Below are 72,089 nucleotides of genomic sequence, written 5' to 3' on the forward strand. Positions count from 1 at the left end.
TACTGGGTAAAAATACACCACTAGACAGGGTTCAGTGTACAATTAAACCTAAGTCTGGTAATTCAAAAGATTATTATTTCCCAGCAATAATAGATAATGATAAAAATAGATAAATAAATCTGAATTATTAGCAAAATCATTTGCAAAGGTGGATAGTACAGACAACCTTTATGACAAAGAAAAAAGAGGATGGGAAACAACATTAAAGAGTAATATCAAAATACTTCATGATTAAGAAAATAATGAGGATGTAATTCATGTAAATTTTTCTTTTTTGAATTAAACAAGGCATTAAAGAAATCTGGGAAAAAACATCCATGGTACAGATCAAATCAGTTATTGTTAGTTAGGAAATATTGATAGAGTATATAACAAGATGTGGGAAGAAGGAAAATTACCAAATAAATGGAAAGAATAATTAACAAATGTGCAACAGGTTATTGTGATTATTGCACAGAAATGGAGCACATATTCATATATATGCTATATTCTTATATATATTAAAGATTTCTGACTAATAAATACTTATTAGTCAGAATTCTTCTGAAGAACAAGAATAATTTCTCAATGTTTATAGTTTTTGTTATTTTTAAATTTGTGAAAGAAACAGAAATTTCAGAAAGAATATAATGGCGGTACTGTAGTTTCTGATCCATACGCCACTCTAGAAGGTGGCGGTAATACACCTAAAAGGTTCATTTAAAAAAACAGAAGAAGAAGCGCGTCAAATTTTGTACACAGGGCCACTTGAACGATAGTTTCCATTATTGGAAACTTAAAGTACAAGGTCTGAAAGAAGCGTCGCGAAAATGAGGTTCACGGTTACGGTCATAACGGAAAAGGGATGGAGATTTGAGCTTGAAGTGGAGGACACTGATACTGTTGAGAGTTTAAAGCTTCGAATAAAGGAGAAAGACGGAATTGACTATGTGCACGAGACAATGCTAACTTCCTGGTTTGAGCCCGGATGTGGGGTTGTGCATTTCCGGTAGCTTTACTTTGCGGTCAATCGCTACTGCGAAGATATACTCCAAAATCATGTCCAAAACTCGAAAACGGAAAGATTGCGTTAAGTTACAAAGAGCAGAAGGTGGGAACACTCACCGCTGTTGTGTCATAAAAAAATCTAATGATCAATTTTGACGTTTAAGGGTTTAGATCGATCAGTTGTTTACATCACTCAACACAAGCAGAACTGCATTACTGCATGCAGAAGACACATCGTCCACATTCAGAAGCACATCTCTGTATAATGACTGGTCTTATGATTTAAACAGGCAAATGTTCAGCATTCAAACTACAGGTGAAGAATAGTCAAACCAGATGTTTCCCGTTATGTCGATATCAGCTAGTCAAGTACACACCTACACAGCATGTTAACAAACCGTGAAAAAAGCCACACAAAAAATGAATGATTGCTGGTAACGGTTTCTATACATTAGTATTTACGAAGGGTATGTTGTGACTTACCTTCAAAATTACAGCGGTCCCTCGCTATAACGCGGTTCATATTTCACCTCGCTGTTTCGCGGATTTTTTAGTGCAAGTTTGCATGCTTTTTTTTACGTCACATTGTGTCCTGCGTCCTGATCGCTGCAGACGATCTCCTCCGTGACGTCTCTCCTGTACAGTACAGAATCGCTGCATCGATCGCTAGCAGTGTGACTGCAGTACTGTATGTCCACGAAACGTTTTGCACCGTCAAAAAATAAAATTGGCTACTTGATTTCACCTATCGCTGGTTATTTTTAGAACATAACACCCGCGATAAACGAGGGACAGCTGAGAAATATAACATTTGAATCCCTTTTCTCTTTTGCTCTGAGGCACGGGGGAAAAATATCGACAAGTCGATGAACATCATTTACAGATATATTGCTTAACTTGTTTTGGACCGTAAACCAGGCGCGAATAGGACACCGGAAACAAAGCTCCCCACAGGAGTTTCCGCACCGGAAGTAGCATATGCTAACGTGCACATAGTCAGTTCTTCTCGGTAAGCCTGAAATCGCTGTTAATGCACTGCATGATTGTGACTAAAACGGTCATTCAACAGTTACAGATTACTGCCTTACACATAGTGTTAGAAAAACTTAGTGATGTGTCCTGTGTGTCGAAGCTTCGAATCGTGTGTCGGGTAATCTCCGGGGAGTTTTTGTGAATGGACAGCAAAACACAGCTGATTCCCCATCACACTGTGTTGTGGAATTGGATTATAGTTTCTTGAGCATTTCTTCTTTGATGGAACCAGCAAGGAAGAGATTTTTTCATTTCATCTCTCCTAATAAAGTAGCTATGCACAAAGTAATAAATATCACAAATGATAAGTACCATAATATAAATCAACAACACTACAGATGCTATAATCTGATTTCTGTCTTTTAGTTTTTTAAAAAGTGAAGCGCCACACACTAGTTTGTGTCATTATCCAGATGTACATAAGCATGATTACACAGTTATACAATCATACCAAAACTCTGTCTTGATAGTTTCCACTTTCTATTTTGAATCAGACATACTGAAACAATATTCGTGATAAATAACCATGAAAACAATTTATTTATTCAGTTTAGAGCAGGGGTGTTGAACTCCAGGCCTCAAGGGCCGGTGTCCTGCAGATTTTAGATCTCACCCTGGATCAACACAACTGAATCACATGACTAGTTCATTACGAGGCCTCTGGAGAACTTCCAGACATGTTGAGGAGGTAATTTAGACATTTAAATCAACTGTGTTGGATCAAGGGCACATCTAAAACCTGCAGGACACCGGCCCTCGAGGCCTGGAGTTCGACACCTGTGGTTTAGAGGTTGACACATCACATCATTATAATCAAAGAGCCTGTTTCCTTGGAATCGTCCACTTGATGGCGCAGTAGAGGAAATGAATCATCACAATGCTTCGAACCATGAGTCGATCAGTTGGATGGAAAGCTTCAGTTCATCACGAGGCTTCATCTCACCATCACTAGAAAAACTGCCATCTGCTCACTCCTTCAGGTGTTACATGATTTGTTTTTATGCGAAAGCGCCCTGCTGTCACACAGTCTGCTCTAATCAGTTTGCACGGTTCAGTAGGTTTGCGTGGTGCATTTAGTTGCACTTGTAATTTTGAGATGTATATATATTTCGGATTGCCTGTATTAAAATAAATAACCTGTTATGTATTTCTTGTTCTTTACAGCACGCAGGTCTATACAGGCGTATTTATATATTTCAGGAATTACATATGCAAGTTGTTATTAACAAACTTCATATTCTTGATCATTCTTGAGCTGAGATATTATACTTAAGTCACATCCATTATATATAACTTTGAATATAATTATCAACAGACCCCACAATATTCTCATTTAACATGTGGCAGTGCTATAGGGATCATTTGCAACTTCTTTAGGTGAAATCAGTAGAGACTAAAGTCATTGCATTTTCTCTTTCCTTATAAATCATCAGTATTCATCAGATATCCTGAGCTGAATCAGCTCAGGATATCTGATAGAAAAAAAAGATCTTCCAGGAATGGTGATGGAGTTTTCCAGAGATCTGATTGGTCACCGGACAGTGATTTCATACCTGCTGATCTAACCATTCACAGCAAAACCCTTGCATGGTAACCATGGTTACCATGGCAATCTGAGAAGCGACTGAGCTTTATAGCATTGAAAGTTACGTGGATAAGATGAAATCCTGCTTCGTAGTACAGGCCTCTGGGCGAACACCAAATATAACTTTTCCTTAATCTTTATGCAAAGTGTAAAAAAAAAAAAAAAAAAAAAAAAATCCATACACAGGTCACATAATTGAAAGTAGATGGTTTTTGTTTGTTTTTTTGATGTTTTTTTTTTGTTTGTTTGTTTGTTTGTTTTTTACAAATTGTAAATGAAAAAGTATTTCATTACTATTCAGTACTATTTGATTTTCCGAAAAAATGAGAATGTACAGCTGAATGAACTGACCTTATTTTGTGTTCCAGGTTTACTCTCAGCAGTGAGATATTCTTTATCAGGTTCAGTATTTATTCATTTTCCATAGCATGAAGCCCCAAGTGAATGCCCTTTGTTAAAATATCCCTTTATAATTCTGATATGCTCTTCCATTCTTTCAAAGTCAGTTTAAAATTCACTCAGGGACACTGTTAAGAGTAGTATGGAAGTAGGTTATATAAAGCGTTCTGATGATGCATTCGCTTTATCAGTTATGGCACACTTCTCTCTGTCTGGTTCTGTATTTGCTTGGTGTTGGATCGATATCAGATTTTCAATGGCACACACTCCAGCCTACGTGAGTGTATCCAGCTGCAGAGCAGTGGGGGTAAAGTGGTTCCAGGACATGTCTGCTGTTTGTTGAAACTGAAGTAACACACTGGACTCAGAGGAGCAAAGCAAACTGAAGTATCAATAATTTCACGGCCAAAGCTCGTCTACTTCTCACAGTCCGTCCTCTATAAGACTGGAACCAAACCTCATCACATCCACTTGACATGGCTTTCTCCCTCCGCGCTGCAAACCTGGACGACTGCAAAGACATCGTGCGGATGATCATGGTGAGCTGACATGTGGACGCTCATGCAGTCCAGCTGTGTGTGATTCAGAATATTAGACTGTAAACCTTAAATCCATGCAATTTTTCAAAAACTCAGTGTTGCTGTTATCATTAGATTAATGAGATATTATTGGATGAACTGTGCTTGCGGTGCTCTACAGTTTCAGTGCAAACGGGCTAATAAACTGCCTGTAAATGTTTTTAGTGTCGGCTGAGGAACAGTGATGTTAGCATGTCCTAATAAATGATGACAGCTGATGCTATTTACGATTTTCTCCAGGAACTGGCAGAGTATGAAAACCTGGCAGAGCATGTGAAAGTGACCCAGAAATGTAGTGTATGTAGTGATGTCTCAAGTTTTTGCCTTAACTGTAAATGTATTATTTTATACTCTTCATAAACATATTAAATCCAAGGTGTTATCCCAAAAGAGGTTCAGAGCCAAGTTACTTTAGTTTTCTTTTAATTTTCACTTTTTGTTTTTAATTCAGTTTAGTTTCCAAGGTGGATTTTCATTTTTCACTTTAGTTTTTATTGTTTGAAAACATTTAGAGAATAGATGCATGGATGGATGTTTATATCTGTAATTTCTTTTCAGACTTGGAGCAAGATGGCTTTTTCAATAACCCGTTGTTTCATGGGATCATCACTGAAGTGCCAGAACAGCACAAAACCAAAGAAGGTGAGGGAGATCATGTTACACTCAGTTGTCACACACACTGTTTTCAGTACACTGATATGACTTTAGGTCTAAGTAAAGCATTATGTTGTTAATAATCACTGTGCTTAATATTCAGAGTCAGTAACTTACTGGAAAGAAACAACAAAACTAATTTACAGTTTTCATGAATACTAAAACTGTTAATTGTTAACTGTAAGCTAGCTTAGACTGCTTTTTTTTTTTTTTTGTTCTTTATAGTCGATCTTCCACACGAAGATCGGCTATGTACTTTACTTCTATTCCTACAGCTCCTGGTCAGACAGAGCTATTTATATGGATGACTTATACATGATGCCTGAGTTCAGAGGTACAGTACAGCCTCTGAGAAGATGTCTCATCATCACTGTATTTGCAAAAGATCTCAAGTAATGCACATGATCTGTCTTTCAGGGAAAGGTGTTGGTAAAGCACTAATAAGCAAGGTGGCACAGATGAGTGAAACATGTGAACACTGTGGAAGATGAACCTTGAAGATTTTGCTATTTTCAGTATTTCCGAGCAAAAAGTACTAAACACTGTCTCACAGGTAGCATACAGAAGAAGCTTCCATGCTACATTTCAGCTCAGCAGTCATTTCTTCTTGGCTTTGCTCTCCTGTAGCTGATTCTGGCTGCTGGTTGCCACCAGCTCAACTTCACTGTCCTGGACTGGATCAAATCTATCTCTGCACTTTTTACCTCTGCCGGGGCTGCTTCAATATCACTGCTACAATGGGCTACCACTGCGATGGGGAGGCGCTGAAGCACCTGGCTTAACTTTAACCCAACCGTCATGACCTTGTGACCCTTGCAGCCATGAGGTCAGCCCACACACTGCAGGGATGGAGCACCACAGTGTCCCATTTCCAAAACCTGACAACTTGAAGCCCCTACCACTGCATAGGCTTTCTGAAGATCTGTGCACATAGGCTTATTGTGAAACATCCCTTTCAAAATGAAGAAAATTATGGTATGATAGAAATGTCTGAATACACATAAATGACATAAAATTTGTTTTTTAATTTAGTTGCAGTTACATTTTGGCTGTCAGGCAGAGGATGTTCCACTCCTGAGAGGATTTTTACATTAAAGTGTATAACGTCATAGAATAAAGCAAATTATATACATTTCTCCTGAGCATGTTTTTGTGTCAAGTTGCCAACAAGTCACATAATTTAGACAATGTCTTACATATTTAGCAGTTGTTAGAGGTGGGAAGTAGAGATGGGCAGTAACGCGTTACTGTAATCTGATTACTTTTTTCAAGTAACGAGTAAAGTAAGGGATTACTATTGCAAAAACTGTAATTAGATTACCGTTACTTTCCCGTAGGAACGCTGCGTTACTGCGTTACTAAAACCGTGATTTTTTTTTTTTTTTTTTTTGCGAGAATGTCTCATGACAGTGACGTAAGCGAGTGCGACATTCGTGACAACAGCTGTGTGCAGATCAACAGTGGATCATATATCGAGTGCGGGAGAGAGTATGAGCGTGCAGCGTTTAAAGCGTGGAAGTACTGACCTTACTTTGAGTTTGATTCCATAAAAAGTGACAAAAACATTAGCGTCCGTTGTGCGTGGGAAGAAAACTTCTTTTTACACCGAAAAAAACCCTAAACAAGCTCCGAGTGCGCAACGACGTAATGGGAAATTCACAGAGAAACTCGCGGATTCTTCCACTGACCGCTGCGCCACACCGGCACCAGAGCACACCTCCGTCTACCCAACTCCTGCTTTACAGGTGAAAATAGAGCAACAGGACTGCCGGTCTTTGATTTTTATTTACTTTCTGCTGTGTTTTACTTGCATCTATTTGAAAGACTGAGTGTAAACACAAAAAATATGTTATTTTATGTGCTGGAATGTGCAGAAAATAGGTTTAAATGTTAAACAAATTTCTTCCAGTCAGAGAATGGAGCATATAATTTAATTTTTTGCTTTATGCATAAAGTTAAAAGATTAAAACGGATAAAACAAGTTTAAAAAAAGAGACTTTTCCATTTGATTACATTTTGTATGATGGATTATGCAGAAAAAGTAGAATTGGGTTGACAGATCTATCGCTTTATCACCTATTCAGGTTGTAAATCGTGTTTTTAAAAAGTAACTAAGTAATTAATTACTTTCGAAAATAAGTAATCAGTAAAGTAACGGGATTACTTTTTTGGGGAAGTAATCAGTAATTAGTTACTGATTACTTTTTTCAGGTAACTTGACCAACACTGGTGGGAAGTAATAAAGTACAAATACTTCATTTTTGTACTTAACTGAAAATTCTACTTATCTGTCCTTGCTGGAAAAAGCATTTTTGCATTAAGTTACAAGTAAGTCACATAATTCAGACAATATGTTCCATATTTAGTGGCTGTCAGAGGTGGTACGTAATAAAGTAGAAATACTTCATTGTTCCTAAGTAGAGTTTTCAGGTGTCTGTACATATATTTTTCTGACATTATTTTACTTTCACTCCATATATTGTAATGCAAATATCTGTACTTTCTACTCTTTACATATTGAAAACAGGCTCACTACTTTATGTTTAACACATTTAGAGGAGTTATTTAACATCACTGAGAACCCTCCAGACATCAAATCAATGTGAACCTGAATGGTATGAACAGAGGTGGGTCAAGTATCCAAAAATTGTACTCAAGTAAGAGTAGCATTACTTTACAATATTATTATTCAAGTGAAAAGTAGTCGTCCAAAAAATTACTCAAGTAAAAGTAAAAAAGTAGTTTGTGAAAAGACTACTCAAGTACTGAGTAACTGGTTGTAATATCTGATTTATTTTTTACGTTTTTAAAATAAATGCTATCATACAAACAAAAATAAATAAATATACAAATTTTAGTATTTTCAAATAGAATATATGTAAAAACATTAACAAATTAAGGCACAACAGTTTGAATGTCCAGATTTCAGTTTTTCACAACATAACACTTTTTTTAACCAATAGCTACAGTAAACAATATAAATATATAAACAGTGCAAACAATTTCCAGTGTCAAGATGTGCTGTATATTTTATATTCACTTTTACTCCAAATGGCACAGCAGCCTTAGAAAAAACATTAGAATGAGGCATTTTCAACATATGTACATACAAGGCAGCTCACTTTACCATAAATTGTATGGGTGTGCATCAATCTCTGCATATTTAGTAAAAATGCGCCATTTCTTCACTCAGTAAAATGATGGTTAAGCTTCAGCAGCAGTTTGCTCTCAAGGTTCTTGCTGTGAAGCTGTAACTGTTCAGCAGTGAACAGGAGTCTCGCACAGACTTTCACAAGCTGTATTGATTTTGATTGACAGCTTCTTGATCTGAGGAAACCTATGCAATAGATCAGGGGTTGGCAACCCTGGGCACTTGTGCCACAACTGGCACGCAAAGGGTTAACTGATGGCACGACATGCAGTGAATTAATCTGAAAAGGTGCATTAAAAAAATAAATGGCTGGGCAATCAGTATCAGCACCACGGAAATACATGGATACATCTGAAGACTCAAGACAGAATTCACTATGCGTTTTCAGAACTTTTAGATGTATGGACCAATGTTCTCTTTTTTGATCAAACAAGAAAGTTTTAATGAGCCGCTGGATTTGTCTCTCTTTAACTGGCTGGACACAGAGGACATCGAAATGCAGCTGACTGAACTGAAAAGCTCGACTACCTGACGAGTTTAAATGTCTTAAGAACATTGCACAGGCATTTTGGACAGTATTTGGCTCTACATATTTGTGTGAGCAGATTTTCTCTCGCACGAAGAGTGTTCTCAGCGCGGCCCGTAGCTGTCTGAATGCTAGGCACTCGGGGACCTGTGTCTCTGAGTGGGAGACCAGAGATTACTTTAACATGTGTATCCCTGTATTAACAAACATGCCATATTGGCCGTTTATTTTTTCTTATCATTCTTGTGAGGAGACCAAAAATAGCATTTGCATTTTCTGTTGTATAGTTCCTTTGCTGTTATGGTGTTCTTGTTATGGATAAAAAGTGTTTTGGGCTTCTTCTTTTTTCAAAATAGCTGATCTGCACTCGGTTGGTTGATATGGCACATTGACTTCTGAGGAAATTTTAGATGGCACTCATCATCAGAAAGGTTGCCTACCCCTGCAATAGATCCATACCTCTATGAAAGGTACCTCTCCAGCTCAGCAGATGTTTGCCGTGATAATTTTAATCACACTGGACATGTTTTTTACTAACTCTGTTGAAAAACTAAATCTTGTCATTCAAATCCCACGCAAACACTTTGCAATGAATTCCAGATTAAGTTCAAGATAAGAATGTATGCAAAGCAAGAGAACGCAAAAAGATGAAACACGCCCCTTCCAACCGCAGGGAAGGGAGACGGATGAAGCTAGCCTCCTAACGCAGGCTGTTTAAACTAAACAAGCTGCTGTTTCACATAATAAACCCTGTCAACCGTAGTATTGGCTTCCGATTTAACAGTTAAAGCAGTAAAGACGAGATGAGTTTACATGTGCGTGGAACTCTAGCTTCATTACAGTGACTGTAGAAAACATGGATAATGCGACAGCACTTCCTCCCATTGTGCAAAAATGAAGCCAATCTCATTTGCCCATCTCATAGGGCAAATCTTGATCAGTCGTATATATCTTTCACCACAATCTCTTGTGTACAAATTATAGCCGTGGGAGTAAAACTAAACGCTAATGTCTTTCTCTGTTGCACATCAGAGTTATATGGAGCTAGGAAATACACCACGTTCTAATGAAAAAGACCAGATGGGGGAGTAAAAACAGGTATTAGATCCATTCACTGTGGAAAAGGGGACAAAAATCTGTGCCAAGCTTGTGCATCAGTACTCTCTACGGCTCATGAATTTTGACATTTGTTGGGGTCTGGGCTAGGGGGGTGGTACCTGATGGGGATTCTTCCACCACTTTTCCCATTCGCTGGTGTAGTTGGCCGTAATGGACAGATAACCAATGGGGGCATCAAACCACACGTAGAACACCTACAAAGACAGAAAGCGAGTACCAAATGATAAGAGTCCAAATTTTATGTTTTGTTACAGAAACTAATAATGATGACAAAAGGAAAAATAGAAAAAAAAAAAATGAAAGAATGAATTCTAAGGATGCACAGAGACCTGATCAGAAATGGCATGCTTGGAGTATTAGTGTGCAAGAAACAAAAGTTCCAGAAGTGTGTGCTAAAAGTTATTAATATGTTTTGATAAGCCAAACATAAAAAATCTGATATTACATATTGATATTGTGTATTATATTTCAGTCACTGCAGCTTTTGTGACGAGGTTATGAAGCACAAAGTCATTTTAGTTGTTAAAAACATGACTTTAGATATGAAGTCAAAGAGAAAAAATTGATTGGATTAAGCATATTTTTAAAGTCTGCAGAAATACCAAACTAAAGATCAAGAAAACGAGATCTGTGATGTAACCATTTCCTTTTAAATAAAAGCAGACCTTCTCTTTAAAGTCAGCGTGAGGTACTGGTGTTCCCCACTGCAGGTCTCTGGTGATGCAGCGAGGTTTGAGTCCATCTCTTAGCCAGGAGCGAGTGATCTGTTTGGCATTTGCTGTCCAATCTCCTGTGCTGGTTGACTTCTCCAGCCACTGCTCCAACTGACTTTCCAGCTGCACAGGAGAAAGAGGAGAATGAAAATGCTGACAAAATACACCCAGTGTCTTAACTCTAAAGCACAGCTTTTGAAAGACTAAAGCTGTTTATATAATAACATTACCGCAGGGATAACTGCTTTCCACAAGCTGTCTTTCAATGATACCTTAAACTTACTAAACTGGATTACTTTGCCTCCATCCCTGTGACCAAAGAAGCACTGTATGAACTGAGAATGGATGGCTCAGGGCATTCAGTGAAGTGTGAAAAACATACCTTTGGCAGGTCCAGGAAAAGATGCTTAGAGGAGCGGATGACTGGAGTCTGCCTACAGACCTTACATTGAGGTTCCTGGAAGAAAGCATATCCCGCTTGTGGAGGCTGCCATCTTGCATTTTTGGAGCCAGAGTCTGCGCAGTAGTGACTTGAGGTGGAGCGACTGTGTCACGCTCCCGCCCACACTCTCTGAATGTGACCGCAAACACGCCCCCCTACACTTTTTACATAGCCCGGCTGCTCCAGTTTATTTGCTGATGGATTTACGTGACTGACAACTCGTTCAATTAAGGTAAATACAACCATGTCACTGTTATGAAAAAGACACACAGCTTATCATCTTATAGTTCTACAACATCTAAAATCACTCTGCTGTTAATTCGTTTGCTAGATTAGCCGCTAGCATACGCACTGTGTTGGAGGCTAGTTGTTAGCTAGTTAGCGATGCAACACACCTGTTACTCTAATAGTCTGTATTTTTGAATAATTCAGCAATTCTGCACACTCCACAGAGGCCCAGAGTTACTGTTAATATCAAATATGTAATGCTGTTCTTTGAGATTTTAACGTAAGACTGTGAGTGTAATCCATCTAAAACTGTTCAAATCTTCAGAGCCCTCTACAGGCTGGTAACATCCATCCATCCATCCATTTTCTTCCGCTTATCCGGGGCAGCAGCCCAAGCGGAGAAGCCCAGATCTCCCTCTCCCCAGCCACCTCCTCCAGCTTGTTCGGGGGAACACCAAGGCGTTCCCAGGCTGTAATCTCTCCAGTGTGTCCTGGGTCTGCCCCGGGGTCTCCTCCCAGTGGGACATGCCCGGAAAACTTCACCCAGGAGTCATCCTTGTCAGATGCCCGAACCACCTCAACTGGCTCCTTTCGATGTGGAGGAGCAGCGGCTCTACTCTGAGCCCCTCCCGAATGGCCGATTGTATTCGCGATCGCGTTCTCTCGGTCACTACCCGCAGCTCGTGACCAAAGGTGAGGGTAGCGGCATAGATCGACCGGTAAATTGAGAGCTTCACTTTTACACTCAGCTCTCTGTTTAGCACAACAGACCGGTACAGCGTCCGCATCGCTGTGGCCGCTGCATCAATCCGTCTGTCAATCTCCCGCTCCCTTCTCCCATCACTCATGAACAAGCCCCCGAGATACTTAAACTCCTCCACTTGGGGCAGGAACTCGTCCCTGACCCGGAGTGGGCACTCCACCCTTTTCCGACTGAGGACCATGGCCTCAGATTTGGAGGTGCTGATTCTCATTCCCACTGCTTCACACTCAACTGCGAACTGTTCCAAGGCAAGCTGGAGGTCATCACCCATGAAGCCAACAGAACCACATCATCTGCAAAAGGCAGAGATGAGATCCTGAGACCACCCAAGTGAAAGCCTTCCGCCACTTGGCTACAGAAATTCTGTCCATAAAAATTCTGAACAGAACTGGTGACAAAGGGCAGCCCTGGCGGAGCCCATCACCCACCGCCAACTTATTACCAGCTATGCGGACCAAGCTCTTGCAACGGTTGTATAAGGACTGAATGCCCGTAGCAATGGGCCAGACAGACCATACTCCCGGAACACCCCCCACAGGACCCCCCGAGGGACACGGTCCATTGCCTTCTCCAAGTCCACAAAACACATGTAGACTGGTTGGGCAAACTCCCATGCACCTTCAAGTATCCTCGAGAGGATAAAGAGCTGATCCAGTGTTCCACGACCAGGATGAAAACCACATTGTTCCTCCTGTATCCGAGGTTCGACTAACGGACGGACTCTCCTCTCCAGCACCCTGGCATAGACTTTCCCAGGGAAGCTGAGGAGTGTGATTCTCCTGTAGTTGGAACACACCCTCCGGTCCCCTTTCTTAAAGATGGGGACCACCAACCCGGTCTGCCAGTCCAGGGGTACTGCCCCTGATCTCCACGCAACATTGTAGAGACGTGTCAACCAAGACAGCCCTACAACATCCAGAGCCTTCAGGAACTCGGGGCGGACCTCGTCCACCCCAGGGGCTCTGCCACCAAGGAGTTGTTTAACTGCCTCAGTGACCTCACCCCTAGAGATTGGCGTGTCATCCCCTTCGTCCCCAGACTCTGCTTCCGCCACGGAAGACGTGCCAGTGGGATTGAGGAGGTCCTCGATGTATTTCTTCCACCGCCCAACAATTTTCTCAGTCGAAGTCAGCAGCACTCCACCTGCACTATACACAGTGCAGGTAGAACACCGCTTTCCCCTCCTGAGTAGCCTGACGGTTTGCCAGAATCTCTTCGAGGCAGTCCGAAAGTCTTTTTTTCATGGCCTCTCCGAACTCCTCCTGAAGTACACCTGAGTTTTTGCTTCAGCCACCGCCCGCGCCGCATTCCGCTTGGCCTCTTGGTACCTATTGGCTGCCTCCGGAGTCCCATAGGCTAACCAAGCCCGGTAGGAATCCTTTTTCAGCTTGATTACCACCACGACAGGCACCAACTACCTTGAGACCGCAGCTCAGTGCAGCGGCTTCGGCAATGGAGGTGCTGAACATGGTCCATTCGGACTCAGTGAGTTGAAGATCTCGCAGACCGGGGCCTCTGCTACACGTTCCCAGCGCACCCTCACTGTACGTTTAGGGGTGCCAGGTCTGTCCAGGGTTCTCCCTCGCCACCTGATGCAACTCACCACCAGGTGGTGATCAGTTGACAGCTCAGTCCCTCTCTTTAGCCTGGTAACATGGAAACTTTAAAAACAGCAACAGAAGCTTTCAGTAGTGTAGTGTAAGTTGTTCTTTTCATTTAATAATAGAGTACATATTATATCAACAGCTACAGTGGCTTGCAAAATTATTCGGCCCCCTTGAACTTTCCCACATTTTGTCACATTACAGCCACAAACATGAATCAATTTATTGGAATTCCATGTGAAAGACCAATACAAAGTGGTGTACACTTCAGAAGTGGAACGAAAATCATACATGATTCCAAACATTTTTTTACAAATGTTTGGAATCATGTTTGTGGCTGTAATGTGACAAAATGTGGGAAAGTTCAAGGGGGCCGAATAATTTTGCAAGCCACTGTAGATGGCATGAAAATCACAGGCAGTGGCATGTTAGATTGTAATGTGTGCACAGAAGGGAAATTCACTAACAACAGAGACAGACAATGCGACCCTAAAAGCGAGTGAGCCATTACAGTTGGTGCACACTGAACTAGCTGGCCCCATTGAACAAAGTGGCCAAAGTGGTCATAAATACGCTATATTATTCACAAATGATTTTTCAAAGGCAGTGTCAGTTTACTTCTTACAACAGAAAAGTGACACCACAGAGGCCACAGCAAAGTTTCTAGCTGACTGTGCACCATACGGCAGTGTTAAGTGCATTAGATCAGACAATGGCACAGAGTTCACAAGCTTCCTTCCAGTCTCTTTTAAGGGAAAAGGGCATAAAGCATGAGACATCTGCGCCATATTCTCCTCATCAGAATGGCACAGCTGAGAGGCAATGGAGAACTCTCTTTGAAATGGGGAGGTGTCTATTACTAGAAAAAGGGCTGCCAAAAGAATTATGGCCTTATGCCATTCAAAATGCAGCACTTGCCCGCAACAGATGCTACAGTAACAGGACTAAAAGTACACCATATCAGATGTTAACAGGGAAAAGACCAGATCTCTCAAAACTGTGGATATTTGGGTCAGACTGTTATGCATACATACATGATCACAAGAAACTTGATCCCAGATGTGAAAAAGGAATATTTGTGAGTTATAGAAAAAATAGCCCAGCATACCTGGTTTATAACCCTCACACAGGAAAAGTGTCAAAACACAGACTCGTGAGATTTATCAAGAAGAACACTGTTGAACAACAAACACAGACTGATGAATATGACAAAGAAATTCAGACTTATGAGCATGTAGTGCTTTCAAAAGAAAGTACAGAACAACAAAATGAAAATGCAGCAGAGAACAGACCTCCTAGAGAAGAGGAAACCAACACAAATGAACCAAACCCTGACATAGAAAGAAATGAGGGTGATGAGCAAAACCAAACTGAACGCTATCCTAACAGAGAAAGGAAACCTCCTAAATATTTAGAGGATTACACATCTAACTGCTGAGTTAGAGTTAGCTAATGTAACTTCTGTAAGTGTTGATTATTGTTACAGAGCAACCTGTGGAATCCCCCAAACCTATAAAGAGGCGCTGATGTCACCAGAGGCACCAAGGTGGAAACAGGCAATGGCAGAAGAAATCAACTCTCTGAAAGAGAATGACACATTCGAACTGAGTACTTTACCTACTGGTAGAAATACCATTGGAGGAAAATGGGTCTACGCCCTCAAAGAAAATGAACAAGGACAAATATTCAAAGCCAGGTTTGTAGCAAAAGGTTACAACCAGACACAAGGAATGGACTACCAAGAGACGTTTGCACCAACAGCAAACATGACATCTGTGTGAATCCTAATGCAAATAGCAGTCCAGAATGATCTCATTATCCAACAAATGGATGTTAAAACTGCATATTTGCATGCTCCCATTGAGGAAGAAATATACATGGACCAACCAGAAGGTTTTGAGCAAACAGTCAGGAGAAAATTTGGTGTACAAATTAAAGAAATCCCTTTACGGGTTGAAACAATCAGGTAGAAACTGGTACAAACTCTTGAATGACTACCTTGAACAAAATGACTTTGAAAGAAACCTTTCTGATCACTGTGTATACAGGAAGGACACTGAACATGAAACACTACTGGTTATCATCTGGGTAGATGACTTGATCATTGCGGCTAGCAATACTAACTTGTTAAACACATTCAAAGAAACAATGAGGTCAAAATTTAACATGAAAGACCTGGGAAAAATATCCAGTTTTCTTGGGATACAGTTTGTACAAAAACAGAGTGAAATCAGGATGAATCAGAAGAGGTACATTCAAAGAATGTTGGAACGCTTTGGGATGTCTGAATGCAAACCCAGATCCACACCGTGTGAACTAAAAACTGATACTACTACATGTGGAGGAAGTGATGCAACTTGAGACAGTTAACTCAAGAGAGTACAGAGAAATAGTGGGCAGTCTGATATATGCCATGACGTGTACGAGACCAGATATAAACTGGGTTGTTAGTAGACTACCTCAAACACTAACTTAACCCACAAGAGAGGACTTAGTAATGGCAAAACAAGTCCTCAGATACCTAAAAGGCACAAATGACTTTGAACTGATCTTTAAGAAAAGCAGTGAGGATCTAGATCTAATTGCTTACAGTGACTCTGACTGGGCATCCTCTGTAAAAGACAGACACAGTACAACAGGCTACTGTTTTGCACTTACTAAAGAGGGACCAGTAATATCTTGGAAAACAAAGAAACAGCCTACAGTGGCACTCTCAAAATGCGAAGCTGAATACATTGGTCTTGCAACCACTACTCAGGAAAGCATGTACTTCACCCAGCTGTTAAATGGCATGGACAGAAAAAGGTACACATGTACCAAACTGTTTGGGGACAACCAAGGGGCCATTGCTTTGAGTAAAAATCCAGTGAACAGACAGAGGTCGAAGCATATTGATGTGAAATATCCCTTCATTCGTAAAGCGGTAAATGAAGGGAAAATCTGCATTGAACACTGTCCATCAGAAGAAATGGCTGCAGACATACTAACAAAACCAGTTACAAGAGTAAGACTCAGTAAGTTTCAAAAATGGTTCTTTGGAAATGCATAAGATGCTATGGGTTAACAGCATGAGAACAAGGGGGGTGTTAGATTTGTGTTCTCATAAGTAAATATATTAATTTATCTTATGTTGTAAAAGATGTTTTCTGATTGTCATTTTATTTTGGAAATGATTTTATTTTGGTGATTATAGGTGACTTCACTTCCTGTTCCGTATGTTGTGAACCGCAAACTGCTAAAATTTATGTATGTTTTTCCCTCCCGTGTTGCTGTCAATAAAGAAAAGGGAAAAGTAAGCAACAAACCAAGTGTGTGCATTATTGAGAGAACATGGCAGAAGAAGAGGAAAACTCTTCGAGCTCAACAAATCCTTTTGTCTTTTTGTCTTTATCTTTAGCAATAAAAACAGCTGCAGCTTTCACTGACAGCACATGTAGTACTTTAACCTTTGTACTGTTGTCATCAGTTAATTTTGCAGTTAACATGTGAACATGTTGGATGATCTGTCTGCTGTCACTGGGTAGTGCTGAGGTCTGAATCTGAGGGCAGCTCCTGTAATCACAAAGAGAACAGAACCATCACAAACTCAAATATAAAGTTTATCTCTTAAATCAAACAAAACTGATCCCTCTCTGTCCTCACACACTCAGCATCTGAAGTTCTTTTCTTACATTTTTTCAGTTCTACAGTTTAATCCATAGTTACTGATTAATAAGGAGTTACTGAAGTACAAGCTTGCTTTTTTATGGTGTTACTGTCTTTACAGATGTGGCAAGAGATTGAAAAAAATTTAAAAAATGCATTAAAAATCATCTGAGATAGTTGACATAAATTTCTCAACAGATTCCTCCTCTTTGAACTCTACACTATATGTGTCTGCATATTCATCTCAATGCACTGCATAATACTGGAGAAATTGAAGGACTGTTTAAAATGTAACAAGCTCAATCAATTATAACATCAGATAAAAAATTGATTAAAAATAATCTGTGACTGTTGACATGAAATTGTCAGTTGAATACTCTTCTCGGTTATCTTCTCTACATGTGTTCCACCTTTCATCAAAAAATGCTGCAAGATTCCAGAGAAAGGACATTTCTACTCAAATTCAACAAGGTTATTTTTAACAAACAAAACTTCACAAAAAAATAATATTTGATAGTTGACATGATATTCTCCTCAAATTCCTCTTCTCTGCAACTCACACTAAACGTCTGCAAATTTTCAGCTCCAACCTCACTTTTTTGCCTTTATTGGATAGTGAAGTCAAGACAGACAAGAAAGTGGGGTTGAGCACCTCAATACAGGAAGTATGGATTGGCTGTCTGTTTAAAGAGTCCAAATCTCTGATCCTATCGTTCTTACCCAGCAAACAGTGCCGAGCTTTTAAGCCGATGTGTGAGGGCACTCGCCCAGCTATAACTGCCTCAAAAGCCCTCTAGGGCTGCTTCCACTGATACAAACCGAAATGTTGGTAGCCTTGCAGGCCCAACATCTCCCCTGTAGCTTGGTGCACTTGTCACTAACTGGACTAAATTTAGTTGCTTGAAAACCACCCTAAGGGTCGGTTAGTTTTAAAGGGATGGAGTAACGTGTAAGAGCTATTTATACTATTGACAACTAACGTTAAATCCTTTAACCTCTTTCAGATGTAATGATAAGTCAATGTCTCTCTGTCCCAACTACAGCAAAGGGCTGTAGGTTAGACTTGAACCCAGGCCAATGCTTTCCAACATAACTCGAGCAAATACAGCATGGGAAAAAAATCATTAGATATTTTTTATTTAAATTATTGTCTAAAAACTGCATGGTGTATTTGAAAAAATTACACATTTTTATGTTTTGATAACATTAAGATCCTTCTGTTTTGCAATTTCTTCATGGATTACAGTTATTGTGATTTCTTGTGTTTCTGATAATGTATTGTGCTTTAGTTTGGCTTTTTGTATAGAGGGTTTTACCCTACGTCACGTTCTGGACGGTAACCTGGATGCGCGGCCATATTGGAGGCACTCGGAGGTAAAGACCGCAATGGATCAATGTCCGAAACAACCGAAAAGCTCCTCAAAATGCATTATAGATGCAAAGGCATACAGGGAAGGACTTGGTCCGCAGGAAAGGGTGCAATATTGGGAAAAGTTAAGGTTTATTGGTGGTGCAGATCCATACGAGTTGGCTCCTTCGTCTTGGATCAATGACGACCCGGAGAGTCTTCCGTCTATTGCGTATCCTGATATCGTCAACTACCTGGCTTTCTCGCCAAGCCCATACACAGCGAAAGACCTTAAATCTTATAAAAGTTTGGAGGCCTGTAACCAGATCTTGTGTGGATGGGTGAGGGAGATGCAGTATCAAGTCATCAGCGATAGATGTGTTGTGAATACCAAAGTAATACAATAACATCTTTAATCAACCAAACCATAACTGTATGATATCATTCCTTACCAAAAAGTAGCATACTTCTAGTATATTTTATTAAGTATGCTTAACTATAGAAAAATATATTTCCCCAAGTATACTTCTATTCTCCAAGTACACTGATAGAAATATACTGGCAGTTTACTAGTATACTTCTTTGTACTAAATTGGTCCCCTTTAAGTTTATAAAAGCACACTTTGAAGCTATGCACTTTAGGGACTTTTAATGTTAGTGAGATATTGTAATGCAATAAAAAACAAACATTACATACAAAATTGTGTTTACAGTTAGTTAATTGTACTATATTATATACTGTATGCTATAATTTATTGTACTGTATAGTTGATAAGCGTGTGTTCTGATAACTGTGCGGTTTTCCTTTAATAAATCCGTTCTGATCAAAGTGTTATGTTGTGTGTTCTCTTCCACATTACAATAACAATGACTGAACAAAGACTGTATATGTCTTTGTTCAGTTTGTATGTACTTAATAGTCAATTATGAATAATTTTAGGCTATAATATAGTCCAGACTGGTTGATATTTTTATTGACAGTGCATATAAAAATTACTTCTGTCAAAATCAACAATTGATGAGCAAAGGTTCACCAGAGCACAACAGACAAGTCCAATCTTATCAAAGGTACAATAAACATCATTGTCTTTGCACACCAAGAAAGCAATTGGCAGTATCCCCCCCCCAAAATAGTATATTTCTGGCGCACGCTACCCATCACACGCTCAACATGAATCCTGTCGTGGGCAATTTTCCTTGTGGTTTCCAAGTCAACAGGAGCTGTGGGACTTTCCACGAGTGAAGGCTAGAATTTTTACTACAACCTTTTCTACAACCTAAAGTGGCCTGAATATTAAAGCCACGATCAGCAAGAACAACAAGATGACCAGGAACTATGTTGTGTAAAGCCACAGTTTTCAGTTATGTATTTGTCACTTACTCTACCTCCATATGCATTGGAAATGTAAGACACAGTGCCCTGTGGTGTAATAACAATCAAGAATTCAACTGTGTTATGGTGCTTGTTAGACGACCACGTTTCTGCTCTGGCTATAAGGTTAGACGGACGTTCTATAAAAACTTTAAAACAGTCAATAATAACAGCACATTTTTCCCCAAAATGTTTCCTGAATTCCATTGGCATGGTTTTTTGCAAATGCTCTCTTTCTGGCCATATGATAAGTGGCTTCATATGAATAAACATGACATCAATGACATCAGTGACTATCCTAGAAGCAGTGGCTATTGATATGTTACATGCATATGACAGGAAGGTTGTGGAAACATTAAGCCCAAGGCGCATCAGTGTCAGCATCAACTGCTTAAATTTATCAAGTGACTTCTTCACAGGGAGGTGGGGACTAAGGAATGTGAAGAGAACCAACAGTATCTAGTATGTAGGCAGGCCAGCGAAAAATAAAACCTTTCCATCCTTATTAACAAATGTACTTTGGTCATAGGGAGTAGATAAATGTGCCATATCACAGGGCAAATGAATGTTTTCAGTTCTAAGACTTTTAAGAGTGTCATAGCCTCAATGAAATCACCAGTCATATCAGTTTGAGTCCCTATGTTGCACAAATTACTGCTGATGTAATCACTTGTCAAAGGGTTATCATCGGTCCCAGCAGCAGCAGGAGCAGCAGCAGCAGCTTCATCCTTCAGTCTCTGCTGGGTTCTATTCAAATGAAGTTTGTAGCGTGACGTCCCTGTTTCTTCAGGTGACCTTTGCTGACCTGTCATTCCAACAGATGGCAACCAATCTGGGTGATTCTTTTGATAAAGGTCAGACCTTTTACCTGTAATACAAGTCAATAGCTTGATTATATAAATTATATTATCATCACACTAGAAAATTAGTTAAGAGCCGCTGCTATCAACAATTCACTTACCTGACAAGAAATGAGCCAAACAAATTCGGATGTTGTCCAGATTTTTGCCATGTAGATCCTGGTTTAGCTTTGCTAACCACAACCGCCTCCTTTCCTCTGATAACTTTCGGCATTGTTCTCCCTGATTTGTAATAACTTTTGGCAGTCTATAAAACTGCAAATGTTTTTCACGGTCTGACCGATTGGTACAGCCAAAAACACAGCAATAATTCACCATTTCCTTTCGTTCAACGTTTGGAATCTGTTTGAGTGCGTGTGCTTTGTTTACCTCCAGTATCTCCAATATGGCGACTTCCGGTTTGATGACACACCATGAAAACCCACTATATTAGAATGATTGATAGTTTCCTGTAGTATTTATTATATCCTCTGTTGTGTCTGTTTATATATGGTGTTATTTTTGTGCCACTATTCTGAGCGCACGTAAAAAAAATTTGAGCGCACGTAATAAAAATTTGCAGGTGCAAGTGTTGCATTTTGAGGAGAAATTTATTTTGAGCAAAGAAAAGCTAAATTTGAGTGAACAAAACACATTGCTGCGTGCAAAAAATGTATTTCAATGTTTGCTATTATCCATACACACACACACAATAGCAGCCCCTCTCACTTAGTTTTTGCATTTGTGCTTGCTCGCAATGTGTTGCTTGCACTCTCAACTTTTCTGCCCGTGCGCGTTTCTATACACCGTTGTATTTGTGCCACAAAACCAGCCAATCACAGACTTGGATGCAAAAAAATCTGATTGGCTGTTATGGTCTCCAATCAGCTCGAAATGACAAAATGCAATATCCCAGAATCCTTTTCGTCCAAAACTCAAACGAGGCAGTGGCGGAGGAACACAGAGTGGCGGAGTTTGAAATATTACTCTTTCTGGGTCACAAAATAAACTTTTAAGATATTTTCATGCGAGAATGGTGCTGTGTAAACTTCAAATATCTGCTCGATTTATCAAGACATCACATATTCGCATAAGTGCTCTAACGTTTTCGGAGATGCCTGTTACCCACAATTCGATTCTTTTTACTGAATCGAGTTTGAATGAGTCACTCACCAAAGTGAATTGGGTTTTTTGAGTCATTTGAGTCACTGAGTCAGTTGACCAGAGAGTGCAAAAAATTAACATTTTCACTCAAACTTAATTTGTTTCTCTTTTCATGTAAATCCTATTGCTAAGATGAGTGATTGAAAAAGAAAAACAGCTAGAGCAAAAAAAAAAGGGACATTTATTTTATTTTATTAGTATTTTCCTCAAATGTGTCAAATATATATTTTCTCATCAAAATGTCCACTGAGCTGTGTGCCAGGGGGCGGTAATGCTCCTTAACATTGGTTGCCAACCAAGAAGAAGAAGAAGAAGAAGCTGTGAGCCAGGAAGGAGGGGTGAGTGAGTCCTGAGTGATTCGTTCACGCTATGATTCAGCACGGGAAGGGAGGGGGTGAGTGAGTCCTGAGTGATTGCTGATCGGGAGCTGGTTAATCGCTTCTCGTTACCCCATGTATACTACACGATGCACGACACACGATGAAGGCGAAACTCGGGCTGATCCCCAAAATGGTCGCACGACTGAAAAATCGGCTCAAAATGAGCCAAAAATCGCACAGTGTATGCCCAGCATTATGCTACGATTCAGCACAGGAAGGGAGGGGGTGAGTAACTCAAATGTGCTGTTAGCATGTTAGCAGAGCGATGCTACTGTGAACTGAGGAGCTATTGTGTTGATGTGATCTTTCTACTCACTTTTTTCTTCCAGTTCAGAGCAGAAATGTTTTTGTTAAGAAACTGGCTGTTGTTTTTTCCATAAAATTTTAATTATAAGCTAGATATATTTCTACTAATGAAATTAGTTTGCTAACAGCAACAGGGATGGGTCAGTGAGTCAGTTGGGCTTGTGAATCATGATTCACGAGTCAGTAAAGTGATTCTCGAGTATTGAACGATTCGTTCATGATTCGCACATCACTACGAGCAAGCGCAAATGCAAAAACTGAGCGAGAGGGGATAGTATTGTGTGTGTGTGTGTATGGATAATAGCAAACACTGAAATACATTTTTTGCACGCAGCAATGAATTTTGTTCACTCAAATTTAACTTTTCTTCGCTCAAAATGCAATTTTTTTTTACGTGCGCTCAAATTTTTTTTTACATGCGCTCAGAATAGTGGCACAAAAATAACGCCATATTTATATTGTTAATGAATTTTTGAATATGATGTGATTGTTTTGTATTGACTATATTGAACTTGAGCATAACTGTCATTTATTTTTTGTGGAATATTGCAGCCAATGGAGAAGAAACCTAGCCCAGAGGTACAGTAGGTGGCCCAGAGGAAGAATGTGTTGAAAGTTTGACATCAACTATCAATGATGATTTTTATTTCATTTTTGGATTGTGAGGAGGCTGGCTTGACAAATGACGGCTCACTTGACCGTGGTGGCATACCAGTGTGAGATTGCAGATGCAAAGTAAAATGGTGTTCCTTCACAACTAAATGGCATGGAGTTTAGACCATTTAACTTAAAATTATCCACACTTGTGGACTTTTCCGACATATGAGTGGAATTTACTTAGAATTTTATAGTAATGGCATCAAACTTAAATAATTTGATTATATTTTAATCAAAAAAAGTCAACACAAAATCCAGGCTAACAGTGCACCGTGCATTACAGCAAAAAAGAAATATACACACAACTTTCTACATTTCTATTTTATTTTTTTGTACATCTGAAACCATTTTAGGGATTGCATGACAATAGTAATGTAATGAAAATTTTTTGAAAATAAACTGTCCAGTACAGCTTTTCAACTTTTTAAATAAAAATTCATTTTCCACAGACTTGTGTAATAACACGTTCAGAACAATTACTTCTCTTGTGGTTTGTATTTTTCATTCACTTTTGGTTTACTAGGCCTTTCACAACATGTCCTTACCAGCAGGTTCTCTCTGTGCATTAGATACTTTTTTTTTTTGCATTTTGACACATTTAAATCAACTGTCTGTTCATAAGTTCCAAGTTGTGGGCCAAATGTTGGGCTGTGGAAGTAATGCAGACATGGCTCAAGAACAATTTGCAATAAATGAATACATATTGAAAACATGTTGAAAAAATGTCCATCACGCCACTCTTGTGTTAATCTATGCACGGTCTGAAGCATGTGTGTGGGAATGTATGTGAATGTTTTACTGTTACATCTTATTAGTATTTTAAGTATTCTATCTATTTTATTTATTGAATTTTATTGTTTTATTTATATTTTGATATTGCTAGGGATGATGCAATGATCGGGGACCATTCTTAATTTCGTTGTTCTCGTGACAATGACAATAAAGTTTCTGATTCTGATGAATTTTAATTCTGCAATTTAGTTTTAATATTTTTTTAATTAAAATTGTGTAATCATGCCACAAATTCTAGAAATTTATTATTTTAAATTTTTAGACATATTTTTGAAGCTCAAATTAGATCTTGTCAATAGCTACATATCTAAAATAGAAAAATTCAGCCTCAGTAACGACATCATCAAAAAGATCAAAGTAAATCAATGAAAACACAAGTTAGAAAAGAAAGCAAATATTTCATAGGCTTTTGTGATATTCAAAGCTCTGAATAACGTTTTTCAGAAGATTTACTTCGAGTTTTTTTATGTACTCATTGCTAATAAAGGTCATCTCTCTAACAGCTTGGATGAAAATTGGGTCATGCAACAGGACAATGACAAGCAAACAACCAAATCTACAGCAAAATGGCTGAAAAAGAAAAGGTGTTATGAGGCCCCATGCAATATTCTGTTTGTAGGTTTCTGTTTTTCATAAATTCAGATCCTTTAAGATGATCTGTGGTGATCATCTGTTACAACTTTTGGAAGAAAGATCTTCAAGGACATTCAAAAGTTCGTTGGATGTTGGCTGTCCTTTGTTTCATTCTCTGTCAAGATGATCACACACTCGTTCAATAAAAGGGCTGGGTATCGTCACTGATTTCTATAATCAATTCGATTCTGATTCACAAGGTCCCGATTCGATTCGATCCCAGATTCGATTTGATTGGGGAAAATTTTGCCTCAGACAGTGAAAAATATTATAATTCTGATCATTTATCAGTACTGAGACTTGTGAGACTTTATCAGAAGTGTAAACATCACAGCAGATGCCTTCGTGTCAAAGTAACTGAGGATAAAACACAGAAAAACATGAAGGAGATTTTCCTGGCATGGCTTTTTATAACAGAAAACCACCTTAAAAATATTCTGCAATAGAACAAAAACTGAAGAAAACCATGAATTAACATATGAACATTACCCGATGCTTCTGAAGTGAAGCAGAGCAAAGTTACAGAGGTTTTTATTGGAGACACAGCTAAGCATTTTAAAATTTGGGATAATTTTAAAACAGTGTAAATTTCTTTGGTATTCAACAGCAGAAATAAGGCTTTCTTGTCAGAAGTCATGAAAAAAAAAAACCAACCATCTGTCCTCTCTGTCCAAAATGTGAACATTGGCATCCTCAAAAGAGTGTCCTTTATCCTTAAGATGCAGATGGACTGCTGAGTCTTGTCCTGTGGAGGTGGCTCTTCTGTGTTGTGCCATGTGCTTGAGAGGACAGATGGTTTGAAAGAGGAGTGAAAGAAGCCATCTATGTCCACTGTGAGCGACCATCTTTGAACAGAGGCGGGGGTTTACGACACCAACTCTCTGCCATCTATAATCCAGTTTTGAGATCCCTTCCCAGACGCCTTAACGCCCACTCACATCCTGGGCCATCTGACCTCAGGAATTCGCATGATAAGGTGGGGCCAGGTTTCACAATGAACACACCCGAAACTCTGGCTGATTGGGACCCACACCCAGTTTCACACCTTGGCTCAGGCGATTAGAGGATCATCAGGGGGTCCTTTTGTCCCTCTGTGGGGGGATACTCCCACTAGGTTTATATCTGGGACTCTCCACCATTTGACCTTAGAACTGAAGAAGCTTCTCGGATGAGAGGTGAAACGTCTTCAAGTAACTTAAAGAAGTCCAGACGCTTTTCTTTGCAAGCTCCTTTGACTACGATGACCTGGATGACTGAGAACCTTCACAGACATATGGCTGACAGTGTTGTACACAATGGTAGACTGGTGCATAATAAGCAAGCAAATCATGCAGAAAACAGATTTGAGATGGAAAACTGTTCTTGACGTACACAGAGAGAGAGAGAGAGAGAGAGCTGTGCAGGAAGTGTGATTTCCTGCACAAAACAGCAAAAATAAGAGGGAATTAATGACAATATTTATCAGATGTGACACATTTTGATCTTCTTTTGCTGCTGGTTCAGTGAATTTTGGTTGGAGAATGACAAAACCTGCAGCATCAGAATCTCTTAGATGTGTGTTTTCACCCTTGAAGGTGCGTCCACATATGTGGCGTCAGGTGAGAAAGCCGACATCTCACAGATTCTGATGTGTTGGGTCTGCTCTCATTTGCCTTTTTAGCTGTTTGGTGGTTGTTGAAATGAAAACTTTAACCTGAAATTCTGGCAAAACATTTATATTTAAAAATCAATTCAGGATTTAATGAATCAAAATCCTTTTATTCAACCTCCACCATGTTTTACAAATGTCCATGGACACTCACTGTTGAACCTCTTCTTTCATACATAATGACAACAATTTGTGTTCATCACATCCAGTTCTTGTTCTTTCTCTTAAGGACATGACTTTCAGATGTTCATCTGCGGAAGACAAATTTTTTCAACCTGCCACTTCTTTTCTCCTCCACTTGTCCAATTTCCTCAGATTTTTTTAATGACGCACTGCACAAAAACTTGGGATCTTAAGATAAATTTATGTAATGTTTGATGTAGCATAAATTTATGGAGCCATTGTGACATCGTAGTGCATCATTTTGAAAAACAAAAGTGAACTGTATAGCTCACTCTATGCCCTTTTATATGATATATTACTCAATATGGTTTAAACATTTTTAAAGTGCTAACAAAAAAAGAGAAAAAAAAAGAAAAAAAGAAAGCACTATCCTCCAACAAACCCTCACTTTTCAAAGGATGGGATGGCAGGGAGAAGTTTATTGTGAAATTGTTGCTTGGGTGTCAATATGTGTCATTATTCAATAGTCACCAGAGGTGGCAAAACTACACACATTCTTCACTCAAGGTAGAAGTGATTTTTAAAAAAGCGATTAATAGCTGAAGTACTGATTCAACATATTCATCCAAGTAAAAGTGAAATAAGTACAGCCTCTAAAGTTTGCTCAAAGTATAAAGGTAAAAGTAGGTCATCTACCAGCTATATTTGTGCAAGGAATGAATGTTCACCTGTCATAATAAAAAAAAAAAAAAAAAAACGTCCACTGTAGTCAGCTGTAGTGTTGCCTCTTTAAAAAACACATAAAAAATAAATTACAATTTCTATTCTGAGCTCCAGTAGACTTTTGAGTACAGGTTGTGATCAATCAAGCTGTGCTGCTGGTCTTTGTGAATTTAGCCAAATGAAACAAGAAGGTGTTACATGAACTATCTTGCTTAATTTCCAACCTCTACACAGCATAAATATCGATTTCAGTGAATACTGTAATTAGAATCATCAGCTCAAGTTTTGACTTAAGTCTGCTACTCTTGTTGTAACCTAACACTGTCCAACATAATTCATTAGTGTTAAATTTAAAAAAAAAAAAAAAAACCTTTAAAAAAATTTCACCATCATGCTGGATGTTTTACCCGCCCACGAGTGGCGTCTCTGGTTTGGTTCTTCCACACCACAATCAACTCATCGATTAATTGCTCCTTCTATAATTCTACTTCTACACCACTGCAAACAGGAAATATAAAATATTTAGGTATTAATGTTTCTCCCAATCTAACTAAATTAAACCATATCCCACTTTTAAAGAAGGTAGAAGGCGATCTGGCTAGATGGAAATGTCTACCCATATCACTCATGGGAAGGGTTGCCACTATAAAAATGATGGTCTTACCAAAAATAAATTATTTATTCTCAATGATCCCAACTAAACCGCCACAAGATTGGTTCAGATCTCTAGATTCATATATGTCCAAATTCCTTTGGAAAGATAAACCCCCACGTATAAGCTTAAAAACACTACAAAAGACCAAGGATAAAGGAGGATTAGAACTACCTAACTTTCAGCACTACTTCTTAGCCAACAGGCTTCAGTTTGTCTCAGGATGGCTAAAACATACCCTCCTAGACAAACCTTGGCTAGATGTAGAACAAGCACTTTGCAATAATCTAGAGATTTCAGACCTACCATTTATCAGCTCAAATATCCAACGACATGAATGCTTCAAAAGCATCAACATCAGCTCTTCTCTGACAGCATGGTGGGAGTTTCTAAAATTGACGGAGTCTTCATTAATCCCACGCAAACGTACACCTATCTGGAACAACCCTGACATATTACAAAACAATAATATGATAAACTTTCCAGATTGGAGTGGTACAGGAATCAAATACTTAGAACATATATTAGAAGGAACAGAATTTATTCCATTTGACAGACTAGTTACACAATATGGGATCAACAAGAAAAGATTTTTAGAATATCAACAAATTAAATCCATAGTAAAAAAGAGATTTAAACCGGGTCAATTTGAACTACAAACACCACCAAGTGTGGTACAATTTCTAACTCTTAAAACCCCCCAAATTACTCTCCAAAATATACAGAATGCTTTCTAAAACAGATGAATCAATATCACTTCCTATTGCAAAATGGGAAGCGGATTTATCAGTTAACTTAGACCAAAACTTCTGGTCTCAGATATGCTTAAAAACCTTTCATTTAATTAGAAATCCCAGTCTTCAATTAATTCAATACAAAATATTACATAGAGTGCACTATACAGGTCATCGGATGTTCAAGATGGGCTTTACGTCTACCAACAACTGCTCACACTGTCAAACCAACTCACCGGACAATTATATCCATGCTCTTTGGTTCTGTCCACCAGTTCAGAAGTTTTGGCGCGAGATATGTGAAGACTTATCGAAGTGTCTGAATTGTAACATTCCAACTTCCCCCTTAGTGTGTTTGTTGGGCAGCTTAGATAATGTCACTACAGAAAAGAATATAGCCCATATGGTTTTCACTGGCCTATGCATAGCCAAGAAAACAGTCCTCATGAACTGGAAAAATAAAAATAATAGTTTTTGCAATCCGTGGGCTGACCTCATGTCTGCAAAGGTCACAAGGTCACGAGGGTTGGGTTAAGGTTGAGCCAGGTGCTCTAGCGCCTCCCCCTCGCAGCGCATGCAGTGGTAGCCCATGGTAGCAGTGACATCGAAACAGCCCTGGCTGAGGTAAAAGTCCATCGATGGTTTGTTCCAGTCTACAACGGTGAAGTTGAGCTGGTGGCAACCAGCAGCCAGAGCCAGCTACAGGAGAGCAAAACCAAGAAGGAAGACAGGAATGACTGCTGAGATGAGATGCTGCATGGAAGCTTCTTCTGTATGCAACCTCTGAGACATTGTTTAGTACTTTATGCTTGGAAGTACTGAACATACAGTATTCACATTGCACTCACCTGTGCCACCTTGCTCATTAGTGCTTTACCAACGCCCTTCCCTGAAAGACAGATCATATGCATTACTTGAGATTTCCTGCAAATTCATATACACAGCCATGATGTGACATCTTCTCAGATGCTGTACTGTACCTCTGAACTCAGGCATTACATACAAGTCTTGCATGTAAATTGCTCTGCCTGTCCAGGAGCTGTAGGTATAAAAGTAAAGTGCATAGCCGATCTTCGTGTAGCCTGAAAGAAAAGAAAAATATTAGTTTCAGGTAGCAAAACCAATTGATCTTTAATTGCAGCCAAGCATGATGAAAGTTTTGCCGAAGTTTTATCAGCACGTACACTTTCCAACACGTGGTGAGAACATCTTAGACCATGTTTACACTCCGTATGCACATGCCTACAAAGCCCGCCCCCGACCGGCCTTCGGCAAATCAGATCACTCCTCGGTTCTGCTGCTGCCAGCCTATAGGCAGAAGCTGAAAAGCGAGCAGCCCATGACACGTTCGGTTCAACGCTGGACCGACCAATCAGACAGCACCCTGCGTCACTGCTTCAGCATCACAGATTGAGAAGTCTTCAGGACTGCTGTTGACAACAACATCAACAATTATGCTGAGTACGTAATAAACTTTATCCACAAATGTACCAATGACGGTGTACCACGGGCTAATGTACAAACTTAACCCACGGCTTCTGGTTTGGGGTAACGGAGAGGTCCGCGCAGCACTCAGAGCGCCGACTGCAGCCTTTAAATCCGGAGACCCAGGTGAATAAAAAACATCCGGTATGCACTCAGGAAAGCAATAAAAACAGCCAAGGGACAGAACAAAGAAAAGGTGGAACTCTGCTACAGCAACACCAACACCAGGAACATGTGGAGTGGATTGAAGAGCATCACAGACTACAAGGGAAACAGCGGCAGAGTGAGGGAGGTAATTGCTTCTCTACCGGATGAGCTTAACACCTATGCACGCTTTGATAAACATCTATCTCAGGAGCTTTTGCTGGAAGAGGACAGCTGCCCTATTCAGATATCTCAGGCAGTCGTGTGTAAATATTTCAGGAAAGCAAATACTCGAAAAGCTCCTGGACCAGACAACGTTCCAGGCCGTGTTTTCAAAGCATGTGCCCACGAGCTGGCAGATGTCTTTACAGACATTTGTGACCTTTCCCTGCTCCAGTCTGCTGTCCCAAAATGTTTTAAGAGGACCACCTTCATCCCTGTCCCGAAAAAACTAATGTGAGCTGCCTAAATTACTATCGCCTTGTAGCACTCACCCCCATTGCTATGAAGTGCTTTGAGCGCATAGTCAACGCTCACATCGCATCTTTACTCCCTGCTTCACTTGATCTGCTCCAGTTTACCTACAGGCCCAATAGATCTACAGACGATTCCTCACACTGCCCTCTCCCACCTGGACCAGAAAAACACATATGTGCGGATGCTGTTCATAGACTATAGCTCCGCCTTCAACACCATCATACCATCCAGACTTGTCATAAAACTCTGTGACCTGAACATCAGCTCCTCCCTGTGCAGCTGGATCCTGGACTTCCTGACAGACAGACCTCAGGTGGTTAGGATTGGCAGCATCACCTCATCCACACTCACACTCAGCACAGGTGCCCCCCAGGGATCTGTGCTCAGCCCCCTGTTGTACACCCTGTTCACCCACGACTGTACAGCAACACACAGCTCCAACACCAACACCAACATCAAATTTGCAGATGACACCACCATCATCGGCTGCATTTCTGATGGAGATGAGACGACATACAGGGCAGAGGTGAGAGCCCTGACATCATGGTGAAACAACAACAACCTGCTGCCAAGGAGCTCATCATTGATTACAGGAGACTGCAGAGAGGAGGCCACACCCCCATCCACATCGAAGGAGCAGAGGTGGAGAGAGTCAGCTGCTTCAGATTCCTAGGCATCAACATCAGCAAGGATCTGAATTGGTCACACCATGTTGGTGTGATCACAAAAGCGGCAAGACAGCGGCTCTTCTTCCTGCAGTGGCTGAGAAGATTTGACATGAACCCCAGAATACTTACAAACTTCTACAGATGCACCATTGAAAGTATTCTGACTGGCTGCATCACCACCTGGTATGTCAGCTGTAATGCTCCGGACCGCAAAGCTCTGCAGAGGGTGGTGAGATGAGCACAGTGCATCGCCAGGAATGAACTGCCAGCCATGCAGGATTTCTATAAACCGCACTGCATGAGGAAAAAGCAGCATATCCTCTCTGATCCCAGCCACAGACTTTTCACACTCCTGCCGACCGGCAGGCGGTTCCAGAGCATTCAGACCCACACTAGCAGACACAGAGACAATTTCTACCCACAAGCCATCAGGCTTTTGAACTGCTGGCATTCTGCACACACCATTACATTTTCTTCTTTAATATAACTGCACACTTCTACATGTTCATGTAAAGCTGAGGAACACGAGCCAAAGAATTTCAGTGCGGGAAAATATGGCTACACTGTTTTTCTGTACATGAACTTGAAACTGGACTGGACATTTAGCACAATGATTTTTAACAGCTTTACTTTATACTGTGCACGCATAACTGCATATCAATTCCTATATATCAGTTATTTGCAGCTCTGAAATTTACATTTTTTAGAAATATTTCCCAAGTCCTATTAAACAGAGTATGGATTTTTAAATTTAGCTTTTCCATACATCCTAGTTTTATTGTGGATGCTTAATGATTTTACTTTGTACAGAGCCCCGCAGGGGACACGGGAGAAAAAAAAATTAAGACGGACTTTTGCGAGATCTCGCAAAACTAACTCGGGATCTTGCAAAACTTTTGTGAGATCTCGCAAAAGTTTTGCGAGATCTCGCAAAACAAACTCGGGATCTCGCAAAAGTTTTGCGAGATCCCGAGTGAAGAATGCAGCTTGCAAAACAAGCTGCATTCTTCGGACGCCGGCTCGAAGCTGACCGGGAGGTCGAGGCACGATGTGCCGGGAAAGCGGTGTTCCTCCCGGCTGTAGTAGGTCTCGACCTCCCGTTAGCTCGAAGCTAACGGGAAGAATGCGGCTAAAACTTTTGCGAGATCCCGAGTTTGTTTTGCGAGATCCCGAGTTTGTTTTGCGAGATCCCGAGTTTGTTTTGCGAGATCTCGCAAAACTAACTCGGGATCTCACAAAAGTTTTGCGAGATCTCACAAAAGTCCGTCTTAATTTTTTTTTTCTCCCATGTCCCCTCCGGGGCTCCGTAACTTTGCACACTTGCAAAAAAACAAACAAAAAAAAAACCAAACCAAAACTACCAGGGTTAAATTTTTTAGCCCCACTGATGTTAATAGTCAGTTGTGGCTTTGTGGTTGGATAACAGCATGCAGTCATTTGTTGTAGTTTTCAATAAGTATTCCCTTCCTACAAGACTGCTCAAAGAATTCCTACCTATTAATGATCTCAAATATGAACAACCTATCTCTAGTAATTGGCTATGTACCACAGGGCTTCAAACTGGCAGTAGTTAAACCATTACTTAAAAAGCCATCTCTAGACCCATCTGTTTTAGCTAATTATAGGCCAATCTCCAACCTTCCTTTCATATCAAAAATCCTTGAAAGAGTAGTTGTCAAACAGCTAACAGACCATCTGCAGAGGAATGGCTTATTTGAAGAGTTTCAGTCAGGTTTCAGAGCTCATCACAGCACAGAAATGGGTTAGTGAAGGTTACAAATGATCTTCGTATGGCCTCTGACAGTGGACTCATCTCTGTGCTTGTCCTGCTAGACCTTAGTGCAGCGTCCGATTTTGTCTACCATAATATTCTATTAGAACAATTAGAGCATGCTGTAGGTATTACAGGAACTGTGCTGCAGTGGTTTGAATCATATCTATCTAATAGACTCCAATTTGTTCATGTAAATGGAGAGTCCTCTTCACACACTAAGGTCAATTATGGAGTTCCACAGGGTTCAGTGCTAGGACCAATTCTGTTTACATTATACATGCTTCCCTTAAGCGGTATCATCAGAAGGCATAGCATACATTTTCACTGCTATGCAGATGACACCCAACTCTATCTATCCATGAAGCCACATAACACACACACCAATTAATTATACTGCAGGAATGTCTTAAAGACATAAAGACCTGGATGGCCTCTAATTTTTGACCAGGATATGTCCTTCAATGCATATATTAAACAAATATGTAAGACTGCTTTCTTCCATTTGTGCAACATCTCTAAAATTAGAAATATCCTGTTGCAGAGTGACGCTGAAAAACTGGTTCATGCATTTATTACTTCTAGGCTGGACTACTGTAATTCATTATTATCAGGATGTCCTAAAAACTCCCTGAAAAGCCTTCAGTTAATCCAAAATGCTGCAGCAAGAGTACTGACAGGGACTAGAAAGAGAGCATATTTCTCCTATATTGGCATCCCTGCATTGGCTCCCTGTTAAATCCAGAATTGAATTCAAAATCCTGCTCCTCACATAAAAGGTCTTACATAATCAGGCCCCATCTTATCTTAATGACCTTGTAGTACCATATCACCCCATTAGAGCACTTTGCTCTCGCACTGCAGGCTTACTTGTTGTTCCTAGAGTATTTAAAAGTAGAATGGGAGGCAGAGCCTTCAGTTTTCAGGCCCCTCTTCTGTTAACCCATTATTTTCTGTTATATCGCGACAGTCCGGTGGCCCGGAACGTTTTGTTGTTATTCTGTGTGTGGGAAAAGATGGTGAGGAAATAAAGAGCTTGTGGTGAGGCTATGACGTTGTGTCATTGAGTTTACATTGGTAGCAGAGGATGGTTACCAATTATAAAGTACCACCAAAGCTTGATGAAGCCAGGCCATACGAGTGCTGGAAGAATGAAGTTAATATTTGGAGACACGTTACAGAGCTGGATAAAAAGAAGCAGGCACTCGCGGTGGCACTGGGGCTCGAGGGGAGTGCCAGAGAAACGGCCATGGAGATACCCACTGAAGATTTGAACAAAGATGACGGTATGGAAAGACTACTTGCAAAACTGGACACGGTGTTTCAGAGAGAAGAAAAAGATTGCGCGTATGAAACCTACTCGTGTTTTGACTCCATTGCGAAGGACCACAATGTGTCCATGGCAGACTACATAATAGACTTTGAACAGCGCTATAACCGGATGAAAAAGTACAACATGACGCTGCCTGACGCTGTGTTAGCATTTAAGCTTCTAGATGCAGCTTGTCTTGATGAAAAAAGTCGACAACTTACACTGACAGCGTGCACGGACTTAAAATTTACGTTTCAACTGAACCAAGATGCAGTTTTTCTTGCGGAGCAAAAAGGTCTTAAATACAAACGAAACATCGGTGCTTCATCGCAGAGTGGACAGCGACAACCACTAACAGGTACTAACTCACTCGACAAGTTTGTTAAGCGAACAAGATGTGCTATTTATCAGAGCACCTGGGCTAAAGACTGTCCTTATTGTAATAGTGACCAAGTAAAGCTAACTGAAAATGGAAAAGTGGTGAACAGTGATGATTTGGCACTGGTTGTTTTCAGTGATGCTTCATTTGGTAACCTTCCTGATGGAGGTACTCAACGAGGTACCTCCACGAGGTACTTAGGGGTAAAAGAGGAAAATTTTGTCCACTCTTTTGGCAGTCTAAAAAAATCAGGCGCATGGTCAGGAGTACTGTGGCAGGAGAAACTCTTGCCATGTATGATGGAATAGACCAGGGGTCGGCAACCCTGGGCATGCGTGCCACAGCTGGCATGCGAAGGGTTAACTGATGGCACGACCATAGCTGGACTGGACATGGGGCATTTGCCCGGTGGGCTGATGGTGATTTTTCGTTTTTATGGGCCGATGATTTTATTTAATTAATTTATTTTTTTTGTAATGGTATAAACAATGAAAGGTGGTGGATTGGCCAGATGCTGCTCAATGTGTAAAAATAACTCAGTTGTTTGGTGGTGGCTATGGCGGAGCTTCCACAAAGGCCAGCAGGTGGATGAGGGAAAGGGGAGGCAGGAGGAGGAGAGACCCATGGCGGCCGCCGGTCTGAGTGTCAGGTGAACTGAACTTCAGGTAGGAAGTTATGACCTGCAGTCTATCTGGGTCAGATATAAACCAAGTTTAGGTGGAGTTTATTTTCGTTGTGCTGACTTTTTACAGTCAGTTACAATAACTCGTACTGCGTACGAGCTAGCATGACGGAGTTTCTATACAGCTGGGTGGGTGCTATGATGTTACTGATAGTGAGCTTTATTTTATTCATAAGGTTAGTTAGTAGAGTTGCCAACCATCCTGTAAAAACCGGAATCGTCCCGTATTCAGAGAAAATATTACACGTTTCGTATTGAGCCGAAAAAGACACAAAGCTGGAGTTATTCTGTGTCTTTACGCTGCACAGCTGTTTCTTCTTCTTTATTCCCTCCCCCTCCCTCTCCTTTTGCTACTTCAATCATGAAACTGATCAATGATCAGCTTTAGTCTCGTTTGTTTATCGCCCACTTTACGCCTTGAAAGTGGGCGACTCCGTCAGTGATTTAATTGGAATGTTTACGTTTTGTTTTTTTTTCTTCTTGTTTTTTTTTCTCTCTTTTCCCCCTCTTGTTTTTATGCTGCTCACCCTTGTCCTTGGTTTCTTTCTTTATTTCTTTCACTGCCTCGATCACCTGCTTCGACACTCATCCACAAACAACATCCTTTATTTCGACACATACGCACCATGCGCTCAACGGCAGCACATTTACATCAGTCAGACAGCGCACACAGTCGTATAGGATACACACACTTCAGCCAAGCCTACTCATATTAGTAAATATGCACACACATAGTCAGACTCAGGGAGCATCTCGCCACACATTTTTTCTCTCTCTCCCTCTCTTTATTTATGAACAAGTGATGTATTCTCTCCACCTGTCTAAGCGACGCACACAGCATACATCCCTAGTTATACACAAACATCTATGGGTGCACTGAGGTTCATTACATGGAATATAAATGGAGCTGGCTCCAGAGAAAAGAGGTTAAAAATATTTAACCAACTCAAAAAACTACAGGCAGATGTTGTCCTTTTACAAGAGACCCACAGACCTCTTAGAGGTTCGAATGAACTTAAAACACCTGAGTTTCCTAATGTGTTCTCAGCTTGTTATAATTCTAGACAAAGGGGAGTAGCAATTTTAATACATAAAAACATTAATTTCACAGTACTCGATACAGTTATAGATCCAGAGGGCAGATTCTTAATCATTAAACTATCTATACTTGATAAAAAGCTATGTATTGCAAGTGTATATGGTCCAAATGTTGATGATTCCTCATTCTTTCACGTTTTTTTCAGTGCACTCTCTGAACACTTAGATGGCACACTTGTTCTTGGAGGCGACCTCAACCTTGGACTAAATGAAGACATGGATAGGCTCAATACAGCAGGAACTCAGCGTAATTGGCAGTCCACAAATATAATCAAACAGTATATGAGCGACTTTGGTCTTTGCGATGCATGGCACTCCCTTCACCCCACCAGTAAGGAATATACTTTTTCTCACATGTCCATCACTCTTACTCTCGTCTGGATTATTTTTTGGTCAGCAGCTCACTGCTGAGCGACATTTCAGACACTGAGATTCACCCTATAGCTGTCAGCGATCATGGTCCTGTATCTTTAACACTAATGCACAAGAATAATACTACGCCAAGTAAAAACTGGAGATTTAATATATCACTACTTAAAGATGAAGACTTTATTAAATATTTTAAAAAAGAGTGGACTTCACATTTAGACTATAATGACACTCCCGAAACATCAGCTTCTGTTCTATGGGAAGCAGGGAAAGCTGCGATGAGAGGTAAAATAATTTCTTTCTCATCACATAAAAAGAAAAAAGAAAACAAAAATATTCAGGAATAAGAAAAAAACCTTAAATCACTAGAAGAAGCCTACGTGTCCCACCAAGATCAGGAAACATTGAACAAAATACGCAAAACAAAACTAGAATTAAATGAGATAATTGATAAAAAAACAAAATTCTTAGTACAAAGACTACGCTTACAAAATTATGAACATGGTAATAAATCCAGTCAATTTCTAGCAAACCAGCTAAAAATAAATAAGGAAAAAACAACTATGTGTGCTGTTCAAGATTCATCTGGGAACACAATATATGAACCGATACAAATAAACAACATTTTCAGGGATTTCTATAAAACGTTGTATTCACCACAAATAAACCCATCTAAAAAGGAAATTGATCAGTTTTTGGACAACATAACTCTTCCAAAATTATTAGACACTCAAGCAATGGCACTGGATTCACCACTGACACAAGGCGAACTCCAGGAAGCCCTGATAAGTATGCCCAATAATAAGGCTCCAGGTCCAGACGGCTTTCCTGCAGAATTCTACAAAGAATTCTGGTTGATTCTAGCACCAGTTTTCTACAGAACGTTGTTGGAAATCAAAGAAAAGGGCAGACTTCCATCAAATATGAATTCTGCAAACATTAACCTCCTGCTAAAACCAGGCAAAGACCCTGTATATCCCTCAAGCTATCGTCCAATATCCCTTATAAATGTAGACCTTAAAATAATCTGCAAAGCTCTCTCAAAGAGACTGAAGAAAATAACCCCCCTCTTAATTCATCCTGACCAAACTGGTTTCATAAAAGGTAGGCACTCATCAACAAATACACGTAGATTACTTAATTTGATAGACTACTCATACAGTAAAAACCTAGAAACTACAATATTCTCTTTAGACGCAGAAAAAGCGTTTGACAGAGTTAACTGGAAATTTCTATTTGCAACTTTACACAAATTTGGTTTTGGATCCTCTTTCATAAACTGGTTAAAAATATTATATAATTCCCCAACAGCTTGTGTCAGAACAAATGACCAGACATCCTCCAGCTTCTGTCTCTTGAGGGGCACCAGGCAGGGATGCCCACTCTCCCCTTCACTGTTTGCAATTTTTATTGAACCACTAGCAGCAGCAATTAGACAGAATTCAGAAATTAAGGGCATAAAATGCAAGAACGTGGAACATAAAATCAGCCTTTATGTGGATGATGTGTTACTCTTTCTCCAAAATTCACAAACCAATATCTCTGGGGTGATTGAATTGATAAACTCTTTTGCAAGAATATCAGATTACTCAATTAACTGGTCAAAATGTACAGTCCTACCGATTAATTGCTCCTTCCATAATTCCTCTTCTACACCACTGCAATCGGGAAATATAAAATATTTAGGTATTAATGTTTCTCCCAAGCTTGCAGATCTAACTAAATTAAACCATATCCCACTTTTAAAGAAGGTAGAAGGTGATCTGGCTAGGTGGAAATGTCTACCCATATCACTCATGGGAAGGGTTGCCGCTATAAAAATGATGGTCTTACCAAAAATAAATTATTTATTCTCAATGATCCCAACTAAACCGCCACAAGATTGGTTCAGATCTCTAGATTCATGTATGTCCAAATTCCTTTGGAAAAATAAACCAACCAATAACCAATAAAGACCAAGGATAAAGGAGGATTAGAACTACCTAACTTTCAGCACTACTTCTTAGCCAACAGGCTTCAGTTTATCTCAGGATGGCGAAAACATACCTTCTTAGATGAACCTTGGCTAGATGTAGAACAAGCACTTTGCAATAATCTAGAGATTATCAACTCAAACATCCAACGACATGAATGCTTTAAAAGCATCAACATCAGCTCTTCTCTGACAGCATGGTGGGAGTTTCTAAAATTGACGGAATCTTCATTAATCCAATGCAAACGTACACCTATCTGGAACAACCCTGACATATTACAAAACAATAATATGATAAACTTTCCAGATTGGAGTGGTAAAGGAATCAAATATTTAGAACATATATTAGAAGGAACAGAATTTATTTCATTTGACAGACTAGTTACACAATATGGGATCAACAAGAAAAGATTTTTAGAATATCAACAAATTAAATCCATAGTAAAAAAGAGATTTAAACCGGGTCAAGTTGAACTACAAACACCACCAAGTGTGGTTCAATTTCTTACTCTTAAAACCCCCAAATTACTCTCCAAAATATACAGAATGCTTTCTAAAACAGATGAATCAATATCACTTCCTATTGCAAAATGGGAAGCGGATTTATCAGTTAACTTAGACCAAAACTTCTGGTCTCAGATATGCTTAAAAACCTTTCATCTAATCAGAAATCCCAGTCTTCAATTAATTCAATACAAAATATTACATAGAGTGCACTATACAGGTCATCGGATGTTCAAGATGGGCTTTACGTCTACCAACAACTGCTCACACTGTCAAACCAATTCACCGGACAATTATATCCATGCTCTTTGGTTCTGTCCACCAGTTCAGAAGTTTTGGCGCGAGATATGTGAAGACTTATCGAAGTGTCTGAATTGTAACATTCCAACTTCCCCCTTAGTGTGTTTGTTGGGCAGCTTAGATAATGTCACTTCAGAAAAGAATATAGCCCATATGGTTTTCACTGCCCTATGCATAGCCAAGAAAACAGTCCTCATGAACTGGAAAAATAAAAATAATCTTAATTCTAACCAATATAGAAATTATCTATTAGATTACATTAGTCTTGATACAGCCTCTGCCACCACATCAGATCAATTGCTCTGGGCTCCTTTGATCAGCTCCATCACCTAGTGGGGGTGGGGGGGTCATAGTTTGGTCCCGCCTTCCTTCACTGTTGTGATTGGTATGGGGGTAGGGACAGGCTTAGGGCGTCGGGGGGTTCCCCGGAGGCATCTTCCTTGGGGGGCTCAACCAGGGGTAACGGTCATGGCCAATTAGGGGCTCTGTTGGCTCTTAGGTGACGGTTTCCTCGTGGCTGCGTGCAGCGGGGCTAGGGGAGGGTCTGTGCTGACGGACGTGGGTTACTGACCTGGTAGCCTGGCTGCCCCTGGGTGGGTCCGGGATGGGCGTGAGGTTCTGGGGGCGCTCCGGATCTGGGCTGGGGCCCTGGCTGGGCCTCGGGGGCTTGGGTCCTGGTTGGTGTGTTGCCGGGGTTGTGGGCAGGTGGGTGTATGGGGGCCCAGCCCTGGCGCAGGGTGCCGCCGGTGCGTCGAGCCACCTGGGGGGCTCTTCAACTGGTGGGGGAGGTTGTCATATCTTGCAGGAGCTTTCCTCTCTTCAGGAACTCTCTCTGCAGGAGGGGGAGATACAGGAGAGGTGGAGGAAGATCTCAGCCTGGGCGTCTATTGTCTTGTGTAGTCTGGAAGATGAGTGGATGACGGGGTGGGTGCAGTTTTCTCTGTGGTGAGGTCAGGTGGACTGTCCCGGGCTCTGTGGGGCCGGGCGGCGCTGCTGCATTGGGCCCCGGTCCGGATGGGCCTGAGCCCCCTTTCCCTGGCGGGTCGCGGAGTATGGGGGTACCTACTGGGGTCAGCGGGGGAGCTGGCCCCAGGGAGGGGTCACTTGCCCCTCCCTTCCTTCCCTCCCCATCTCCAGCTGCCTCCCTCTTCCCGCTCCACCACAACCACCCACACATGCAGGGCCTTGGAGTAGGGGTGCGTCACCAGGGTGCAGAGGAGGCTACCCCCCCCCCCCCTCCCCCTCTGTCCCCTTCTGGCTGCCTCTGCCTCAATTCTATCCCAAAACTTACACATTCACGTTACTCACACTCTCATTACACATACATATAGGATCTTGGGGGTGGGCACGCTACACGGAATCCAAATTACCATTAGGGTGTACACCTCACCCCTGGCGTCGTTGCCCACCTCTCAATTTTAAATACACGTAGACATTGAGGGCTAGCAGGAGGGGCTATGCGCTTACCTGCTGCTCTCTGGCAGGTAGCTCCATGCCCTCCTGGGTTTTAAATGCACCTTAGAACACACATGCATCAACACTACAATGAGCGGGTGGAGGGAGGTTTGGAGTCTTCTCTCACCCCCGTTCTCTGCGGCCTGCTGGAGCGGGGGGCCAGGAGGAGGAGTTGGCCGTCCGACTGGGGTCTGGAAGGTGGGGCCTCCCTGCTGCTGCGGAGTTGGGGCGGTCTGCTTCTCCCCACCGCAGGGAAAAGGGTAACACCACCTGGGTCTGGGTGCAGTTCCCCCCTCCAGGGGCAAGGGTATCTAGACCCGGTTCGTAGAGTACGCTTGGGGAGTGTGATTGTGTGTGCAGCGTCTCTTTAGGTCTGTCTCCACGTTGGTTGAGTGTGGAGTAAGTGCATATGAGAGCATGAGGGTGGGAATGGATGTTTGTATCTGTGTGTGCCTGTATGTCTGTGTCTATATGTCAGGTTGGGTATCAGACTCCACCTCTCTGGGGACATTTCAGGCCCTCCAAGGTTTGGAGGCCTATCTGCCCCCACCACCACTTCCCCTGCCGGTGGCGGACTCCCTCAGACATCGGTGCGTTGGTGGTTCTTTGTGTCCGGGGATGGGCGTCCAGGTACACACCGGCTCACTCCTTGGCGGCCGCTTATCGGGGCCTGGAGCCTGGGGCTCGTTTGGGCCACTTCGGAGGTGGGGTGCCCCCGGCCTCTCGGCCTGTGGCTCGGTCACTCAGGCACAGCTGGCTGCCGGCGGAGCTCACGGGCACGTCACTGCAACCCCCCCCTGGCTTCTGCTCCGCGGCTGCTGGGTGAGCCCTCATCTGGGACTCTCCTCAGCTCTTTCTGGGACAGTGGCGCAGCTGCCCCTCTGTTGGTCTTCCTTGGTCTCTTGTGTTCTGGGGGCCTCTGGATGTCTGGAGTTTTGATCTCCTCCATACCTGCTTCATGCCCTGGAGGACGGGGCAGTGGCTCCCCACACCCTCTAGCAGATCATTACATGAAGGAACCTTTTATAAAAAAAAAACAAAAAAACAAGCACGTCCATGCTCACAGGTGTACACACGGGTGATCACACACACAAACTACACCCTTTTTGGCTCCTACCTCAAAGCACACTGTGTGCTGTCGATCTTACGTGCTGCACAATAATGTTTAATATTTAGTATTTACTGTCATATTCCCATATATCATTGTGATGTTGTTTATTCTATTACTCTTGTTTTCTTCTGCTTGTTTTCTTTTTTCTTTCAACAGGTGATCCAGGTGATCGATATATGCATTTTTTTTTTCTCTGCTTATTCTGTTGGTTTTTGTTTTTTGCCCTTCTCCCCCGTCCCTCTTCTCAGCTGTTTTTCTTTCCCTCTTTCTCTCTCCCCTTCTTTCCCCCAGTCAAGTAATAAAAAAATAAAAATAAAAAAAATAAATTAAAAAAAAAAAAAAAAAGGAAACCAGCGGATGTCACGCTAAACAACAGCAGCACGTTTAAGCTTGATCAGCTGTTGTTAGAATTTATTTAATATCAATTTCTAGTATCAGCTGATGTTTGCTGGAGCCACAACTGTAAAGCTGCTGGTCATGATATCGGTTTGTATATGTGGTGAGAGGGAAACATGAAGATGAAACCAGGAGATGTCCTTACTGAATCATCAGAGCTGAACAGGTGATGGAGAAACAGGTTTACCTTTTAGGTGACATGAATGAGTTGAAGGGAAGTTATGAACTGTTTCTGAGACACAAATAACACCAGGATCCTTTTCTAAGTAGCTGACAGCTGGTAACTGTGCAGAGGCGGGTCTAGCAAAGTTTTGCCAGGGGGCCAGGTAGGGCATTAACAGGGAAAGACATTTAAAATGTCTAGCTTTTAATAAATAATTATTTGAACCTTACAACCAAAGTTTTTATCTGACGTAAAATGTATAGAAATCATACATATACCAACAAGACAGTGTGCATCACTGTTACAACAGTGTTTCTTTTCATTCAAAGGCTTTATACCTGTAATACCTGGTGGGCCCGTCTCTCGTCAAAATGCCCAGGCCGATTTTTTGTCCCAGTCCAGCCCTGGGCACGACACGCAGTGAATTAATCTGAGAAGGTGCATTAAAAAAAATAAATGGGCGGGGCAGCGGTGCACATCGCATATTAGCTCGCATAGACAGATTAGTTGTGCCACTTCTTAATGACGGTATCTTAGCTAACAACCCCAACTACCAGATTCAACTTGTAATTAGCTAAAAAATAACTTAGCCTACTGGTGAGAGGGACATTGCTAGCTGGCAGTTTTTTCAAGCGATGTTGAAATTTCCACATTCCAACACTTCAGGAGCTGTCCACTCAGCGCAGCATCAGCACCACGGAAATACACGTATACATCCGTAGACTCGAGACTGATCAAACCAGAAAGCTTTAATGAGCAGCTGGATTTGTCTCGCATTAACTGGCTGAGTTAATGCGACAATGAAATACAGCTGACTGAACTGAAAAGCTCGACTCTGTGGGGGTCAAAGTTTGCAGAACTACGAACACAGCTGGAATCCATAGCTGGGCGTGTTCATGGAGCTTGCATTTTCACCTGCTGGACATCACTGCCTGACAAGTTTAACTGTCTTCGGAACATTGCAGAGGCCTTATTGACATTATTTGGCTCTACATATCTGTGTGAGCAGATTTTCTCTCACATGAAGAGTGTCCATAGATAGCCGTCTGAATGCTGGACACTCAGAGACCTGTGTCTCTGAGTGGGAGACCAGAGATCACATTAACATGTGTATCTCTGTATTAAAAACATGCCATATTGGCCCAGTTTATTTTTCTTATCATTGTTGTGAGGAGACCATAAATAGCATTTGCATTTTCTGTTGTACAGTTCATTTACTGTTATGGAGTTCTTATTATGGATAAAAAGTGTCTTTTTTTGTTTCAAAATAGCTGATAACTATTCGCTAATAGCTGCCAATATCTGTGAACAAATATAATTCTATGAAGTTGTTCTATATAGTGTGTAACTGTTAATATAGAGCGTTATTAAATTTATTGCTAATGCAATCATATGGCACATTGACTTCTGAGAAAATTTTATATGGCACTCATCATCAGAAAGGTTGCCTACCCCAGGAATAGACAATGCAGTCTTCCTGGCAACACTTTTTTCTGAGCTTACCACTGGGAACACTGGTCTGAATGCTCTTCCGTTGATCTGTGTGACTGACAATCATTCCTTGTTTGATGCACTCAAATCCACTAAGCAGGTTACAGAGAAGAGACTGAGGCTAGAAATGAGCAGCATTAAAGAGCTCATACAAGCCAAGAAAATCAGACAGGTTTGTTGGTCAGATTCCAAATCCCAACTTGCTGATTGTCTGACAAAAAAGGGAGTTTCACCTTTAACCCTTCTAAAAGCACTAGACGAAGGACTCTGGATACTGTGATCCTTTGTTTACAAAGTTTTTTTTGCATTAAAATGCATTAATATTTATTTTGTGCAGTTATAGTATGCTTTAGGTAAAGCGAAGCACATCTGAAATATTTCTTGAATGTTCAACAATGTTGACAAGTTTTGTTTATACAAATGTTTTAAAGGTGTATGTTTATACTTTTATTTTAAAAGAAAGAGGGAGATTGTTAACCTGTTATTTTCTGTTATATCGCAAGAGTCCGGTGGCCCGGAACGTTTTGTTGTTATTCTGTGTGTGGGAAAACATGGTGAGGAAATAAAGAGCTTGTGGTGAGACTACGACGTCGTGTCATTGAGTTTACATCTATGGAACCAGCTTCCAGTTTGGATTTGAGAAACAGACACTATCTCTACTTTTAAGATTGGGCTTAAAACTTTCCTTTTTGCTAAAGCATACAGTTCCTGTGCTGGATCAGGTGACACTGAATCCTTCCTTAGTTATGCTGTAATAGGTGAAGGCTGATGGGTCGCGTTTTGTCAAAGCAGGTAAGGATAGTTGACCGGCCGATTTTGTACATCAGCCAGAAGCTGACTGACCGGGAGACCCAGTACAGTACGGTCGAGAAGGAGTGCCTGACCATTCAGCTAGCGGTCAACTCTCTGCGTTATTAGCTCCTGGGGCGCTCATTTAAGGATGCCAACGCCCAGATCACCAGGTGGTATCTGGCTTTACAGCCCTTTAAGTTCAAGGTGATCCATAGGCCGGGGGCACAGATGGTCGTGGCCAATTTCCTCTCCCGCTCGCGGGGGTGGGAGTAGGTTCAGTCGGATGTGGCCCCGGCCTCAGTCGGGCGGTGGGGGTGTGTGGCAGGGGTGTGGTCTCTGGCCTGCTGCAGTGGAGGGGCGGTACAGTGAGCGCTCAGGGCGGCGCTGAGGTGTGGCAGAGAGGGCAGGTGTATGTGCTCAGTTTAATGACCCTTGTTCCTCTCTATGCATATGGTGACGGTGGAGATGGAGGAGGAAATGAATGGAGCACCTAGGGAGTGACTGTTTCCTGTGTACCCTGTGCCGAAACAACACAATCAGCTGCTGAAACGCAATTACACACTTGCACGAGCACGGAAATCCTGTGTGTGTCGGTTCCTTTATCACACTGGTCATGCCTTCTCCATTTCAGTAGGATGAAGGGACTTGGTATGAGGGCTGTATGTGTGGTGCAGAGCCGAGGAGGACAGCTGGAAATCTGCCCCAACTGAAAAGTGCACTGTAAATAAAAGATCACTGGACTAACAGCGCTGTGTGCTTCTGGTCCTTTTGTCACAATCTGACTTTAAATGAAGTTTCACATTCCTTTAAATTAAAGTGTTCCCTAATTGAGTATCTTACGACATGTACAGTTTTAGCAGTTTGGTCTGAGTTGGAGCCCTGGTGGTGTGAGAGCAAGTAAGAAACAAAAACATAATTCAAACAGGTAAACAACAAAAAAATTGAAAAAGTAGGCCTAGAAGAATTTGTGTGCCTTGTTTGGACATTATAGTGTTTTATTAAGATTTACAGAACAATAAAATTCTTTGCAACAACAGGAAAAAGCAGGGGATAAAGTGGCTTGTTCCTGTATTTCTTACTGTTGCTAATTAGGGGAAGACAAAGGGTTAGTCTAAAACCTACAGACCCTCGTTGTATCAGTGCACTGAAAAACACAAGATATATTTTCCAGCTTTTATTTTGCAGACGAGGAGCTATTTAACACGATGATGGGTTTTCTTGAACATAACCTGTGTCAGGTTTATATTATTATTCTCTGTGTGCCTTCCAGAGTGTTCTGGCATGCACACACACACACCTTAAGGTCATGAGAGAGGTTATATCTCCACTTATTCAAAGGAGCTTGCAAAGAAAAGCGTCTGGAATTCTTCAAGATGCTTGAAGACGTTTCACCTCTCATCCAAGAAGCTTCTTCAGTTCTAAGGTCAAATGGCGGGGAGTCCCAGATTTAAACCCAGTGGGAGTATCCCCCCAAAGAGGGACAAAACGACCCCCTGATGAACCACACAAAGATCACTACACTCCTCAGTGACAACAATACCTACGAAGCCTTAAAGCGAGACCCCACAAGCAGCTACAAAAAGAAAGTTATAGCTTGCCTTCAAGACCTTGAAAAGGACAAAATCATTGACCGCCTTACATATGGCCTTTATCCAGGGGATGCCATACCCTGCATTTACGGACTTCCTAAAATGCACACTGTTAGACCTCTGACTCACCACTACATATTTCAAATACAACGAAGGCTTCTACCAACAAAAACATGGCTGTGCCAAGGGTTCCCCCGTGTCACCTATTGTAGCCAACCTTTACATGGAGGAAGTGGAAAGGAAGGCTCTTGGTTCTTTCAAAGGAAGAGTACCCAGCCACTGGTACAGATATGTAGACGACACCTGGGTCAAAATCAAGACACTAGAAGTGGAATCCTTCACTGCGCACATTAACGCTGTGGATAAAAACATCAAGTTCACCAGGGAAGACACAAAGGACAACTGTTTGCCCTTCCTGGACTGCGCTGTGCACATTGAAGAGAATGGCAACCTCAGCATCGAAGTTTACCGGAAGCCCACACACACGGACCAGTACCTCCTCTTTGACTCCCATCACCCTCTGGAACACAAACTTGTAGTGATTAGGACCCTACACCACCGGGCAGAACATGTTCCCTCTAAGCCTGAAGGAAAAAAGAAGTAACACACACATGTAAAGGAAGCACTCAAAACATGCGGTTATCCTAATTGGGCGTTCATAAAGTCAGCAAAGAGGCACAGAAAAGAAGACTAGACACCAGCGAGGGACGATAAGAAAGACAGATGCAACAACATTGTCATCCCCTATGTAGCCGGTGTATCAGAAAAACTCAGGAGAGTTTCCTCCAAGCATGACATCCCGGTGCATTTCAGACCCAGCAACATGCTCAGACAAAAACTGGTTCACCCGAAAGACAAAACTCCAAAACACAGACTTAACAATGTGGTGTATGCTGTACAGTGTAGCGAGGAATGCCCAGACCTCTACATTGGAGAGACCAAACAGCCACTTCACAAGCGCATGGCACAACATAGAAGAGCCACCTCCACAGGACAAGACTCAGCAGTCCATCTGCATCTTAAGGATAAAGGACACTCTTTCGAGGATGCCAATGTTCACATTTTGGACAGAGAGGACAGATGGTTTGAAAGAGGAGTGAAAGAAGCCATCTATGTCCACTGTGAGCGACCATCTTTGAACAGAGGCGGTGGTTTACGACACCAACTGTCTGCCATCTATAATGCAGTTTTGAGTTCTCTCCCCAGACGCCTTAACGCCCACTCACACCCTGGGCCATCTGACCTCAGGAAATCGCATGATAAGGTGGGGCCAGGTTTCACAATGAGCTCACCTCACTCAAACCCTGGCTGATTGGGACCCACACCCGTTTTCACACCTTCGCTCATGTGATTAGAGGATCATCAGGGGGTCCTTTTGTCCCTCTTTGGGGGGGGGATACTCCCACTGGGTTTAAATCTGGGACTCCCCGCCATTTGACCTTAGAACTGAAGAAGCTTCTCGGATGAGAGGTGAAACGTCTTCAAGCAACTTAAAGAAGTCCAGACGCTTTTCTTTGCAAGCTCCCTTGACTACGATGACCTGGATGACTGAGAACCTTCACAGACATATCTCCAATTACTGATTTATGGTATAGGAGGACACCTACTCTGTATTTGGTTAAGTATAAGAGCCTTTTGTTTAGATGGACCGCTACACTCCTGGCACCAGCTTTGGGGAGTCTTCACAGCCTCACATCTTGACACACACACAAGGTACTCTTTGTCCACATGTATACCTATGTGAGACATCATATGTTAATGAATCTATGCATATTCATGTAACCACAATAAAAGGAGTGCTATAGGGAACCTGGCTGAGAGTCTGACGGAGGTCAGGTCTCCCTCATGCATGAGTAACACAAAGAACTTCGCCTGCTTGTGTCTTGCTTTGCTGTGTAGTTAAATTGTCTTGTTCCAGTGGTGGGCCTGTGCTAGACAGACCCATCAACCTGCTTTGCAGCTGATTATCTGTGCAGCATAAGTTACCACCTTTTTGAACCACCTTTGTAAGCCTATAAATCCGAGATTAAACCTGAAGGTACCCCACTAAGGCCTAGATCCTACCTCTAATTAAAGTTCTGTCTTGAGTTTCTCTTCATGTTTTTCCTGTTGGCTTGCTGCATTGGTTACTGTCTTTTATTTTTAAGATTTCTTAAAGCATAGGTTCATATTAAAGTGTATTTTATATAACACTCACCAATTAGTTGCAATTTTTTGTCAGATACTGTAGCTTGTAAGAGTGTGGGTGAAAACTCAATGTCAGACTGTGTCCCTCACCCTCTTTGGTTCTGTGCTGTTCTGGCACCTCAGCGATTATCCCATGAAAGAATGGGTTGTTGGAAAAACCATCTTGCTCCAAGTCTGAAAAAAAACCCAAAAACAATTACAGACAACTAAGCATGGCAGATATGTTGGCAGATAAGATTTCTGAAATTTAGGTCAGACAAAGGGGAACTTTAGTTTATATTAACAATAAGAACCTATTCATTAAACTGTAATCTTAAACCCTTATGTCGGAAAATATGGTGACAATGCTTTTTCTCAAAGGTCCATAAGTTACAAATTTTAGAAGTAAGCTTTCTGGGAAAAAATGTTGGTTGCAGAAAGAAATGACTCATACAGAACTATTTTAGTACATCTATTGAGCTTACAAAAATCTAACTGAACAACAAACTAAATTATATTTAATCCAAAAACTAAATTTTTTGCTTGGAAGTCTTTTTCATCTGGACTTAATTCAGCTAAACTCTTAAGAGAAAGTCAACATTACAATGAGATGCATACAACTCTATACTAATTGTCATTGTCTAATTTAGATTGAGATACAAACTGGCAGTGTATCTCATCACTGTGATTATCACTGACCCATCACAAAATGGTGAACAATGTTACAGGCAGCATAATGTTCTCCACAGATTCTCCAGACCCTTTCACTTGTGTCACATGCGCTCAGGTGAACCTACTCTCATCTGTGAAAAGCACAAATCCCTCATTTAGACCTGCCAATTCTGGTATTCTTGCACAAGTGAGCAGATAGATTTCTGCTAATGGATTAAGGACCTTCTATGGCCCTGTCCAGCTCTCCTAGAGTAACTGCCTGTCTCATGGAATATCCTCTAGGCTGTGCTGGGAGACACAGCAAACCTTGTGGCAATGGCATGTAACTTCCCATGCAACCTCTGAAGGGTTCCGGTATCCCCTCATGCAACCACTATTGACACTGATCCTAGCCAGTGGGAAAAAAAACAGCCAGAAAAGATTGGAAGGGGTAATCATTGCGCTCCACTTCTAAAACCATTCCTGTTTGGTGGTTGTCTTAGTATTGCCCCTGTAGAGAATCTGTTGTTAATTTCATTACCAATAGTCCAGACGTTTAACTGACTTGATGCTATACTATATTTAAAAAGTACTCCTTTGATTTTTTTGAGCAGTATATTTTGCTTCCAAGCACCCAAACTTTTTTGTCATTTTTAAAGTGGTCTTCAGCAACAGCTCTCCAAATCTTTCCCAGAGTCTCTTGTGCTGGCCCTTAATTTTCTGTGTTTGTTTTTCTCTCCCTGGGTGTGTGAGTCTCTGTAGGTGTTGTTGTGTTGCGTTGTTACCTTTCTCAGCGCGGCTCCTCCTGCCTCTCTGCCTGTTTTTATTCATTAAATAACCCTTCTCTCTGTGCCGACTGCGCCACAAAACCTTTGAGTCCTGATTTGTGTATGTGTGCCCTGGGAAGGCGCAATACCTGACTGCTTCTGTTGGAACTCAAACACCTTAACACCAGTTCCCCTACTATCTTTATCTTGCACAACTTTGTAAATATATCTGTTAAACTTTTACAGTGCCTAGTGCCTGGGTGATTATTATGTTAGTTTATGAAAAACAGATCTGGCCATCATGAAGTGCAGTGTTTGTACTTGAAAAGATTCCTCTACAAATAATAATCTATTTAACCACCTAACAGAGGTGTGGATAATTCAAGGTTAACAAAATGCACCTAGCTCAAGGAATGAATCAGTGTTGTGTCTACACATAACAATAAAATATATCTTCACTTCATTACTAGCACCCTGTCACAAAAACATTTCTTTAGTTCATGTATGAAAAGTGTCAGAGATAACACGGTTTGACAGCCATGGTGTGGCCTTAAAAAATGTTAATAAACTGGACAAGTTGAGGAAAAAGGAGACCTGAAAGGTCTGAAAAACTAACTACAGTAGATGAACAGCATCTGAAAGTCTTCTTTTTCTTTAAGAAAATAGGAAAAAAATCCAGCAAAGACTTGATACAGGACCTGATAGATGCATTTGGACCTTCAGTTGATCCACCTAATGTTCACTGAAGCTTCATCAGAAATGGTCTCAGTTAAAGACTGGCTTATAGGAAGCCATTCTTAAGGAAGGGACACAGGGGAAAAGGGCTGAGGTATGCCAAATTACACAAGAACAGGACTGAAAATCACTGGCAACAGGTCTGATGGAGTGACATACCCAAATTTGAAATTTTTTGTTCAAATCGTTTTTGTTGATGAATAAAGGCAGTCATACCAAATCTTGACTTTGTTTTTGCCTTATAGACTGTATTTCCATGTACATGTGCACACATTGCAACAAATCACTGCACCTTTTTTCCATTTTGCTACCAAGATATAAAGAAATGAAGGGCGAAGGGTAATTTTTCCAACATCAAGAATAAACTTTGGACCTCTACTTGGATATTATATTGGCCGTTATCTTGTTTTAATAATGCTATAAAACAATAAATTTATGGTCAAGGCAGAGAACTGCGACATAACTACATAAACTACCTCTCTGGGTGACTTTCACATGGTTTGCCACTTTTTCATATTCTGCCAGTTCCTAGAAAAAAATAAAAGTAGCATTAGCTGTCATAATTTATTATGATTTCTCAAACATAGCTATTCCTCATCTGACAGTAAAAATGTCATTAACAAGCAGCTCATTAGCCTGTTTGCACTGAAATGAGCTAGACGACCAGAGTTCATCAAATACTATCTCATTAACCTAATAATAACAGCATTATCTTGTTTATGTAAAGTTGCACCGAGGTAAGGTTGCCAGTCATTACAAGCTACTAAACGAATCATCCACAGCTGGACTCCATTGTGCACTGTACACAGTCGAAACTCTAGACTAAATATCTCACTGTCGTACATTTAGCACTAAATTAATACTAAATATCATAAGACATTTCTTAGCCTGGAGTGTGGACTGTGTGCAGTCAACAGCGACTGCACGTCCGCATGTGCTGGCTCACTATAATCATCCGCGCGATGTCGTTGCAGTCGTCTACATTGGCTGCACGAATGGAGAAGTCCATGACAAGATGATCTGATTTAGAGTTGGTTACAGTCCCGCGGTGCTGTTCCGCTCTGTTACAGGATGGCTGGAGAGAAACGGGAGATTAACCGACTTCTCCCCGGACAAGCACGACAGACCTCTGCTACATCTTCTTCTTCTTCCTTGATTTTTATGGCAGTTGACATCCGTTTCCGTTGCTTTACCGCCCCCTGGCTGTATCCCAATTCAGGGCCTTAAAGTACGCAGCCTTAACGGTCCGCAAGAGCCGCTTACTCGAAGACCGCTAAGGCCGGATGTGCGAGGCTTTGTGTAGGCTTGTGAAACGGGACGGTCTAGCCTCCGTTGCGCTGCCCAGGTTGCCTAGCAACCAAGATACTAAACGCTGGAAACGTGTCATACAGCTTTGTTTGACAGAAATGAAGGAGAAAAAATGTTCTGTTCATTTTTTTGTTTCTACATGAGCTCTCTGTGATTTGTTGAGTATCTGAGGCTGAGACCACGGAAAATCATGTTTTACAGGACTGTAAAACATGATTGTTGGGCTTCATTTCTGTACTGAACAGTCATTTTAAGATTAGTTAGTAAATAACAATTAGCTAATGTTGTTCATGAGACTAAAGTCATCTCATTTTGGTAATGTAAATATAATATGGCCAATATTATATTTATTATATTAATCATTATTAGTTATTACAGCAGTGAGCTTGAACTCTGAGCTTCAGTAAAGATTCAAGTTGCAGTTATTTATATTTCCTATCACCTTAAATCTTCAATCAAAGACAAGTATATTTGACAGTGTATATATAGATGTATCATATATAAGAGAGAAATATTGTTCGTTCAGCATGTTGGCATTACTAAATTTGGCTCAATGCTTACATATATGTGGAAAAAGAAAATGTACGAGCTGTGATAACTGTTTCTGATAGAATGAAGAGTAGACTGATATATCAAATATTCCTTTATTGGGTGAGAAAATCAGACCATGTCATAACTGCTTTAAGTCATACAGAATAGATATCAGAGCCTTAAACAGGCTGACTTCTGCTAAATGGGTCAAAATGGGCAGAAAGTATACAAACACATAACATCCTTATAGAATATGATGTAACACTATAGATCAACTTACCTCAGAATATATAAAGCATATAAACAATTACAGCAATATGATGCAACAAACACAGCAGTACTACTAATCCAAAATACTCAAAGCTTCATAGAACTAAAACAAACATTTATTTTTAGGTCCATTCTGCTGTTGATACATACTTTAGGTTTCTGAATATTAAACTTGTTGCTGCCTTTCATAGTGTTTAACTTGAAGGCCCTGAGTACTTTCTCCCACACTGAAAACACTGGAATGATATAATTATTTGAACATTACCTAATAAGACTGATTCAGGACAGACAATTAGTTATTTTAAACTTTTCTAGCAGTCCTTCACAAACAGGGAACAGTCTGTCTATTCTATCCATCTGTCAGCTGCTGCTGGCTCTTCCCCCTCCTCTTCCTCACACACTGCTGAGTTTGTCCTGGTGGATCATCAGGGGTGCAAAGCCTCACAGATGATGTGCAGCAGTGGGTCCCTCAGTCTGTCCTCACTCTGGACACTTGCAGTTGTCACACATGGAAATCAAATGTATGATAAGCTGCAGGATTCAAACACAAGTGTAACTTATAAATGAATGTTCATACTTTTATTACACAATCAGAGAGAAAGAAACAGAGAGAGAGTGCAGGACAGACAGACAGGTGACAGTCTCAGGTGTACACACTGCTACAAAACAGCACAAAAGAAGGAGGATTTAGTGTTTGTGTTATTACGAGTGCTAAACAAGAAGAGTTCCCAGATGGTACAGTGGACACATGTGTGGCTCCTGTGATTAAAGCATCTTTCTTTCAGCTTAACGAGTGAACCGTCAGCTTGTTCAAACACACGTTAAAGTCAGTTTGGCTCGACACCACCGAACAGAGGCAGCAATATAACATAGCTAACATTAACAGTGCAGTGAATCCTGCTTGTACCGTGATATTGAGGACTGCAAACCGAGCAGCATTCACTGACTTTCAGCTTGTTGTGTTTGTGGATATATGACTGACTTTAATTATCCACAAAATCATCACATTCTCTGTAAGATTAAGGTCGACTATTGGACGGCGTATATTTTAAAGTAAAGGCTTTAAAACCAAGTTAGTACAAACATCGCTAATGTCACATAACTTTGCCGACATGTGGCCAACAGTAATGTTTTGTTCTTCATTATTAAACACTTGCACATACATAAGTGACATAATATTCAGTACTTACTTTTAAAAGTTTACTCTTTGGCCGCTCTGCTTCAGCCGTTTTTTTCGGCAAAATTATCCACACCCACCGCCGCGCTATGAAGTCTGGGATATGCTGGGCCACGAAGTCTACAACGCCACATCCTTAAAATTCAGGGAAATGAAGGACGCTGTCGTTGTCACTACCCATTTAAGGATGTGGAATTGTACATACAATCAATATCAGACTCCACCAACAAAAAGGCTCTCAAAACAATATATATATGTGAATTTTTGCATGTATTCATATAATTATTACTTTTTTCTTTTTACCCCTGGTTTTGTGTGTTCATGTTCTGTTCTTTTGTATACTTCATCTGTTCGTATGTTGTATACTCAATATTTGTTAAATAAAGTTCTTTAAAAAAAAAAAAAAAAAGTTGTCACTACCCCATCCGTACCGGAAACCCGATCCGTACCCCGCATGCGCGAAAGGTGTCTACTTCCGGTCGAAGCGTTTTACGATAGTTACGGGTCAGAGTTGTCACTACCCAATCCGTACCGGAAACAGGGGCGTGCCAAGATGGCAGAGTGAGTAGACGCTCTCTACCGAGTTCTGCACAGAAAGTTCGTGAACAACGGTAAAAGCTCAACTTTATGCTGCTAACACTAACAATTCACTAAACAAGAGAAGATACAGCAATCACAGGGCAAGAAGCAGCAGAATGCCGAATCAGAAAGGAGCGAAAAGGGGACTGGAAAGTTCCAAGTCTAAGATAGCGCCTGAGAATGCTAACGAGGAGAGTGCTACGCCCAGCAACGTGCTAATGGATAGCTTCCATAACTACACTACGCAGCTACTGCGGTGGCACTCACGTTAGCCGAAGAAGAAATGGATGAGTTCCCACCTCTCCCTGTTACACCTCTTAAATCGCCAGCTCCGAAGAAGGTGATGTACGAACGCAGCAGCTCTGACCCAGTTGATGTAAATCAGATAATTTCTCGTCTGTCGGCACTAATAAACACCAGGTCTGATAACATTGAGAGCATGGTGAGAGAGAACTCGAACATGGTGAAAGAGAATACGCTCCAGATTGAGGGTCTCAAAAAGACGATTGATTTTGTGTGAAAGTTTGCGACCTGGAAAAAAAAGTAATTAAAGAGGAAGGTCAAGTGGACAACTGCCAACAGAGAATATCTGAGTTGGAAAGATATTCCAGGAGATGGAATCTCAGACTACATGGAGTCAAGGAGACTGAGAAAGAAGACGGAAGGGGAAAGGTGATAGAGATATGCCACTCTGTTCTGCCAGAACAAAATCATAGGCTGCCTGACGTCATCGACACCGTACACCGACTCGGAGCCAAGCGACAAGGTAGCACCAGACCTAGAGGTATCATCGTGCAGTTCACCTCCTGAATCTACAGAGATGCTGTATGGAAAGCAGCCAAAACATCCTCCTACCTGCAGGACAGTCATTTGAGGTTTGCTGAAGATCTGTCCAGGGAGGACAGAGAACGTCGTGACAAACTGTGGCCGATGATAGACAAAGCCCGTAAGGAGGGTAAGCCGGCTTATTTCGTGGGAGGCCGAGGATTTATCAGTGGATCAGAAGTTTTCCCTCCTTCATAGAGACGCTCATTCAGTCTTTGAAATGGCATTTCTGTAAGCTTGTTTACATGGTGAACTTGATATACTCACCCTCAGGTTAAAGTTTTATTTTGTGTTGAAGAGTGTGTTTATCTATAAAAAGCTATATTCAAACCATAGCAGATAGTTAAATACTATATTTAAAAAAATCTGCTTTTCACAGGAACTTGGTAACAGCAATAAGAGAATACGTAGTTTATTCCAAGAAGATATCATCTCTCTCCCATATATAATATCTTACTGGAACCGATATGTTCCAGATATCAAGTGGAAGACAGTCTGGATGGTCCCCCATAAATATTTGATTGTAAATAAGGTGAAGGAAGTCTCATTTAAAATTCTACATAAATGTTATCCAGCCAGTCACTACATGGTACAATTTAAAAGAGACATAAATACTAATTGTACTTTCTGTGGGGATCACCCAGAAACTGTGACACATCTTTTTTGGTACTGTTCTTCTACACAGAGATTCTGGAAGGAATTTAGCAGGTTTGTTATTGTCCATATTTTAAGGGAGTTTTCTTTACGATGGGAAAATGTTTTATTCTGTTTCTTTAAGTTCCCCAAGAAGAATGATGTTTTTTATAATAAATTTGTTAATACTTTTAGCTAAATTTTTTATCCATAAATGTAAGTTTACTAACAAAACACCATATTTCTGTCATTTTTTTAAGGATGTGGAATTGTACATACAATCAATATCAGACTCCACCAACAAAAAGGCTCTCAAAACAATATATATATGTGAATTTTTGCGTGTATTCATATAATTATTACTTTTTTCTTTTTACCCCTGGTTTTGTGTGTTCATGTTCTGTTCTTTTGTATACTTCATCTGTTCGTATGTTGTATACTCATTGTTTGTTAAATAAAGTTCTTTAAAAAAACAAAAACAAAATCCGTACCGGAAACCTGACCGGTACCCCGCATGCGCGAAAGGTGTCTACTTCCGGTCGAAGCGTTTTAAGATAGTTACGGGTCAGAGTATCTGTTAAGATGTTAAGAATAAAGTTTACTAACAAAACACCATATTTCTGTCATTTTTTTAAGGGTGTGGAATTGTACATACAATCAATATCAGACTCCACCAACAAAAAGGCTCTCAAAACAATATATGTATGTGAATTTTTGCGTGTATTCTTATAAACTTTTTTCTTTTACCCCTGGCTTTGTGTGTTCATGTTCTGTTGTTTTGTATACTTCATCCGTTCGTATGTTGTATACTCATTGTTTGTTAAATAAAGTTTATTAAAAAAAAAAAAAGATGTTAAGAATAATAAGTATCTCTTAAAATGTTTCCAATAATGAAACATTTCAATATAATGTAGACAAAAACGAAAAACAAAAAGATAGTTACGGATCAGGACTCCCCGATCCTTACTGCGCATGTGCAAAGTCGGACCGTACAAATCGGGTCTACCCAATCCATACCGCGCATGTGCAGGGGTTTTCTTCTTCTTCTGTTCGTTTAATGGCAGTTTACTCCCCAGTGTACGAGGATACTGCCACCTGCTGACCGAGTGAATGAACCCTATTGTAAACTGAATTAGCGTCATTACAAACATGTAATGTAATGCCAACCTATTAAACAAACAATATTTGTCTCTTATGTATAATACATCTATATATACAAGGTCTCAAACAGCATCACCCTGAGCACGGGGGCTCCACAAGGCTGTGTGCTCAGTCCTCTGCTCTTCACCCTGTTGACACATGACTGCACACCAACCTACAGCTCCAACCACCTTGTGAAGTTTGCGGACGACACAACGCTGGTGGGGCTCATCACCAAGGGCGATGAGACCCACTACAGGAAAGAGGTTGAGCTCCTGACCACGTGGTGCAGAGACAACAACCTCCTGCTAAATGTTAGTAAGACCAAGGAGATTATTGTCAACTTCCAGAGAGGCCACACCTGTCACCCCCCATTGACCATCGACGGCGCTGCGGTGGAGAGGGTGAGCAGCACCAAGTTCCTGGGGGTGCACATCAGTGAGGACCTCTCCTGGACCACCAACACAGCATCACTGGCCAAGAAAGCACAACAGCGCCTCTACTTCCTGCGCAAACTCAAGCGGGCAAGTGCTCCACCACCCATCCTGACTACATTCTACAGAGGAACTATTGAAAGTATCCTCTCCAGCTGCATCACTGTGTGGGGCGGTAGCTGCACTGACTATAACAGGAAAGCTCTACAATGCATTGTGAGAACAGCTGAGAGGATAGTTGTTGTACCACTCCCCTCCCTGCAAGACATTTACATCACTCGCCTCACCCGCAAAGCCATCACAATTGTCAACGATGCAACCCACCCCGCGCACTGTCTGTTCAGCCTCCTGCCCTCTGGAAAGAGATACAGAAGTCTCCGCTCCCGCACTACCAGGCTCACCAACAGCTTCATCCACCAGGCTGTGAGACTGCTGAACTCTCTTCCCTCCCGGCTCCCAGCCAGCAGAATCACCAGATTGGCAGAAGTATAGAAAGACAGACTGGACTCTACCCCTCCCACCCACCCCCACCCTCCATCCACGCACACTCTCCAACAAGGAAACACTCTCTGAACCAAGAACTGGAAAACATTCCTGACTGGAAACAACTACCTCTGCATTGCAATTGCACACACCTGCTGCTATATATTTTTAGTACTTCTTTTAGCACTATTTATATTATTATATTATTATTACTGCTGCTATAGTCTTATGCTGCATTAAAACAAAAACCCCTACCAACCACAACCTGGGACTACCTCAAGTAGACTAGTATACTATTTTCCAGGGAACACTGTTGGAACACTTTATTTTATTTATTTTTAGGTCTGTCTATCCTGTTACCTATTTAATATTATCTTATTGTTAGGGCTGTTTTTGTTGTGCATCTGCACTTTATTGTTGTCAATGTCTATGCATGGGACAGTGTGAAACGTAATTTCAATTCCTTTGTATGGCAAGTACATTTGAAGAAATTGACAAATAAAGTTTTCTATCTATCTTCTATCAAAGATACTTGTCTTTGAGTGAAGATTTCAGGTGATGGGCAATATAAATAACTGCAACTTGAATCTTTGACCCAGAGTTCAAGGTCACTGCTGTAATATATCCTGTAATATATATATATTAGGGGTGCAATGATACACAAAATTCACGGTTCGGTTCGGTTCGATACTTTGGTGTCACGGTTCGATATTTTTTCGATACAAAAAATTGTTCATGCTTTTTTAATTTGTCATTTATTAAAATTATAAATATATATTTTAACTCAAAAGTACAGTTTTTAAATTTAATGTTGCTGAAACAACAAAGTAATAAAAAAATAAATCTATCTGATTGAGAAATCACTCATCTTTGGAAAAGAGAGTTTATTACAGAGAAATGTCTCTTTCCAAAATAAAAGCTATACTATACGCTTCTTCTGGGGTATACTCTCAGCAGCATATTAAACATATCAGGTCCCCATAAGGAGAATCATGTGCTAACGGCTGCCTAAATCACTCGGGTAAAGTTTGTAGCATGCGTGCTTGTAGTTTTTGTCTGCTTCCACTTGTCTTTGCACTAGGATGATGTCGGAGTAAATGTGCAGTCATATTCATTGTGTTCCCACTAGTGCTGTCAGCGTTAATCTGATATGACGTTAACGCCACAACACGGCAAATCTCCGTTAACGAGCTACCGCGGATCGCCCCGTGCGTGGGGCTGGACAGCGTCAACACGTTAACGAGCTAACTGCGCTAACGCAGTAGTTCCCACCCATGTAATTGAGCATTGCGTGGCACATCCGACATACTGTTTTACTTTTGTCCATGATGCGCTTACCTTCAGGGTCATACTTCACATGAAAACCAAAATAGTTCCAAAGGCCAGATCTGAATGAGGGTGGGGGAGGTTAAATTTGCCATGTTGCAACGAGCTTAGCTTCTGTCGTGCTAGCTTGCGCTGAGCTCAGTGGATCTGCGCTTGACAGTGCAGCCTAGGCGGAGTAGTCGAACGCAGATCCACTGAGCTCTCAACACAGACAGCATCGTCAGAAGAAAAGTTGATAAAATAAATTTTAAATTTTGGATTGTTCGATACATACATCGAACGGTTCAATATCGATACGACTATAGTTGCACCCCTAATATATATATATATCATAATAATCTGACAATACATATAATATTGGCCATATTATATTTACATGACCACAGTGAGATGATTTTAGTCTCATGAACAACATTAGCTAATTGTTATTTACTAACTAATCTTAAAATGACTGCTCAGTACAGAAATGAAGCCCAACTATCATGTTTTACAGTCCTGTGGTCTCAGCCTCAGATACTCAACTAATCAAAGTGATGTCATGACAAAAATGAATGACCAACAAAACATTTTTTCTCCTTCATTTCTGTCAAACAATGCTGTATGAGACATTTCTCGCGGTTAGTATCATGGTTGAACAGCGCGACGAAGGCCAGACTGTCCCATTTCACAAGCCTCTCACTTCCGCACTTCTTGTACTTACGAGAGTACGCACCGTACGTAGTATGCGTAATGCGCGTACTTCAAGCGTGCAGTCTCTTATTTGGGACCATTGACTGTAGAAAACATGGACGACGCGACAGCTCCCCAAAAATGAAGCCAAAACGTCTCTATCGCCCCCTGGTGTCTGGCTGCAGTATAGGTCATAAACCCCGCCTCCTCCATGTTAGCGGATGGGACTGGGGTCAGACTAAAATAAATTAATTCTCCTTAGATAAATTTTTTCCAAAGATTCTTTCTTTTGTTATCAATAGTTCTCATCACGCTGATTGATGTTCAAGTGGTCTCCTTTCCCATAAGTTTGATTCTAATTCCTACCGCGGTGATGTTAAATTGGGGTGAAACGTCATCATAAGAGCTTTGACTGACAGCTGCAGTCACGGAGAAACTTGCGTATCTCTGTTCGCGAATAGCAGATAGAGCGCAGGCTCTGAGAGGACGTCCAGCGTTTACGCTACGAAAACACGACCGAGTGTTTTAACCTGACAGCCCGAGGTGTTCTTCAGTAAACTGGACTACCCGACAGAAGGACCCGAGGCCCCGCTGCACTTTTTCGGTAAGTTAAACGTGTTTGTAAGCTAATCCGTAACTACCGTCCTTAGCTAGCTCCTGAGACCTAGCTAGCTAAGATGAGCACTCGGCTGTCAGGGTTCGTTTAGCTGTGCAGGTGAATGAATTTACTAAAGAAATCAAGAGAAACACCCCGGGCTACTCAGTCACTAATTACTGTTACTGTACTTTTATTACAAGTATTATACTGTAAAAGCAACAGGCTGCACCCTGCTTCAGCTCCTGTGCAGAGCTGAATATTAAATATGTGCAAACAACAGCATGTTTTCAGTCTCTTGCCACATCTGTAAAGACAGTAACAATTTTTTTAAAAGCTTGTACTTCAGTAACTCCTCATTAATCAGGAACTATGGATTAAAGTACTGTAGTGTACTGTAATACTGAAAAAAATGTAAGAGAAGAACTTCAGATCCTGAGTGTGTGAGGACAGAAGAATCAGCTTTATTTCAATATTGAGGGATAAAATTTATATCTGAGTTTGATGGTTCTGTTGTCTTTGTGATTACAGGAGCTGCCCTCAGATTCAGACCTCAGCACCACCCAGTGACAGCAGATAGATCATCCAACATGTTCACATGTTAACTGCAAAATGAACTGATGAAAACAGTACAAAGGTTAAAGTACCACACGTGCTGTAGTGAAAGCTGCAGCTGTTTTATTGATAAAGTTAAAGACAAAAAAACAAAAGGATTAATCACTCATGTAACTGTGTCACTATACATCAGCATTAACAGGACCTCAGTTTGGTGTTTCACAAAGCTGCTGATCTCAGACCTGCACAGCTTCCATTTTAAACACTTGATGTACTCAGCTGCATGAAGAGCATATGAGATTTTCTCTAACACAATTAAATAAAATCTGATGAAGGTCAAAGGTCGTCACTTGTATGTTGAACTACAAACTTGTGATCTGGAGTTCTTTCACAGTTTTTTGCAGATAGTGTTATTTACCATAAAGATTCAGAGTTATTCATACCAGAGTAACCAGAGAGGATCACATATTTTTAAATGTATAACTTTCTACAGGACTGAATATAATATCTTTATGTAAAAGTCCGGAGCCTCTGGGGAGTATCCGAGTATTTATAACATTACACAAACCAAAGGTCTCCATCACAGTGTTGATGAAATGCTGGGTGTATCCATCTCCTGGGGTGCAGTGTTGCCAACTTAGCGACTTTGTCGCTATATTTAGCGAGTTTTCAGACCCCCTTAGCGACTTTTTTTTTCTAAAAAGCGACTAGTGACAAATCCAGCGACTTTTTCTGGTGTTATGGGAGACTTATTTATGACGACTTTTTGACGTGAAAGCGGGTATCGCTTTTACTCTCAATAAGCAGCGGGTGCTGCCGTGGGTACCTTGCCCGTTCCAAAGCGCTCACGGGCAGAGGATAGTCCTCCCCCAGCTGTTATCAGGGCAGAAGATGTTCACACCTATGCGTCACAACTGCAAATGAATCGCGCATGAGCAAAGCCGCTGCTCCCGCACTGACTGTAACGCAGTCAGTTCTTCTTTTACTGTTATGCTGTTTTGTGGATCATGAGGTTTAAAACTACTTATAAACACACACGCACACACAAAGTAACTCCACCAGAGTGCCTATTTCGGGCCACTTTTGCCGGTCCAAGCCCGGATAAAGGAGCAGGGTTGGAATTGTGACATTAAAAAAAACAATAACTGCTCAAATAAATTTAATTTGTAGTTCTAAATAAATTCTAAATGCATTTAGGACGTTTTTTACTCACTTTATGTCTCTTCCACGATGTTATTTCTCTCTCCAACAACGTAGGTTACAATTATATTAGCATGACCAATTATGCAAATTAGGCAATGACGTCATTTAGCGACTTCTAGTGACTTTTAGGACAGCCAATAGCGATTTTCCTTACTGAGGAGTTGGCAACACTGCTGGGGTGGGCCTACAGAGGAGTGCTGAAGATTTCCCTGTGAGGGAGCTGCTGGTAAAGATCATGAGTCCTGCTTGATCAATGCATGAGCTTCAGTCTTCCTGGTGTTTCTTAAATGATGCCTCTTACAGCGGGTCAACAGAACTTATGGCACAGGACAGCTTACACAGGAAGCACGTGTAAGCACTGAGGTAAGTGACGGAAGTGACGGACAAGGTAAGCGACTCATGTTGTAACTGACGTCAGACGCCGGAGATTTTGGCGGAAAATTAAAGCAAATGGTAGTTTAGATTTAAACAAATTCATTTAAGCTTCAGTATTACCAAATACACTTATCAATTGTCTTATAACTAACAATATTTGTCTAAATAATCTCCAACACCCTGGAGAACAACGGGGAGAGTTTAGAGACTCTCCAAGATTATATTGATCAGTGCTTTCAGGATCTCGTGATGAAGGCCCAGTGTGCAGCTTCCCCGGCCAAACCTGAGACACCGTCGTCGAAAAGACAACGCCCGGCAGATTCCCCCGGCTCAACATCGCCAGCCGGCAAAGATATTGCCGACATACTGGAGTCAATCGACAAGCGATTGTCCAGTTTCGACGCTAGGCTGTCCTTGGTGGAGATTCTTCACCGAGAATTTAAATGCTTGCGAGAATCCCTGGAGTTCAGCCAGCAGCAGGTGGAAACGCTTGCTGCTGAAAATGCCACGCTAAGGGAGTCGGTGAAATGTCTCACAGAAAATGTTACCCAGCTCAATAGAGAAAATAAAAAAATAAAAGAAACAGTTATTGATCTACAAGCTCGTAGCATGCGTGATAATCTGGTATTTTCTGGTATTCCAGAAGCCGCTGGAGAGGACGCGGAGACCACGGTAAAAAGCTTCATCAAAACCCACCTGAAGCTGCCGGAGGACACGGTGAAGAACATCGTCTTCGATCGGGTGCATCGCCTCGGCCCCATTCGGGCTACGGCCGGGAGACCACATCCTATCGTGGCCAAATTCGGCCACTTCAAACAAAAGCAACATGTGAAAAGCCGCGGCAGGGAATTAAAAGGAACGGACTTCAGCGTGAACGACCAGTTCCCCAAAGAGATCTTGGAACGACGCAGGGTCCTCTTCCCAATCCGACGCGGCTTCATCCAGAAGGGCTCCCGCGCTGTCATCGCTGTGGACCGGCTGTACGTGGACGGACAGCTCCACCGCGACCCCAACATCACTCCGTGGCTGTATTAACCTCACACCAGATAAGAATCAGCTACACCCTTTCCCTAGCCACTCACACTAACTTGCATTAACATCTGTTTAACTTACCGGTATCAAATCGCATCTTAAAGTGTGATTTCATAGCAGAATTAACACCGTCACTCTCCGTCAGTGATTTAATTGGAATGTTTACGTTTTGTTTTTTTGTTTTTTTCTTCTCGTTTTTTTTTTTTTTGTTTTTTTCTCTCTTTTCCCCCTCTTAGTTTTATGCTGCTCACCCCTGTCCTTTGTTTCTTTCTTTATTCCTTTCACTGCCTCGATCACCTGCTTCGACACTCATCCACAAACAACATCCTTTATTTCGACACATACGCACCATGCGCTCAACGGCAGCACATTTACATCAGTCAGACAGCGCACACAGTCGTTTAGGATACACACACTTAAGCCAAGCCTACTCATATTAGTAAATATGCAAACACATAGTCAGACTCAGGGAGCATCTCGCCACACATTTTTTTTCTCTCTCTCCCTCTCTTTATTTATGAACAAGTGACGTATTCTCTCCACCTGTCTAAGCGACGCACACAGCGTACACCCCTAGTTATACACAAACATCTATGGGTACACTGAGGTTCATTACATGGAATATAAATGGAGCTGGCTCCAGAGAAAAGAGGTTAAAAATATTTAACCAACTCAAAAAACTACAGGCAGATGTTGTCCTTTTACAAGAGACCCACAGACCTCTTAGAGGTTCGAATGAACTTAAAACACCTGAGTTTCCTAATGTGTTCTCAGCTTGTTATAATTCTAGACAAAGGGGAGTAGCAATTTTAATACATAAAAACATTAATTTCACAGTACTCGATACAGTTATAGATCCAGAGGGCAGATTCTTAATCATTAAACTATCTATACTTGATAAAAAGCTATGTATTGCAAGTGTATATGGTCCAAATGTTGATGATTCCTCATTCTTTCACGTTTTTTTCAGTGCACTCTCTGAACACTTAGATGGCACACTTGTTCTTGGAGGTGACCTCAACCTTGGACTAAATGAAGACATGGATAGGCTCAATACAGCAGGAACTCAGCGTAATTGGCAGTCCACAAATATAATCAAACAGTATATGAGCGACTTTGGTCTTTGCGATGCGTGGCACTCCCTTCACCCCACCAGTAAGGAATATACTTTTTTCTCACATGTCCATCACTCTTACTCTCGTCTGGATTATTTTTTGGTCAGCAGCTCACTGCTGAGCGACATTTCAGACACTGAGATTCACCCTATAGCTGTCAGCGATCATGGTCCTGTATCTTTAACACTAATGCACAAGAATAATACTACGCCAAGAAAAAACTGGAGATTTAATATATCACTACTTAAAGATGAAGACTTTATTAAATATTTTAAAAAAGAGTGGACTTCATATTTAGACTATAATGACACTCCCGAAACATCAGCTTCTGTTCTATGGGAAGCAGGGAAAGCTGCGATGAGAGGTAAAATAATTTCTTTCTCATCACATAAAAAGAATAAAGAAAACAAAAATATTCAGGAATTAGAAAAAAACATCAAATCACTAGAAGAAGCCTACGCGTCCCACCAAGATCAGGAAACATTGAACAAAATACGCAAAACAAAACTAGAATTAAATGAGATAATTGATAAAAAAACAAAATTCTTAGTACAAAGACTACGCTTACAAAATTATGAACATGGTAATAAATCCGGTCAATTTCTAGCAAACCAGCTAAAAATAAAGAAAGAAAAAACAACTATATGTACTGTTCAAGATTCATCTGGGAACACAATATATGAACCGAAACAAATAAACAACATTTTCAGGGATTTCTATAAAACGTTGTATTCACCACAAATAAACCCATCTAAAAAAGAAATTGATCAGTTTTTGGACAACATAACTCTTCCAAAATTATTAGACACTCAAGCAATGGCACTGGATTCACCACTGACACCAGGTGAACTCCAGGAAGCCCTGATAAGTATGCCCAATAATAAGGCTCCAGGTCCAGACGGCTTTCCTGCAGAATTCTACAAAGAATTCTGGTCGATTCTAGCACCAGTTTTCTACAGAACGTTGTTGGAAATCAAAGAAAAGGGCAGACTTCCATCAAATATGAATTCTGCAAACATTAATCTCCTGCTAAAACCAGGCAAAGACCCTGTATATCCCTCAAGCTATCGTCCAATATCCCTTATAAATGTAGACCTTAAAATAATCTGCAAAGCTCTCTCAAAGAGACTGAAGAAAATAACCCCCCTCTTAATTCATCCTGACCAAACTGGTTTCATAAAAGGTAGGCACTCATCAACAAATACACGTAGATTACTTAATTTGATAGACTACTCATACAGTAAAAACCTAGAAACTACAATATTCTCTTTAGACGCAGAAAAAGCATTTGACAGAGTTAACTGGAAATTTCTATTTGCAACTTTACACAAATTTGGTTTTGGATCCTCTTTCATAAACTGGTTAAAAATATTATATAATTCCCCAACAGCTTGTGTCAGAACAAATGACCAGACATCCTCCAGCTTCTGTCTCTTGAGGGGCACCAGGCAGGGATGCCCACTCTCCCCTTCACTGTTTGCAATTTTTATTGAACCACTAGCAGCAGCAATTAGACAGAATTCAGTAATTAAGGGCATAAAATGCAAGAACGTGGAACATAAAATCAGCCTTTATGCGGATGATGTGTTACTCTTTCTCCAAAATTCACAAACCAATATCTCTGGGGTGATTGAATTGATAAACTCTTTTGCAAGAATATCAGATTACTCAATTAACTGGTCAAAATCTACAGTCCTACCGATTAATTGCTACCTCCATAATTCCTCTTCTACACCACTGCAATCGGGAAATATAAAATATTTAGGTATTAATGTTTCTCCCAAGCTTGCAGATCTAACTAAATTAAACCATATCCCACTTTTAAAGAAGGTAGAAGGTGATCTGGCTAGGTGGAAATGTCTACCCATATCACTCATGGGAAGGGTTGCCGCTATAAAAATGATGGTCTTACCAAAAATAAATTATTTATTCTCAATGATCCCAACTAAACCGCCACAAGATTGGTTCAGATCTCTAGATTCATGTATGTCCAAATTCCTTTGGAAAAATAAACCCCCACGTATAAGCTTAAAAACACTACAAAAGACCAAGGATAAAGGAGGATTAGAACTACCTAACTTTCAGCACTACTTCTTAGCCAACAGGCTTCAGTTTGTCTCAGGATGGCTAAAACATACCCTCTTAGATGAACCTTGGCTAGATGTAGAACAGGCACTTTGCAATAATCTAGAGATTTCAGATCTACCATTTATCAGCTCAAACATCCAGCGACATGAATGCTTTAAAAGCATCAACATCAGCTCTTCTCTGACAGCATGGTGGGAGTTTCTAAAATTGACGGAGTCTTCATTAATCCCATGCAAACGTACACCTATCTGGAACAACCCTGATATATTACAAAACAATAATATGATAAACTTTTCAGATTGGAGTGGTAAAGGAATCAAATATTTAGAACATATACTAGAAGGAACAGAATTTATTTCATTTGACAGACTAGTTACACAATATGGGATCAACAAGAAAAGATTTTTAGAATATCAACAAATTAAATCCATAGTAAAAAAAAAAATTTAAACCGGGTCAAGTTGAACTACAAACACCACCAAGTGTGGTTCAATTTCTTACTCTTAAAACCCCCAAATTACTCTCCAAAATATACAGAATGTTTTCTAAAACAGATGAATCAATATCACTTCCTATTGCAAAATGGGAAGCGGATTTATCAGTTAACTTAGACCTAAACTTCTGGTCTCAGACTTCCTTAAAAACCTTTCATCTAATCAGAAATCCCAGTCTTCAATTAATTCAATACAAAATATTACATAGAGTGCACTATACAGGTCATCGGATGTTCAAGATGGGCTTTACGTCTACCAACAACTGCTCACACTGCCAAACCAATTCACCGGACAATTATATCCACGCTCTTTGGTTCTGTCCACCAGTTCAGAAGTTTTGGCGCGAGATATGTGAAGACTTATCGAAGTGTCTGAATTGTAACATTCCAACTTCCCCCTTAGTGTGTTTGTTGGGCAGCTTAGATAATGTCACTTCAGAAAAGAATATAGCCCATATGGTTTTCACTGCCCTATGCATAGCCAAGAAAACAGTCCTCATGAACTGGAAAAATAAAAATAATCTTAATTCTAACCAATATAGAAATTATCTATTAGATTACATTAGTCTTGATACAGCCTCTGCCACCACATCAGATCAATTGCTCTGGGCTCCTTTGATCAGCTCCATCACCTAGTGGGGGTGGGGGGGTCATAGTTTGGTCCCGCCTTCACTGTTGTGATTGGTGTGGGGGTAGGGACAGGCTTAGGGCGTCGGGGGGTTCCCCGGAGGCATCTTTCTTGGGGGGCTCAACCCGGGGTAGCGGTCATGTCCAATTAGGGGCTCTGTTGGCTCTCGGGTGACGGTTTCCTCGTGGCCGCGTGCAGCGGGGAGGGTCTGTGCTGACGGACGTGGGTTACTGACCTGGTAGCCTGGCTGCCCCTGGGTGGGTCCGGGATGGGCGTGAGGTTCTGGGGGCGCTCCGTCTCTGGGCTGGGGCCCTGGCCGGGCCTCGGGGGCTTGGGTCCTGGTTGGTGTGTTGCCGGGGTTGTGGGCTGGTGGGTGCATGGGGGCCCAGCCCTGGCGCAGGGTGCCGCCGGTGCGTCGAGCCACCTGGGGGGCTCTTCAACTGGTGAGGGAGGTTGTCACATCTTGCAGGAGCTTTCCTCTCTTCAGGAACTCTCTCTGCAGGAGGGGGAGATACAGGAGAGGTGGAGGAAGATCTCAGCCTGGGCGTCTATTGTCTTATGTAGTCTGGAAGATGAGTGGATGGTGGGGTGGGTGCAGTTTTCTCTGTGGTGGGGTTGGGTGGGCTGTCCCGGGTTCTGTGGGGCCGGGCGGCGCTGCTGCACTGGGCCCCGGTCTGGATGGGCCTGGGCCCCCTTTCCCTGGCGGGTCGCGGAGTATGGGGGTGCCTACTGGGGTCAGCGGGGGAGCTGGCCCCAGAGAGGGGTCACTTGCCCCTCCCTTCCTTCCCTCCCCATCTCCAGCTGCCTCCCTCTTCCCGCTCCACCACAACCACCCACACATGCAGGGCCTTGGAGTAGGGGTGTGTCACCAGGGTGCAGAGGAGGCTACCCCCCCCCCTCTGTCCCCTTCTGGCTGCCTCTGCCTCAATTTTATCCCACAACTTAGACATTCACATTACTCACACTCTCATTACACATACATATAGGATCTTGGGGGTGGGCACGCTACACGGATTCCAAAAGACCATCAGGGTGTACACCTCACCCCTGGCGTCGTTGCCCACCTCTCAATTTTAAATACACGTAGACATTGAGGGCTAGCAGGAGGGACTATGCGCTTACCTGCTGCTCTCTGGCAGGTAGCTCCATGCCCTCCTGGGTTTTAAATGCACCTTAGAACACACATGCATCAACAATGAGCAGGTGGAGGGAGGTTTGGAGTCTTCTCTCACCCCCGTTCTCTGCGGCCTGCTGGAGCAGGGGGCCAGGAGGAGTTGGCCGTCCGACTGCGGTCTGGAATGTGGGGCCTCCCTGCTGCTGCGGAGTCGGGGCGGTCTGCCTCTCCCCACTGCAGGGAAAAGGGTAACACCACCTGGGTCTGGGTGCAGTTCCCCACTCCAGGGGCAAGGGTATCTAGACCCGGTTCGTAGAGTACGCTTGGGGAGTGTGATCGTGTGTACAGCGTCTGTTTATGTTTGTCTCCACGTTGGTTGAGTGTGGAGTAAGTGCATATGAGAGCATGAGGGTGGGAATGGATGTTTGTATCTGTGTGTGCCTGTATGTCTGTGTCTATATGTCAGGTTGGGTATCAGACGCCACCTCTCTGGGGACATCTGAGGCCCTCCAAGGTTTGGAGGCCTATCTCCCCCCACCACCACTTCCCCTGCCAGTGGCGGACTCCCTCAGACATCGGTGCGTTGGTGGTTCTTTGTGTCTGGGGATGGGCGTCCGGGTACACACCGGCTCACTCCTTGGCGGCCGCTTATCGGGGCCTGGAGCCTGGGGCTCGCTCGGGCCACTTCGGAGGTGGGGTGCCCCCGGCCTCTCGGCCTGGGGCTCGGTCACTCAGGCACAGCTGGCTGCTGGCGGAGCTCACGGGCGCGTCACTGCAACCCCCCCTGGCTTCTGCTCCGCGGATGATGGGGGAGCCCTCATCTGGGACTCTCCTCAGCTCTTTCTGGGACAGTGGCGCGGCTGCCCCTCTGTTGGTCTTCCTTGGTCTCTTGTGTTCTGGGGGCCTCTGGATGTCTGGAGTTTTGATCTCCTCCATACCTGCTTCATGCCCTGGAGGACGGGGCAGTGGCTCCCCACACCCTCTAGCAGATCATTACATGAAGGAACCTTTTAAAAAAACAAGCGCGTCCATGCTCACAGGTGTACACACGGGTGATCACACCCACAAACTACACCCTTTTTGGCTCCTACCTCAAAGCACACTGTGTTCTGTTGATCTTATGTGCTGCACAATAATGTTTAATATTTAGTATTTACTGTCATATTCCCATATATCATTGTGATGTTGTTTATTCTATTACTCTTGTTCTCTTCTGCTTGTTTTCTTTTTTCTTTCTCAACAGGTGATCCAGGTGATCGATAGATGCATTTTTTTTTTTTTTTTTTTTTTTTTTTCTGCCCATTCTGTTGGTTTTTTTTTTTTCCCCTTGTACCTCTTCTCAGCTGTTTCTCTTTCCCTCTTTCTTTCTCCCCTTCTTTCCCCCAGTCAAGTCTGTCCCGTATTCAGCAAGTGAAAATAAAATAAACAATAAAAGGTGAATCAAATGGACCATTACGGCAAGGCTGGGATGGTCAATTTGGTAAAGTAAATCCGTTGGGCATCTTTCTTTGCCTTTAGACAATAATTCTGATGGCAAAAGAGCCAAACGGGACAGGCAAAAAAAAACAAAAAAAAAAAACAGGACAGCTGTGATGAAAGAAAGGGAAGAAGTTTCTCCAAACCTCTGGACCCAGGAAACCCAGCTTGGTCCTGATGGTCTCCCTCACTAGTTTCTCTCCAGGGTGAATGTAGCTGTTGATATAATATGGACTCTATTATTAAATGAAAAGAACAAATTAGACTACACTACTGAAACGTTCTGGTGATGTTACCAGGCTGTAGATGGCTCTGAAGATTTAAACAGTTTTAGATCCATTACACTCACAGCCTTATGTTAAAATCTGAAAGGACAGCATTATATTTTTGATATTAACAGTAACTCTGGGCCTCTGTAGAGTGTGCAGATGATCTCATCGCTGTCTAAAAATGGATAAAAAAAAACATAAATGTTGAAGACTATTAAGAGTAGCAGGTGTATAGCATCGCTAACTAGCTAGCAACAAGCCTCCAACACAGTGCGTATGCTAGCGGCTAATCTAACTAACGAATTAACAACAGAGTGATTTTAGAACTATAAGATGATAAGCTGTGTGTCTTTTTTATAACAGTGACATGGTTGTATTTACCTTAATTAAACGAGTCGTCAGTCGCGGTAAACCAGCAAAAAAACTCGAGCAGCCGGGCTACGTAAAAAGTGTAGGGGGGCGTGTTTGCGGTCACGTCCAGCGGGTGTGTGGGCGGG

At 41.5% G+C, this 72,089-nt stretch overlaps 3 protein-coding genes across 4 annotated transcripts; 1 reads left to right on the top strand and 2 right to left on the bottom strand.

Moving 5' to 3' along the window:
* Positions 1–13,866: 13,866 nt before the first annotated feature.
* Positions 13,867–21,622, bottom strand: LOC146391188 (uncharacterized). The gene is made up of 2 exons (XM_084924059.1): positions 21,108–21,622; positions 13,867–21,014 (listed from the first exon to the last, which is right to left on the bottom strand). The coding sequence occupies exons 1-2, from the start codon at positions 21,322–21,324 to the stop codon at positions 20,560–20,562; spliced, it is 672 nt and encodes a 223-aa protein (XP_084780185.1). The 5' UTR covers positions 21,325–21,622; the 3' UTR covers positions 13,867–20,559.
* A 2,083-nt stretch (positions 21,623–23,705) lies between these two features.
* Positions 23,706–52,580, bottom strand: LOC146391189 (thialysine N-epsilon-acetyltransferase-like). Of its 2 annotated transcripts, XM_084924050.1 has the most exons (8): positions 52,221–52,580; positions 51,751–51,802; positions 49,233–49,316; positions 48,563–48,691; positions 29,778–29,879; positions 29,646–29,686; positions 29,291–29,496; positions 23,706–26,333 (listed from the first exon to the last, which is right to left on the bottom strand). In XM_084924050.1, exons 1-7 carry the CDS (start codon positions 52,281–52,283, stop codon positions 29,329–29,331), a joined length of 639 nt encoding a protein of 212 aa, XP_084780176.1. In that variant the 5' UTR covers positions 52,284–52,580; the 3' UTR covers positions 23,706–26,333; positions 29,291–29,328. The 2 variants fall into 2 exon arrangements, with proteins under 2 accessions (XP_084780176.1, XP_084780177.1); XM_084924051.1 differs by lacking the exon at positions 48,563–48,691 and having other exon boundaries at positions 23,706–29,496; positions 52,221–52,576.
* An 11,046-nt stretch (positions 52,581–63,626) lies between these two features.
* LOC146391190 (uncharacterized) lies at positions 63,627–64,530 on the top strand. Its single transcript, XM_084922723.1, has one exon. The coding sequence runs from the start codon at positions 63,627–63,629 to the stop codon at positions 64,410–64,412; it is 786 nt and encodes a 261-aa protein (XP_084778849.1). The 3' UTR covers positions 64,413–64,530.
* Positions 64,531–72,089: the final 7,559 nt, after the last annotated feature.

The sequence above is a fragment of the Perissodus microlepis genome, chromosome 3, assembly GCF_051167445.1.
Source record: "Perissodus microlepis isolate ML-2025 ecotype Zambia chromosome 3, ASM5116744v1, whole genome shotgun sequence".
Classification (NCBI taxonomy): Eukaryota; Metazoa; Chordata; class Actinopteri; order Cichliformes; family Cichlidae; genus Perissodus; species Perissodus microlepis.

Bases quoted from the DNA above. Each gene is read 5' to 3' on its own strand.
- LOC146391188 (XM_084924059.1), bottom strand. From the start codon at position 21,324: ATGGTGAATTATTGCTGTGTTTTTGGCTGTACCAATCGGTCAGACCGT. The intron at 21,015-21,107 runs GTAAGTGAATTG...CTTGTATTACAG, and splicing joins TTTGGCTCATTTCTTGTCAG to GTAAAAGGTCTGACCTTTAT.
- LOC146391189 (XM_084924050.1), bottom strand. From the start codon at position 52,283: ATGGACTTCTCCATTCGTGCAGCCAATGTAGACGACTGCAACGACATC. The intron at 48,692-49,232 runs GTGAGGGACACA...TGTCTCACATAG, and splicing joins ACAGCACAGAACCAAAGAGG to GTATACATGTGGACAAAGAG. The intron at 29,880-48,562 runs GTAGGTGTCCTC...CTTTTCTTTCAG, and splicing joins TATACTTAACCAAATACAGA to GCTACACGAAGATCGGCTAT.
- LOC146391190 (XM_084922723.1), top strand. From the start codon at position 63,627: ATGAAGGCCCAGTGTGCAGCTTCCCCGGCCAAACCTGAGACACCGTCG.